This window comes from Hippocampus zosterae, chromosome 6, assembly GCF_025434085.1.
Source record: "Hippocampus zosterae strain Florida chromosome 6, ASM2543408v3, whole genome shotgun sequence".
Classification (NCBI taxonomy): Eukaryota; Metazoa; Chordata; class Actinopteri; order Syngnathiformes; family Syngnathidae; genus Hippocampus; species Hippocampus zosterae.
In genome coordinates this window covers 14,115,245-14,187,333 of record NC_067456.1, presented here as the reverse complement: position 1 = coordinate 14,187,333, position 72,089 = coordinate 14,115,245, and the positions used below count along the sequence as shown (strand labels likewise).

The window sequence follows — 72,089 nt, the reverse complement described above, 5'->3', positions numbered from 1 at the left end:
AAATGTCAAATACGTGGTCAATTTATCAAGATGAAGCCTGCTTAAAAATTTGCTCCAACGATTTCGGAGATGTGTCTGACTTTGACAGCAATGGCGGCAGTTCAACGCTGACAGTCGCAGTCGGGTGCAGATTTATTTCGGCAGGACTTTCTAAAATCTGCCGTTTGCTCTGACAGTTCTCTGTCTGACAGTCACATTTTGTCTTATTACTCACAAGCTAATTGACATTTAAAAAAAGAGTTAATGTTTGGAACACGATTTTGCTCTTACTGTTTGCTGCCTTAGTTCGTTTGAAATATTCGCTTCCTGCATTACATGAAGTACATTTTTTAATATTCACAAGACTGTAACTGTGCATTATAAATAATGTCACATTTGCACTATGTTTTACTGGATCTACAACTAAACTAGGTCCTCGTTTCTGGGAGAGTCCACAGCACCTCCTGTATCACAACCATTCTGCCGGCACACCTTCAGCAGCACGATGTTTCTAACGGGAGCTGGAGGGTGATCAGCTTCATTGAAGAACAGGAGGAGGAGAGGCACAACGTTTGTCATTTGTGATATGTTTTTAGACTTTTCTCCTAACTAAAAAAACTATGTTTTGTTAATTTCTTGATATAGTTCTTGTATTTAAATATTTTAACAATCAAATATTTTTCAACTGTGTTTTAGATATGAATTGTATGAAATAAATCAGTGAAGCCCCATTCAAATTCTACTCCATCTAATCTGCTCGATCACACTGCTGTCAACCTGCTGTACCTCCAAACTCCTTGGCTTACTCGCAATTGGAGGGTTCCCCCCGAACGGGGGGACAAATCAAGGAACCAATCCCTGCACCCCGAACGGGGTGCCCTTACGGCCGTTTTTTTTTTTTTCGGCTAAGCGCCCCCTGAACCTGGCAGGGTGGCGGGCGGACCTTTTGCTCCAGGCGGGGGACATAGAGACGAATCCGGGGCCCACACAGACACTCTCACGCACGCAACAAACACACACACAACAAACTACCTGGACATGCGACATTTGCACACAACAGATTACAAGAAGACAGACATCCTTCAGATGCAACCACCACACACCACACTGGGTACACAAACATTGCACAAACATAAACACTAGACAATACAACATAACATGGAAATGCAGACTACATCCCAAAACACCACCACGAACAACAACACCTCGTAGGACACCAACAGGCAGCAGAGCACAAACAGACCAAAACAACACACTCGCCTCACCAACACTACCCTCAAAGGCAACACGGACAGACAACTCCAACAGAGATACAACAAACACAAGACCACCCCCCCAAACCTGGACCTGCAATAGCTGCAATAGAATCATCACACGCAGACAAACCTCACTCAGATGCAACTCAACACACCCACACTGGATACACAGACATTGCTCCGGCATCACCACCCGCCAATACACAAACACGTGGACATGCAGAACACACACGCAAACAACAAACACCCCAACACCACAACCCCCGAACAACCCACAAAGAACAACACCCACCAACAAAAACAACAAACACACACTGACCATACTACAAATAAACATCAACGGCATCAAAAACAAGAAAACAGAACTAGAAGAACTCGCCTCACAACAGCACGCAGACATCATCACCATACAAGAAACCAAACTAGAAAAACAACAACACACCTCGTCTCACCAACTACACCAGCATTAGGAAAGACAGAGAACACAAGGGAGGAGGAGGACTGCTCACATACATTCACAAATCAGTCACATTCACTCCCATGAACATCCCCAACAACATTAACACCAACACTACAGAAATTCAAACCGTAAAGATTCACATAACCAACCACAAAAGACTACACATATGCAACATGTATATACCCCCCAGAGATACCACCCGACCAGACCACGCCACAGAAGACACAGACATCACCAACACCTTCCAATACATAAACTCGCTGAACAACACCATTCTAACCGCAGACATCAACGCTCACTCAACACAATGGCACTCTCCCTACGACGACCACAGAGGCACCCTCATTGCATACATACTACAGAACTCCCAACAAATCACTCTAAACGCAAACACACCTACCAGAAAACCTACAAACATCAACCAACAACCAACATCACCGGACATCACAACAGCCAGCAACAGCATCACAAACAGAACAACATGGACCACAATACACGCACTCAGTTCAGACCACCTTCCTATCAAAATCACACACAACACGCGTGCTCCTTTCCGCCTACAACAACACCTTCAAACTTACACAAATTACAGGAAAGCAGACTGGGAAGGATACACCTCTGAAATAGAATCAGCACTGGAGAACTTAACCATACCTGACAACATCCACACAGCCAACACCATGCTCACAAACCTCATACTTACAGCAGACAAACACCACATACCCCACGGAAAAATAAAAAGCAAATCACTTCTCCTACCACAACACATCAGAACACTCATCAGCCAAAGAAACGACATCAGACAACAAAACCACCAAGACCCACGCATCACAGACCTAAACAAAGAAATAGACAAACAAATCCAAAAACACAAACAAGAGCTATGGAAAGAACACTTAACGGATGCATGGAACCACAGACACAAACAATACATACTCTGGAACACAGTAACAAGACTATCTAACAAAGAACAAAAAGCACCAGAAAACACCACAATACAGTTCGGACAACACACGGCAATATCCAACAAACAGAAAGCACGAGCATTCAACAAACAATTCACCAACATAATACAACACAAAACCAACAGAACATACAGACAACTACAACGCAAAATACGAAAACTCAACACCACGCCCATAACCATCACAGAACAACAAGTCAAACAAGCACTACAACGCTCCAAAAACAACAACTCCACAGGCCCAGACAACATAAACATCAGACATCTGAAACACCTAGGCCCCAAAGCAATAACACTACTCACACACACTTACTACACATCACTCAACACCAACACCATCCCCGCAATATGGAAGACTGCAAAAATAATCCCAATACCAAAACCCAACAAAAACCACGCACTCGGCCCATCCTACAGACCAATAGCACTACTCAGCCCAATAGCCAAAACAATGGAAAACGTAATACTACCCTTCATTACCAACAACACTCAACTACCCTCTCACCAACACGGCTTCCGAAAACAACACTCCACAACCACAGCACTACACCACATACACAACATCATAGCCACAGGTTTCAATCAACAAAAACCACCAAAACGAACAGTTGCCATAGCCCTAGACATGTCCAAAGCCTTTGACACGGTAAACCTACACACACTCACAAACAAACTCAACAACACTAACACCCCAAACATCATCATCAAATACATCTTCAACTACATAAGGGGACGCAGACAATACACTCAATACCGGGGGGAAACATCAGAACACAGAAACACGAAAACGGGGGTACCACAGGGGGGAGTACTTTCACCAACACTATTCAACATATACATGGCAGACTTACCACAACCACCTCCAAATGTACACACAGTTACATATGCAGACGACATCACCATTCTATCCACACATGTCAAACCACAACAGGCACAACAACAAGTACAAAAATATCTCCACGACATATACAACTGGACAAAACAGAACCAACTCACACTCAACGCAGACAAAACCACCACCACTCTGTTCACACCGGATCCGGCAGAATACAGCAACAGACTCACTTTACAAATAGATAACACCACCCTACCCACAGTCCGCGAACCCAAAATACTGGGATTAACATGGGACCCCAAACTCACCTTCTCAAAACACACACAACACACTCTAACCCGCGCCAAGCAATCAAACAAAATACTTAAAGCCTTAACAACCACTCACTGGGGAAAATCCAAAGAAACTATACTCACCACATACAAAGCAACCACACTCACACGCCTCGAATACGCAAACACTATATGGTCACCAACACTATCGGACACAAACAAGACAAAACTCCAGACCACACAGAACACCGCACTCAGAATAGCAACAGGATGCACACAAGACACAAACATACAACACTTGCATGAGGAAACAAAAACTCTCCCACTGAACACCCATCTAAAACTACACGCATCGCAAATCAGACAAAAAGCCCAACACCCAACCCACCCACTACACCCACTCACTCAACAACCACCACCACCCAGACAAAAGAAACAAACAATCTTCCACAACAACAACTACACACACAACAAAGACACAGCACCACAGGACACCAACAACGACACCATAAAACAGAACATGAAAGACATACACACCCACTTTGTACAAACACACTTGGACACCAGACAACACAACAAAGTAATACATGCACCAGCACCAGAAATAGACCCATCAGAGCAAGACCTACCACACAGAACCAGACAACTCCTAGCACAACTCCGAACCAACAAATCACCAGCCCTCCACTCCTACCTACACAACATTACACCGGACACACACCCAACACCACTCTGTGCGCTATGCGGCACGCAAGTGCACGACACACAACACCTGTTCACCTGCACAAACATACCCACCACACTGACTCCGGAGGACCTCTGGCGAAACCCAAGCGGAGTGGCGGCCCTGCTCGCCCGCTGGGCGGCGGAGGGGGGTCTGGGGATCCGGGAGACGGAGTGAGGGCCCGGTCCCCCAATGTCGGGGCACGGGTGGGGTCAACAACAAAAACAACAACAACATCAACCTGCTGTAAATAATGCCTCCATTCATGATTGTAGAAACCCCAGAACGGTAAACATGTGATTATTTTATTTTAAAATATAAGAAGCCTATGTTTTGCAATTGTGCTCATTTTCATTGTATTGCACGACAAATATAATAGATGAGCTGGTTTGGGGACATCATCAACCAAGCTGCTGCTCCAATTGCAATGCGATATATTGTCCTGCTCTCCTAAATTCGCATCTACACCACAAATTATAACATCCTAACTGATTTAGCAACAACTGAAAATTCACATCATTATTTAGGGAGTTGCATAACTGTTGCATTATATGGTGCCCTATTCATTTTATTTAGTATAGCATACATATATAAAAGTGGAAAGATACTGCAGAGCTGTGCCATTACTCTTTATCTCTGTGTACATAATAAATAAACATCCCCTACAGATACATTGGTAAAAATTGCTTGATTCCTTCTGTATACTGTAGATATTACGCAAATGGCGGTAAATAATTGTGAAAGCTCAGAATCAGGTTTTAAAGGGTTAATTCTTTGCTGGGTGGAGCTCTTATCATGGAGCCAATAGGAGGTGTCCTCGGGTGGTGTCCGTCCCTCATTCAGCTCGGGTCCTCCACCAGAGGCCAGGAAGCCCGAGGGCCCCGCGCAGTACCCCCGCCGCTCCCAGCACCGCACACCTCCGGACCGAGATGTCCGACGCTGGTCCCGGGATCTGTCGCAACCACCCATCCAGTCCGGGGGTCACTGCCCCGAGCGCCCCGACCACCACAGGCACGACCGCCACCCCCACCCCCCAGGCCCTCCCCAGCCCCTCCCCGAGCCCCTGGTACCCCCCGAGCCCCCCATGCTCCCCCCTCCCGATGCCTCCACCACCTGGGACCGCCACATCCACCACAACGGCCCTCCTCCGCCCCCCATCCACGACCACGACATCTGGCTGGCTCGCCACCACCATCCCGCCAGTCTGGATCCGGAAGTCCCACAGGATCCCCGCTCCGCCACCCTCCACCACCCTCGGAGGTGCCCCCCACTCCGACCCCGGGGCCCCCAGTCCACACTCCGCACAGATGCCTCGGCAGACCACGCCAGCCACCTGGCCATGGCGCTCCACGCAGGCCCCCCCTGCCAGCATCCCACACCCCGCAGCCACGTGCCGGATCGTCCCAGGCGCCTCCCCGCACAACCCACACCCCGGGTCCTGTCCGGCGCGGCACATCCGGGCCTCGACGGCTCCGGCGCCCAAGGCCCGCTCCTGAGCAGCCAGGATGAGCGCCCCTGCGCTGTCCCCCAGGCCAGTCCCCTCCAGCCACCGATAGGACTTCTTGAGATCAGCCACCTCAGCCACGGTCCGGTGGCACATCCCGCGTAGGGGCCCGCCCCACCACGATGGTCCCCCCCCCAGCGCCCGTCCCTCCGCTCCCCACTTGGGGCAAAAAATGAGCACATAACACCATCCAGTGTGGGTCCTTGGGCAAGAGCCTTCACGCTAATGCGTACCTCATACAATGATGAGAGACAATAAAATGAATGACATGCCAGCTCAGACGTCGCCCGGCCAAACAAGGTCTGCGTCAGGTGCTGGGGAACCAGAGCACCTTGATGAAAAATGGAGCAGAGATGGGCAAGATGCAATAACATGGCTCTGTTGGAATGCTACTACTCAAGCAAGCCTAGTCAGAGAGGTTACATGGAGAGAATGTGGGCTAAATGGTTACTTCGAAACCCACAGTCACGGGTGGCCACGAAACAACTCGTAACTCAGTGTTCCAACATCCACAAACGGCAACTGCTGTCACAACTTGAGATTGATGAGGTACAACGCAGGTTCCATGGTGAGGGGCCCCAGGCTGCCAGATCAGAGGAGGAGTTCATACCAGAGTGAATGCAGATGATGAGATTGGGAGGCCAGCCCCAATGAATGAAATGCTGAGCGAGGCAGCAACTGACCTGAAAGCTAAGATCATGGCAAGAATGAAAGCTGGGAAACCTAGAATCCGATTACAACGGCTATGTGAAGTACCACCTGAAAGTCTCTTGGAAAGTGTGAATGCAGCACTGAGGGCGATCCTTACCGTAACGATCACGGAAATGAACTGATATACGCTTCAGCATCAGTGATCCTTGAGATGCTTGGCTATAAGAGCAACCATGGAAGCCATGAGATACATTACCGACCATGGAAAAGACGGTTGGAGGCTAAGATCAAGGCGGCTCGGAAAGATGTGAGTCAATTGACTGAGGTCCAGAGAGGTGTGATGAAAAGGCCGATCCTGAGAGGTACATCCAGATGACCATATATGAAGCACTCGAAACAAAGGCTCCAAGCCTTGTCCAGCCGCCTAAAGCGGTACACGAAAGAGAATGAGGCCAGACGAATAAACAGGCTGTTTGCAACACAACCTGCGAAAGTGTACGCTCAGTGGCAGGGTCCTAACAACAGAGCTGATCCACCAAGACTGGAAACTGAAAGGTACTGGAGAGGCAGATGGGAGAAGGAGGTTGCACATAACAGCAGTGCACAATGGCTGGTCACCCAAAGAGAGGAGCACAGACACCTCCCTGAACAGAACCCAATTACCATAACAGTGGCAGACATAAAGGAAATAGTCTCAAATATGAAGAACTGGACAGCACCAGGCCCGGACATGGTCCACACTTACTGGCTAAAGAGACTCACAGCACTCCATGAGCGCCCAGCAGCACAAATGAACCAGCTGCCTAGGGATGGGACTCACCCAGGATGGCTAACCGAAGGGCGAACGATCCTTATCATGAAAGATCCCTCAAAGGGTGCAGTCGCATCCAACTATCGGCCAATAACCTGTCCCTCCACAATTTTGGAAGCTCATGTTGCGGCTAAGATAAGTGCACACATGGATCAATACATGAGCGAAGCACGGAAGGGCATTGGTAGAGATACCAGGGGAGCCAAACATCAGCTCCTGGTTGACAGAACAGTCGCACAAGACTGCAGGTCCCGATGTACCAACCTGTGCACAGCCTGGATTGATTAAAAGAAAGCCTATGACTCGATGCCACATACATGGATCACTCAATGCTTGGATGTGTATAAGGTGAACAGGACCCTAAGAGCCTTCGTTGCGAACTTGATGAGGATGTGGAAAACCACACTTGAAGCCAATGGCAAGCCACTTACCCAAGTGTCCATCAAATGTGGCATATACCAAGGTGATGCACTCTCCCCACTGCTGTTCTGCATAGGACTGAACTCCCTAAGCCAAGTAATCACCAAGACAGGCTATGGATACGCCTCAGAAATGAAGCTACGATCAGTCACCTCCTCTACAAGGATGACATGTAGCTGTTTGCTAAGAGCGAAAGGGACATAGACTCCCTGATCCACACAACCAGGATCTACAGCAGCGACATCGGGATGTGATAGTCGGATGGTGACTAAGAGAGGAACGGTGGTCCGGACTGAAGGGGTCTCACTCCCCGAAGGAACAATAGCAGACATTGAGGACAGCTACAAGTACCTCGGTGTACCACAAGCCAATGGCAACCTTGAACTGGCAACAAGGAAAGCGGCTGGGGACTAGTGAGTGTGAGAGCCACTGTCCAGGATGAAACATCCAAGCTCCATGAATACATCAAGGAGAAGGCTCCAACGGATGACGTACTCAGAGAATGTCTCAGACAATGGGCAACAGAGGATGAGGCGCTGGAAGAGGGACCATCATCGGAGGACAAGCCCCTACACGGGATGTACCACCGGACCATAACTGAAGTGGCCGATCTCAAGAATTCCCATCAGTGGCTAGAGAGGGCTGGCCTGAAGGACAGTACAGAGGCACTCATCCTGGCTGCTCAGGAGCAGGCCCTGAGCACTCGAGCCATTGAGGCCCAGATATACCACACCAGACAAGACCCAAGGTGTAGGTTGTGCAAAGAGGCACCTGAGACGATCTAACACATAACTGCAGGGTGTAAGGTGCTGGCAGGGAAAGCCTATATGGAACGCCATAACCAGGTGGCTGGCATAGTCTACCGAAACATCTGTGCGGAGTATGGACTGGAAACCCCAAGGTCAAAATGGGAAACACCTCCGAAGGTGGTGGAGAATGACAGAGCGAAGGTCCTGTGGGACTTCCAGATCCAGACTGACAAGATGGTACTGGCGAACCAACCAGATATCGTGATCATAGATAAAGGGCAGAGGAAAGCCGTTGTAGTGGATGTAGCGGTCCCAAGTGCTGGAAACATCAGAAAGAAGGAACACGAGAAACTCGAGAAATCCCAAGGGCTCAGAGAGGAGCTGGAGAGAGCCTGGAAGGTAAAGGGGACAGTCGTGCCTGTGGTGGTCGGAGCACTCGGGGCAGTGACCCCCAAACTAGATGATGAGTGGTTGCAACAGATCCCGGGAACAACATCGGACATCTCAGTCCAGAAATGTGCAGTGCTGGGAACGGCAAGGATACTGCGCAGAACCCTCAAGCTTCCTGGCCTCTGGTAGAGGACCCCAGCTGAATGAGGGATGGACACCACCTGAGGGGTGAGACGAGGATTTATTTTCTAGATATACAGTAGATACACATTCACTCCCATGAACATCCCCAACAACATTAACACCAACACTACAGAAATTCAAACCGTAAAGATTCACATAACCAACCACAAAAGACTACACATATGCAACATGTATATACCCCCCAGAGATACCACCCGACCAGACCACGCCACAGAAGACACAGACATCACCAACACCTTCCAATACATAAACTCGCTGAACAACACCATTCTAACCGCAGACATCAACGCTCACTCAACACAATGGCACTCTCCCTACGACGACCACAGAGGCACCCTCATTGCAGACATACTACAGAACTCCCAACAAATCACTCTAAACGCAAACACACCTACCAGAAAACCTACAAACATCAACCAACAACCAACATCACCGGACATCACAACAGCCAGCAACAGCATCACAAACAGAACAACATGGACCACAATACACGCACTCAGTTCAGACCACCTTCCTATCAAAATCACACACAACACGCGTGCTCCTTTCCGCCTACAACAACACCTTCAAACTTACACAAATTACAGGAAAGCAGACTGGGAAGGATACACCTCTGAAATAGAATCAGCACTGGAGAACTTAACCATACCTGACAACATCCACACAGCCAACACCATGCTCACAAACCTCATACTTACAGCAGACAAACACCACATACCCCACGGAAAAATAAAAAGCAAATCACTTCTCCTACCACAACACATCAGAACACTCATCAGCCAAAGAAACGACATCAGACAACAAAACCACCAAGACCCACGCATCACAGACCTAAACAAAGAAATAGACAAACAAATCCAAAAACACAAACAAGAGCTATGGAAAGAACACTTAACGGATGCATGGAACCACAGACACAAACAATACATACTCTGGAACACAGTAACAAGACTATCTAACAAAGAACAAAAAGCACCAGAAAACACCACAATACAGTTCGGACAACACACGGCAATATCCAACAAACAGAAAGCACGAGCATTCAACAAACAATTCACCAACATAATACAACACAAAACCAACAGAACATACAGACAACTACAACGCAAAATACGAAAACTCAACACCACGCCCATAACCATCACAGAACAACAAGTCAAACAAGCACTACAACGCTCCAAAAACAACAACTCCACAGGCCCAGACAACATAAACATCAGACATCTGAAACACCTAGGCCCCAAAGCAATAACACTACTCACACACACTTACTACACATCACTCAACACCAACACCATCCCCGCAATATGGAAGACTGCAAAAATAATCCCAATACCAAAACCCAACAAAAACCACGCACTCGGCCCATCCTACAGACCAATAGCACTACTCAGCCCAATAGCCAAAACAATGGAAAACGTAATACTACCCTTCATTACCAACAACACTCAACTACCCTCTCACCAACACGGCTTCCGAAAACAACACTCCACAACCACAGCACTACACCACATACACAACATCATAGCCACAGGTTTCAATCAACAAAAACCACCAAAACGAACAGTTGCCATAGCCCTAGACATGTCCAAAGCCTTTGACACGGTAAACCTACACACACTCACAAACAAACTCAACAACACTAACACCCCAAACATCATCATCAAATACATCTTCAACTACATAAGGGGACGCAGACAATACACTCAATACCGGGGGGAAACATCAGAACACAGAAACACGAAAACGGGGGTACCACAGGGGGGAGTACTTTCACCAACACTATTCAACATATACATGGCAGACTTACCACAACCACCTCCAAATGTACACACAGTTACATATGCAGACGACATCACCATTCTATCCACACATGTCAAACCACAACAGGCACAACAACAAGTACAAAAATATCTCCACGACATATACAACTGGACAAAACAGAACCAACTCACACTCAACGCAGACAAAACCACCACCACTCTGTTCACACCGGATCCGGCAGAATACAGCAACAGACTCACTTTACAAATAGATAACACCACCCTACCCACAGTCCGCGAACCCAAAATACTGGGATTAACATGGGACCCCAAACTCACCTTCTCAAAACACACACAACACACTCTAACCCGCGCCAAGCAATCAAACAAAATACTTAAAGCCTTAACAACCACTCACTGGGGAAAATCCAAAGAAACTATACTCACCACATACAAAGCAACCACACTCACACGCCTCGAATACGCAAACACTATATGGTCACCAACACTATCGGACACAAACAAGACAAAACTCCAGACCACACAGAACACCGCACTCAGAATAGCAACAGGATGCACACAAGACACAAACATACAACACTTGCATGAGGAAACAAAAACTCTCCCACTGAACACCCATCTAAAACTACACGCATCGCAAATCAGACAAAAAGCCCAACACCCAACCCACCCACTACACCCACTCACTCAACAACCACCACCACCCAGACAAAAGAAACAAACAATCTTCCACAACAACAACTACACACACAACAAAGACACAGCACCACAGGACACCAACAACGACACCATAAAACAGAACATGAAAGACATACACACCCACTTTGTACAAACACACTTGGACACCAGACAACACAACAAAGTAATACATGCACCAGCACCAGAAATAGACCCATCAGAGCAAGACCTACCACACAGAACCAGACAACTCCTAGCACAACTCCGAACCAACAAATCACCAGCCCTCCACTCCTACCTACACAACATTACACCGGACACACACCCAACACCACTCTGTGCGCTATGCGGCACGCAAGTGCACGACACACAACACCTGTTCACCTGCACAAACATACCCACCACACTGACTCCGGAGGACCTCTGGCGAAACCCAAGCGGAGTGGCGGCCCTGCTCGCCCGCTGGGCGGCGGAGGGGGGTCTGGGGATCCGGGAGACGGAGTGAGGGCCCGGTCCCCCAATGTCGGGGCACGGGTGGGGTCAACAACAAAAACAACAACAACATCAACCTGCTGTAAATAATGCCTCCATTCATGATTGTAGAAACCCCAGAACGGTAAACATGTGATTATTTTATTTTAAAATATAAGAAGCCTATGTTTTGCAATTGTGCTCATTTTCATTGTATTGCACGACAAATATAATAGATGAGCTGGTTTGGGGACATCATCAACCAAGCTGCTGCTCCAATTGCAATGCGATATATTGTCCTGCTCTCCTAAATTCGCATCTACACCACAAATTATAACATCCTAACTGATTTAGCAACAACTGAAAATTCACATCATTATTTAGGGAGTTGCATAACTGTTGCATTATATGGTGCCCTATTCATTTTATTTAGTATAGCATACATATATAAAAGTGGAAAGATACTGCAGAGCTGTGCCATTACTCTTTATCTCTGTGTACATAATAAATAAACATCCCCTACAGATACATTGGTAAAAATTGCTTGATTCCTTCTGTATACTGTAGATATTACGCAAATGGCGGTAAATAATTGTGAAAGCTCAGAATCAGGTTTTAAAGGGTTAATTCTTTGCTGGGTGGAGCTCTTATCATGGAGCCAATAGGAGGTGTCCTCGGGTGGTGTCCGTCCCTCATTCAGCTCGGGTCCTCCACCAGAGGCCAGGAAGCCCGAGGGCCCCGCGCAGTACCCCCGCCGCTCCCAGCACCGCACACCTCCGGACCGAGATGTCCGACGCTGGTCCCGGGATCTGTCGCAACCACCCATCCAGTCCGGGGGTCACTGCCCCGAGCGCCCCGACCACCACAGGCACGACCGCCACCCCCACCCCCCAGGCCCTCCCCAGCCCCTCCCCGAGCCCCTGGTACCCCCCGAGCCCCCCATGCTCCCCCCTCCCGATGCCTCCACCACCTGGGACCGCCACATCCACCACAACGGCCCTCCTCCGCCCCCCATCCACGACCACGACATCTGGCTGGCTCGCCACCACCATCCCGCCAGTCTGGATCCGGAAGTCCCACAGGATCCCCGCTCCGCCACCCTCCACCACCCTCGGAGGTGCCCCCCACTCCGACCCCGGGGCCCCCAGTCCACACTCCGCACAGATGCCTCGGCAGACCACGCCAGCCACCTGGCCATGGCGCTCCACGCAGGCCCCCCCTGCCAGCATCCCACACCCCGCAGCCACGTGCCGGATCGTCCCAGGCGCCTCCCCGCACAACCCACACCCCGGGTCCTGTCCGGCGCGGCACATCCGGGCCTCGACGGCTCCGGCGCCCAAGGCCCGCTCCTGAGCAGCCAGGATGAGCGCCCCTGCGCTGTCCCCCAGGCCAGTCCCCTCCAGCCACCGATAGGACTTCTTGAGATCAGCCACCTCAGCCACGGTCCGGTGGCACATCCCGCGTAGGGGCCCGCCCCACCACGATGGTCCCCCCCCCAGCGCCCGTCCCTCCGCTCCCCACTTGGGGCAAAAAATGAGCACATAACACCATCCAGTGTGGGTCCTTGGGCAAGAGCCTTCACGCTAATGCGTACCTCATACAATGATGAGAGACAATAAAATGAATGACATGCCAGCTCAGACGTCGCCCGGCCAAACAAGGTCTGCGTCAGGTGCTGGGGAACCAGAGCACCTTGATGAAAAATGGAGCAGAGATGGGCAAGATGCAATAACATGGCTCTGTTGGAATGCTACTACTCAAGCAAGCCTAGTCAGAGAGGTTACATGGAGAGAATGTGGGCTAAATGGTTACTTCGAAACCCACAGTCACGGGTGGCCACGAAACAACTCGTAACTCAGTGTTCCAACATCCACAAACGGCAACTGCTGTCACAACTTGAGATTGATGAGGTACAACGCAGGTTCCATGGTGAGGGGCCCCAGGCTGCCAGATCAGAGGAGGAGTTCATACCAGAGTGAATGCAGATGATGAGATTGGGAGGCCAGCCCCAATGAATGAAATGCTGAGCGAGGCAGCAACTGACCTGAAAGCTAAGATCATGGCAAGAATGAAAGCTGGGAAACCTAGAATCCGATTACAACGGCTATGTGAAGTACCACCTGAAAGTCTCTTGGAAAGTGTGAATGCAGCACTGAGGGCGATCCTTACCGTAACGATCACGGAAATGAACTGATATACGCTTCAGCATCAGTGATCCTTGAGATGCTTGGCTATAAGAGCAACCATGGAAGCCATGAGATACATTACCGACCATGGAAAAGACGGTTGGAGGCTAAGATCAAGGCGGCTCGGAAAGATGTGAGTCAATTGACTGAGGTCCAGAGAGGTGTGATGAAAAGGCCGATCCTGAGAGGTACATCCAGATGACCATATATGAAGCACTCGAAACAAAGGCTCCAAGCCTTGTCCAGCCGCCTAAAGCGGTACACGAAAGAGAATGAGGCCAGACGAATAAACAGGCTGTTTGCAACACAACCTGCGAAAGTGTACGCTCAGTGGCAGGGTCCTAACAACAGAGCTGATCCACCAAGACTGGAAACTGAAAGGTACTGGAGAGGCAGATGGGAGAAGGAGGTTGCACATAACAGCAGTGCACAATGGCTGGTCACCCAAAGAGAGGAGCACAGACACCTCCCTGAACAGAACCCAATTACCATAACAGTGGCAGACATAAAGGAAATAGTCTCAAATATGAAGAACTGGACAGCACCAGGCCCGGACATGGTCCACACTTACTGGCTAAAGAGACTCACAGCACTCCATGAGCGCCCAGCAGCACAAATGAACCAGCTGCCTAGGGATGGGACTCACCCAGGATGGCTAACCGAAGGGCGAACGATCCTTATCATGAAAGATCCCTCAAAGGGTGCAGTCGCATCCAACTATCGGCCAATAACCTGTCCCTCCACAATTTTGGAAGCTCATGTTGCGGCTAAGATAAGTGCACACATGGATCAATACATGAGCGAAGCACGGAAGGGCATTGGTAGAGATACCAGGGGAGCCAAACATCAGCTCCTGGTTGACAGAACAGTCGCACAAGACTGCAGGTCCCGATGTACCAACCTGTGCACAGCCTGGATTGATTAAAAGAAAGCCTATGACTCGATGCCACATACATGGATCACTCAATGCTTGGATGTGTATAAGGTGAACAGGACCCTAAGAGCCTTCGTTGCGAACTTGATGAGGATGTGGAAAACCACACTTGAAGCCAATGGCAAGCCACTTACCCAAGTGTCCATCAAATGTGGCATATACCAAGGTGATGCACTCTCCCCACTGCTGTTCTGCATAGGACTGAACTCCCTAAGCCAAGTAATCACCAAGACAGGCTATGGATACGCCTCAGAAATGAAGCTACGATCAGTCACCTCCTCTACAAGGATGACATGTAGCTGTTTGCTAAGAGCGAAAGGGACATAGACTCCCTGATCCACACAACCAGGATCTACAGCAGCGACATCGGGATGTGATAGTCGGATGGTGACTAAGAGAGGAACGGTGGTCCGGACTGAAGGGGTCTCACTCCCCGAAGGAACAATAGCAGACATTGAGGACAGCTACAAGTACCTCGGTGTACCACAAGCCAATGGCAACCTTGAACTGGCAACAAGGAAAGCGGCTGGGGACTAGTGAGTGTGAGAGCCACTGTCCAGGATGAAACATCCAAGCTCCATGAATACATCAAGGAGAAGGCTCCAACGGATGACGTACTCAGAGAATGTCTCAGACAATGGGCAACAGAGGATGAGGCGCTGGAAGAGGGACCATCATCGGAGGACAAGCCCCTACACGGGATGTACCACCGGACCATAACTGAAGTGGCCGATCTCAAGAATTCCCATCAGTGGCTAGAGAGGGCTGGCCTGAAGGACAGTACAGAGGCACTCATCCTGGCTGCTCAGGAGCAGGCCCTGAGCACTAGAGCCATTGAGGCCCAGATATACCACACCAGACAAGACCCAAGGTGTAGGTTGTGCAAAGAGGCACCTGAGACGATCTAACACATAACTGCAGGGTGTAAGGTGCTGGCAGGGAAAGCCTATATGGAACGCCATAACCAGGTGGCTGGCATAGTCTACCGAAACATCTGTGCGGAGTATGGACTGGAAACCCCAAGGTCAAAATGGGAAACACCTCCGAAGGTGGTGGAGAATGACAGAGCGAAGGTCCTGTGGGACTTCCAGATCCAGACTGACAAGATGGTACTGGCGAACCAACCAGATATCGTGATCATAGATAAAGGGCAGAGGAAAGCCGTTGTAGTGGATGTAGCGGTCCCAAGTGCTGGAAACATCAGAAAGAAGGAACACGAGAAACTCGAGAAATCCCAAGGGCTCAGAGAGGAGCTGGAGAGAGCCTGGAAGGTAAAGGGGACAGTCGTGCCTGTGGTGGTCGGAGCACTCGGGGCAGTGACCCCCAAACTAGATGATGAGTGGTTGCAACAGATCCCGGGAACAACATCGGACATCTCAGTCCAGAAATGTGCAGTGCTGGGAACGGCAAGGATACTGCGCAGAACCCTCAAGCTTCCTGGCCTCTGGTAGAGGACCCCAGCTGAATGAGGGATGGACACCACCTGAGGGGTGAGACGAGGATTTATTTTCTAGATATACAGTAGATACACATTCACTCCCATGAACATCCCCAACAACATTAACACCAACACTACAGAAATTCAAACCGTAAAGATTCACATAACCAACCACAAAAGACTACACATATGCAACATGTATATACCCCCCAGAGATACCACCCGACCAGACCACGCCACAGAAGACACAGACATCACCAACACCTTCCAATACATAAACTCGCTGAACAACACCATTCTAACCGCAGACATCAACGCTCACTCAACACAATGGCACTCTCCCTACGACGACCACAGAGGCACCCTCATTGCAGACATACTACAGAACTCCCAACAAATCACTCTAAACGCAAACACACCTACCAGAAAACCTACAAACATCAACCAACAACCAACATCACCGGACATCACAACAGCCAGCAACAGCATCACAAACAGAACAACATGGACCACAATACACGCACTCAGTTCAGACCACCTTCCTATCAAAATCACACACAACACGCGTGCTCCTTTCCGCCTACAACAACACCTTCAAACTTACACAAATTACAGGAAAGCAGACTGGGAAGGATACACCTCTGAAATAGAATCAGCACTGGAGAACTTAACCATACCTGACAACATCCACACAGCCAAAACCATGCTCACAAACCTCATACTTACAGCAGACAAACACCACATACCCCACGGAAAAATAAAAAGCAAATCACTTCTCCTACCACAACACATCAGAACACTCATCAGCCAAAGAAACGACATCAGACAACAAAACCACCAAGACCCACGCATCACAGACCTAAACAAAGAAATAGACAAACAAATCCAAAAACACAAACAAGAGCTATGGAAAGAACACTTAACGGATGCATGGAACCACAGACACAAACAATACATACTCTGGAACACAGTAACAAGACTATCTAACAAAGAACAAAAAGCACCAGAAAACACCACAATACAGTTCGGACAACACACGGCAATATCCAACAAACAGAAAGCACGAGCATTCAACAAACAATTCACCAACATAATACAACACAAAACCAACAGAACATACAGACAACTACAACGCAAAATACGAAAACTCAACACCACGCCCATAACCATCACAGAACAACAAGTCAAACAAGCACTACAACGCTCCAAAAACAACAACTCCACAGGCCCAGACAACATAAACATCAGACATCTGAAACACCTAGGCCCCAAAGCAATAACACTACTCACACACACTTACAACACATCACTCAACACCAACACCATCCCCGCAATATGGAAGACTGCAAAAATAATCCCAATACCAAAACCCAACAAAAACCACGCACTCGGCCCATCCTACAGACCAATAGCACTACTCAGCCCAATAGCCAAAACAATGGAAAAGGTAATACTACCCTTCATTACCAACAACACTCAACTACCCTCTCACCAACACGGCTTCCGAAAACAACACTCCACAACCACAGCACTACACCACATACACAACATCATAGCCACAGGTTTCAATCAACAAAAACCACCACAACGAACAGTTGCCATAGCCCTAGACATGTCCAAAGCCTTTGACACGGTAAACCTACACACACTCACAAACAAACTCAACAACACTAACACCCCAAACATCATCATCAAATACATCTTCAACTACATAAGGGGACGCAGACAATACACTCAATACCGGGGGGAAACATCAGAACACAGAAACACGAAAACGGGGGTACCACGGGGGGAGTACTTTCACCAACACTATTCAACATATACATGGCAGACTTACCACAACCACCTCCAAATGTACACACAGTTACATATGCAGACGACATCACCATTCTATCCACACATGTCAAACCACAACAGGCACAACAACAAGTACAAAAATATCTCCACGACATATACAACTGGACAAAACAGAACCAACTCACACTCAACGCAGACAAAACCACCACCACTCTGTTCACACCGGATCCGGCAGAATACAGCAACAGACTCACTTTACAAATAGATAACACCACCCTACCCACAGTCCGCGAACCCAAAATACTGGGATTAACATGGGACCCCAAACTCAGCTTCTCAAAACACACACAACACACTCTAACCCGCGCCAAGCAATCAAACAAAATACTTAAAGCCTTAACAACCACTCACTGGGGAAAATCCAAAGAAACTATACTCACCACATACAAAGCAACCACACTCACACGCCTCGAATACGCAAACACTATATGGTCACCAACACCATCGGACACAAACAAGACAAAACTCCAGACCACACAGAACACCGCACTCAGAATAGCAACAGGATGCACACAAGACACAAACATACAACACTTGCATGAGGAAACAAAAACTCTCCCACTGAACACCCATCTAAAACTACACGCATCGCAAATCAGACAAAAAGCCCAACCCCCAACCCACCCACTACACCCACTCACTCAACAACCACCACCACCCAGACAAAAGAAACAAACAATCTTCCACAACAACAACTACACACACAACAAAGACACAGCACCACAGGACACCAACAACGACACCATAAAACAGAACATGAAAGACATACACACCCACTTTGTACAAACACACTTGGACACCAGACAACACAACAAAGTAATACATGCACCAGCACCAGAAATAGACCCATCAGAGCAAAACCTACCACACAGAACCAGACAACTCCTAGCACAACTCCGAACCAACAAATCACCAGCCCTCCACTCCTACCTACACAACATTACACCGGACACACACCCAACACCACTCTGTGCGCTATGCGGCACGCAAGTGCACGACACACAACACCTGTTCACCTGCACAAACATACCCACCACACTGACTCCGGAGGACCTCTGGCGAAACCCAAGCGGAGTGGCGGCCCTGCTCGCCCGCTGGGCGGCGGAGGGGGGTCTGGGGATCCGGGAGACGGAGTGAGGGCCCGGTCCCCCAATGTCGGGGCACGGGTGGGGTCGACAACAACAACAACAACAACATAAAAAAAAGACTTCCCCTTTAAATATTCCTGCTGCATAATATATCTCCTTTCCTTTCGTAAAGGATGGTCAGAACCTTTCCTAAGCATTATTAAAATTTAGACGATCTTTGCTCCAGGTGCTACCGGCTCATCTCACTCGGTTAGGATAGGAAAGGAAAGTTCCTATGCCAAAATGATAATCCAAAAAGGGCCCCTGTTGGTGGATAATCAGGCCATGGGAGGTGTGAGTAAATTGTGAGGGGGTGTTGGCTGGAGCTAGAAATAATTTTGGTGTCTTGTTCCTGCAGTAGGTTCATTAAAAGAGCAACCAGTGTTTTCACCACCATGGTCGGATCTTACTCTGGAGGGTAACCCATACAGGCAGGTGGCTTGGACAAAATATTTCAACACTGTCAAAGCTGTGTTGTCTGTGCTCCAGTTGAAGGTACGTTATTAGCCTGGAATTCCCATCAATGCCGGCATGTGTCACAAACACCCACCTGTAAAACAAACATGAAAAGAATAATGATTAAATACAAGAAAACAATCAAGTTTCATATCTTGTTTGAAATATCATCTCGGTAGAGAAGGTATTGCTGTGCACTTAAGACTACAAGGAGGCAATTTGGAGTTTGTGTAACTTGGATATACAAATGATAAAATTCAATTTAATCTGTGCTGTCCATACAATATGGCTTTCTAATGCTCCCACGAGTACAAATATAAGATGATCCCTTATTACCGAATGAGACGCATATGCCCATCTATGTGCCATAAACTATTGGGGAATGGCACATAGTATGTTCTTCTAGCCACAGTCTGGCTCCATCTCTGGGCTGCAGCAGCTGGCTCAATACGGTTGAGGATTTCTCGAACTCTTTTTCTTTGTACTACAATAGCATCAGCACGCAGGTATGCCCTCATCATCTGCAACAGGTTCATAAAACAACACAATAAAGAAAGTACACTTTCACAATGAATATAATGATATATACATGAAGGGACAAGAGTATGTAGCAGAACACTTGCTTCCGAGCCTGATCTGGGAAATTGGCTGTGCAATCTTCTGACATGCTCTTCCAGGTCAACATCATGAATGGGAGTAAATCTATTTCTGGCTGAAATCTGAAAAAACTTCATTTTTTTATGCAGGTATGAAGAGGAACAACACAACATCTCAGTGATGGCTCTCACTGTAAAGCCCTGAGTGGGGAGCAGTTCAATTTGATCACTTGTAATGTCAAATGCTGGTCTTCCTCGTTTACCTAAAGTATGGAAATAAAAGGATTAAGGAATTCAAGCAAACGAATCACTACGTGTTTTTTATATACTGTATACAGTACAGGCATATAGACACAGATGTACATAAAAGTATATGCAGCTTCAAAACCACGAGCAGCTATTTTCTCTAACCATTTTACTCAAGAAAAAAATAATTCAAACTTATAATTGAATAACTAAAAGATCACTAGTTATTGCTTAAAAGTGTACAGCCATCGCGTTACTTAATAGTCTACTGATTTGCAGGAAAACCACTGGTATAAAACGACGTTTGACAGGGTGATAGAAGGTAAGTCACAGCAAGTCGTCAGTAAAACCCGTGTGTAGTTCGAATAAAAATACATACGAAAAACCAATGACAAAAAATGGTAGCCATTTTACCTGTGTGCAAACGATGTGCCACATGGGAACAAACACGTCCACCATTAGGAGTGGGTCCCGCAATGATGACAGATCGGAGATCTATTGGACTTTGAATCAAACTTTGAATAGTATCAGCGCTAAACTGGTCACTAACTCTTCTTAAATTAGCAATTGAAATGTTTATCGCGCGTGCTTCACTTTCACCGGCAGACCCTTGATGACAGGCACTCTCTATTGCCCTGCACCTTCGCCGAATACGTCTCAGGACACTGTCCGCCATTGTTGTTTTAAAAAACTAAGTGGGCACAGAATTTCCAAAATCATGAGCCCTGACTGGTGGGATGACACTATTTTGAAACGTACAGCCAATAGGATACCGTTACATGTTTTCGTAATCATCCTTATTTGCATTTAATGCAAGTACAGTGTAATGTCACTAGCACTACAAGTGGGCACATTTATGGCCTTACATGTTCACTAGTAAGCGTCAAAATGATCTTACTAGTGAACGAGTGAGCGTTTTGTGGCTGACATGTTCATAAATAAGCGTCAAAAAAATCTTACTAGGGAACTAGTGGGCGTTTTGTGGCTCACATGTTCACTAGTAAGCGTCAAAATTACCTTACTAGTGAACCAGTGAGCGTTTTGTGGCTTACATGTTCACTAGTAAGCGTCAAAATGACCTTACTAGTGAACCAGTGAGCGTTTTGTGGCTTACATGTTCACTAGTAAGCGTCAAAATGACCTTACTAGTGAACTAGTGAGCGTTTTGTGGCTTACATGTTCACTAGTAAGCGTCAAAATGATCTTACTAGTGAACTAGTGGGCGTTCTGTGGCTTACATGTTCACTAGAAGCCTCAAAATGATCTTACTAGTGAACTAGCGGGCGTTTTGTGGCTTACATGTCAACTAGTAAGCCTCAAAATGATCTTACTAGTGAACTATTGGGCACATTTATGGCCTTACATGTTCACTAGTAAGCGTCAAAATGACCTTACTAGTGAACTAGTGGGCAATATGGAATAAATACTCAAAGGGCTTGCCAGGCAAGCCCATTGAGTATTTAAAGGGTTCAAAGGGCTTGCCTGGCAAGCCCTTTGAGTATTTATTCATCCGTGATGGTATTGTAGACCAATGAGAGCACGTCCGACAGACACGTGGACTTCGGGCAGCCAATCATGATGCATTTCGAGCCAAGCCCCAACAAAAACGGAGGAGAAAACTTTCAGACGCTTTGAAAGCTTTTGGGGTACATATTACTCTTGTTGTTACACAAAATTTTGTTTTACGATTATTTTAGGCGGTAACGTTATGGTGTAAATGTCAAATACGTGGTCAATTTATCAAGATGAAGCCTGCTTAAAAATTTGCTCCAACAATTTTGGAGATGTGTCTGACTTTGACAGCAATGGCGGCAGTTCAATGCTGACAGTCGCAGTCGGGTGCAGATTTATTTCGGCAGGACTTTCTAAAATCATCCGTTTGCTCTGACAGTTCTCTGTCTGACAGTCACATTTTGTCTTATTACTCACAAGCTAATTGACATTTAAAAAAAGAGTTAATGTTTGGAACACGATTTTGCTCTTACTGTTTGCTGCCTTAGTTCGTTTGAAATATTCGCTTCCTGCATTACATGAAGTACATTTTTTAATATTCACAAGACTGTAACTGTGCATTATAAATAATGTCACATTTGCACTATGTTTTACTGGATCTACAACTAAACTAGGTCCTCGTTTCTGGGAGAGTCCACAGCACCTCCTGTATCACAACCATTTTGCCGGCACACCTTCAGCAGCACGATGTTTCTAACGGGAGCTAGAGGGTGATCAGCTTCTTTGAAGAACAGGAGGAGGAGAGGCACAACGTTTGTCATTTGTGATATGTTTTTAGACTTTTCTCCTAACTAAAAAAACTATGTTTTGTTAATTTCTTGATATAGTTCTTGTATTTAAATATTTTAACAATCAAATATTTTTCAACTGTGTTTTAGATATGAATTGTATGAAATAAATCAGTGAAGCCCCATTCAAATTCTACTCTATCTAATCTGCTCGATCACACTGCTGTCAACCTGCTGTACCTCCAAACTCCTTGGCTTACTCGCAGTTGGAGGGTTCCCCCCGAACGGGGGGACAAATCAAGGAACCAATCCCTGCACCCCAAACGGGGTGCCCTTACGGCCGTTTTTTTTTTTTCGGCTAACCGCCCCCTGAACCTGGCAGGGTGGCGGGCGGACCTTTTGCCCCAGGCGGGGGACATAGAGACAAATCCGGGGCCCACACAGACACTCTCACGCACGCAACAAACACACACACAACAAACTACCTGGACATGCGACATTTGCACACAACAGATTACAAGAAGACAGGCATCCTTCAGATGCAACCACCACACACCACACTGGGTACACAAACATTGCACAAACATAAACACTAGACAATACAACATAACATGGAAATGCAGACTACATCCCAAAACACCACCACGAACAACAACACCTCGTAGGACACCAACAGGCAGCAGAGCACAAACAGACCAAAACAACACACTCGCCTCACCAACACTACCCTCAAAGGCAACACGGACAGACAACTCCAACAGAGATACAACAAACACAAGACCACCCCCCCAAACCTGGACCTGCAATAGCTGCAATAGAATCATCACACGCAGACAAACCTCACTCAGATGCAACTCAACACACCCACACTGGATACACAGACATTGCTCCGGCATCACCACCCGCCAATACACAAACACGTGGACATGCAGAACACACACGCAAACAACAAACACCCCAACACCACAACCCCCGAACAACCCACAAAGAACAACACCCACCAACAAAAACAACAAACACACACTGACCATACTACAAATAAACATCAACGGCATCCAAAACAAGAAAACAGAACTAGAAGAACTCGCCTCACAACAGCACGCAGACATCATCACCATACAAGAAACTAAACTAGAAAAACAACACAACACACCTCGTCTCACCAACTACACCAGCATTAGGAAAGACAGAGAACACAAGGGAGGAGGAGGACTGCTCACATACATTCACAAATCAGTCACATTCACTCCCATGAACATCCCCAACAACATTAACACCAACACTACAGAAATTCAAACCGTAAAGATTCACATAACCAACCACAAAAGACTACACATATGCAACATGTATATACCCCCCAGAGATACCACCCGACCAGACCACGCCACAGAAGACACAGACATCACCAACACCTTCCAATACATAAACTCGCTGAACAACACCATTCTAACCGCAGACATCAACGCTCACTCAACACAATGGCACTCTCCCTACGACGACCACAGAGGCACCCTCATTGCAGACATACTACAGAACTCCCAACAAATCACTCTAAACGCAAACACACCTACCAGAAAACCTACAAACATCAACCAACAACCAACATCACCGGACATCACAACAGCCAGCAACAGCATCACAAACAGAACAACATGGACCACAATACACGCACTCAGTTCAGACCACCTTCCTATCAAAATCACACACAACACGCGTGCTCCTTTCCGCCTACAACAACACCTTCAAACTTACACAAATTACAGGAAAGCAGACTGGGAAGGATACACCTCTGAAATAGAATCAGCACTGGAGAACTTAACCATACCTGACAACATCCACACAGCCAACACCATGCTCACAAACCTCATACTTACAGCAGACAAACACCACATACCCCACGGAAAAATAAAAAGCAAATCACTTCTCCTACCACAACACATCAGAACACTCATCAGCCAAAGAAACGACATCAGACAACAAAACCACCAAGACCCACGCATCACAGACCTAAACAAAGAAATAGACACACAAATCCAAAAACACAAACAAGAGCTATGGAAAGAACACTTAACGGATGCATGGAACCACAGACACAAACAACACATACTCTGGAACACAGTAACAAGACTATCAAACAAAGAACAAAAAGCACCAGAAAACACCACAATACAGTTCGGACAACACACGGCAATATCCAACAAACAGAAAGCACGAGCATTCAACAAACAATTCACCAACATAATACAACACAAAACCAACAGAACATACAGACAACTACAACGCAAAATACGAAAACTCAACACCACGCCCATAACCATCACAGAACAGCAAGTCAAACAAGCACTACAACGCTCCAAAAGCAACAACTCCACAGGCCCAGACAACATAAACATCAGACATCTGAAACACCTAGGCCCCAAAGCAATAACACTACTCACACACACTTACTACACATCACTCAACACCAACACCATCCCCGCAATATGGAAGACTGCAAAAATAATCCCAATACCAAAACCCAACAAAAACCACGCACTCGGCCCATCCTACAGACCAATAGCACTACTCAGCCCAATAGCCAAAACAATGGAAAAGGTAATACTACCCTTCATTACCAACAACACTCAACTACCCTCTCACCAACACGGCTTCCGAAAACAACACTCCACAACCACAGCACTACACCACATACACAACATCATAGCCACAGGTTTCAATCAACAAAAACCACCACAACGAACAGTTGCCATAGCCCTAGACATGTCCAAAGCCTTTGACACGGTAAACCTACACACACTCACAAACAAACTCAACAACACTAACACCCCAAACATCATCATCAAATACATCTTCAACTACATAAGGGGACGCAGACAATACACTCAATACCGGGGGGAAACATCAGAACATAGAAACACGAAAACGGGGGTACCACAGGGGGGAGTACTTTCACCAACACTATTCAACATATACATGGCAGACTTACCACAACCACCTCCAAATGTACACACAGTTACATATGCAGACGACATCACCATTCTATCCACACATGTCAAACCACAACAGGCACAACAACAAGTACAAAAATATCTCCACGACATATACAACTGGACAAAACAGAACCAACTCACACTCAACGCAGACAAAACCACCACCACTCTGTTCACACCGGATCCGGCAGAATACAGCAACAGGCTCACTTTACAAATAGATAACACCACCCTACCCACAGTCCGCGAACCCAAAATACTGGGATTAACATGGGACCCCAAACTCAGCTTCTCAAAACACACACAACACACTCTAACCCGCGCCAAGCAATCAAACAAAATACTTAAAGCCTTAACAACCACTCACTGGGGAAAATCCAAAGAAACTATACTCACCACATACAAAGCAACCACACTCACACGCCTCGAATACGCAAACACTATATGGTCACCAACACCATCGGACACAAACAAGACAAAACTCCAGACCACACAGAACACCGCACTCAGAATAGCAACAGGATGCACACAAGACACAAACATACAACACTTGCATGAGGAAACAAAAACTCTCCCACTGAACACCCATCTAAAACTACACGCATCGCAAATCAGACAAAAAGCCCAACCCCCAACCCACCCACTACACCCACTCACTCAACAACCACCACCACCCAGACAAAAGAAACAAACAATCTTCCACAACAACAACTACACACACAACAAAGACACAGCACCACAGGACACCAACAACGACACCATAAAACAGAACATGAAAGACATACACACCCACTTTGTACAAACACACTTGGACACCAGACAACACAACAAAGTAATACATGCACCAGCACCAGAAATAGACCCATCAGAGCAAAACCTACCACACAGAACCAGACAACTCCTAGCACAACTCCGAACCAACAAATCACCAGCCCTCCACTCCTACCTACACAACATTACACCGGACACACACCCAACACCACTCTGTGCGCTATGCGGCACGCAAGTGCACGACACACAACACCTGTTCACCTGCACAAACATACCCACCACACTGACTCCGGAGGACCTCTGGCGAAACCCAAGCGGAGTGGCGGCCCTGCTCGCCCGCTGGGCGGCGGAGGGGGGTCTGGGGATCCGGGAGACGGAGTGAGGGCCCGGTCCCCCAATGTCGGGGCACGGGTGGGGTCGACAACAACAACAACAACAACATAAAAAAAGACTTCCCCTTTAAATATTCCTGCTGCATAATATATCTCCTTTCCTTTCGTAAAGGATGGTCAGAACCTTTCCTAAGCATTATTAAAATTTAGACGATCTTTGCTCCAGGTGCTACCGGCTCATCTCACTCGGTTAGGATAGGAAAGGAAAGTTCCTATGCCAAAATGATAATCCAAAAAGGGCCCCTGTTGGTGGATAATCAGGCCATGGGAGGTGTGAGTAAATTGTGAGGGGGTGTTGGCTGGAGCTAGAAATAATTTTGGTGTCTTGTCCCTGCAGTAGGTTCATTAAAAGAGCAACCAGTGTTTTCACCACCATGGTCGGATCTTACTCTGGAGGGTAACCCATACAGGCAGGTGGCTTGGACAAAATATTTCAACACTGTCAAAGCTGTGTTGTCTGTGCTCCAGTTGAAGGTACGTTATTAGCCTGGAATTCCCATCAATGCCGGCATGTGTCACAAACACCCACCTGTAAAACAAACATGAAAAGAATAATGATTAAATACAAGAAAACAATCAAGTTTCATATCTTGTTTGAAATATCATCTCGGTAGAGAAGGTATTGCTGTGCACTTAAGACTACAAGGAGGCAATTTGGAGTTTGTGTAACTTGGATATACAAATGATAAAATTCAATTTAATCTGTGCTGTCCATACAATATGGCTTTCTAATGCTCCCACGAGTACAAATATAAGATGATCCCTTATTACCGAATGAGACGCATATGCCCATCTATGTGCCATAAACTATTGGGGAATGGCACATAGTATGTTCTTCTAGCCACAGTCTGGCTCCATCTCTGGGCTGCAGCAGCTGGCTCAATACGGTTGAGGATTTCTCGAACTCTTTTTCTTTGTACTACAATAGCATCAGCACGCAGGTATGCCCTCATCATCTGCAACAGGTTCATAAAACAACACAATAAAGAAAGTACACTTTCACAATGAATATAATGATATATACATGAAGGGACAAGAGTATGTAGCAGAACACTTGCTTCCGAGCCTGATCTGGGAAATTGGCTGTGCAATCTTCTGACATGCTCTTCCAGGTCAACATCATGAATGGGAGTAAATCTATTTCTGGCTGAAATCTGAAAAAACTTCATTTTTTTATGCAGGTATGAAGAGGAACAACACAACATCTCAGTGATGGCTCTCACTGTAAAGCCCTGAGTGGGGAGCAGTTCAATTTGATCACTTGTAATGTCAAGTGCTGGTCTTCCTCGTTTACCTAAAGTATGGAAATAAAAGGATTAAGGAATTCAAGCAAACGAATCACTACGTGTTTTTTATATACTGTATACAGTACAGGCATATAGACACAGATGTACATAAAAGTATATGCAGCTTCAAAACCACGAGCAGCTATTTTCTCTAACCATTTTACTCAAGAAAAAAATAATTCAAACTTATAATTGAATAACTAAAAGATCACTAGTTATTGCTTAAAAGTGTACAGCCATCGCGTTACTTAATAGTCTACTGATTTGCAGGAAAACCACTGGTATAAAACGACGTTTGACAGGGTGATAGAAGGTAAGTCACAGCAAGTCGTCAGTAAAACCCGTGTGTAGTTCGAATAAAAATACATACGAAAAACCAATGACAAAAAATGGTAGCCATTTTACCTGTGTGCAAACGATGTGCCACATGGGAACAAACACGTCCACCATTAGGAGTGGGTCCCGCAATGATGACAGATCGGAGATCTATTGGACTTTGAATCAAACTTTGAATAGTATCAGCGCTAAACTGGTCACTAACTCTTCTTAAATTAGCAATTGAAATGTTTATCGCGCGTGCTTCACTTTCACCGGCAGACCCTTGATGACAGGCACTCTCTATTGCCCTGCACCTTCGCCGAATACGTCTCAGGACACTGTCCGCCATTGTTGTTTTAAAAAACTAAGTGGGCACAGAATTTCCAAAATCATGAGCCCTGACTGGTGGGATGACACTATTTTGAAACGTACAGCCAATAGGATACCGTTACATGTTTTCGTAATCATCCTTATTTGCATTTAATGCAAGTACAGTGTAATGTCACTAGCACTACAAGTGGGCACATTTATGGCCTTACATGTTCACTAGTAAGCGTCAAAATCATCTTACCAGTGAACTAGTGGGCACATTTATGGCCTTAAATGTTCAGTAGTAAGCGTCAAAATTATCTTATTAGTGAACTAGTGGGCGTTTTGCGGCTTACATGTTCACTAGTAAGCGTCAAAATGACCTTACTAGTGAACTAGTGAGCGTTTTGTGGCTTACATGTTCACTAGTAAGCGTCAAAATGACCTTACTAGTAAACTAGTGAGCGTTTTGTGGCTTACATGTTCACTAGTAAGCGTCAAAATGATCTTACTAGTGAACTATTGGGCGTTTTGTGGCTTACATGTTCACTAGTAAGCCTCAAAATGATCTTACTAGTGAACTAGTAGGCGATGTGTGGCTTACATGTCAACTAGTAAGCCTCAAAATGAACTTACCAGTGAACTAGTGGGCACATTTATGGCCTTAAATGTTCAGTAGTAAGCGTCAAAATAATTTTATTAGTGAACTAGTGGGCGTTTTGCGGCTTACATGTTCACTAGTAAGCGTCAAAATGACCTTACTCGTGAACTAGTGAGCGTTTTGTGGCTTACATGTTCACTAGTAAGCGTCAAAATGACCTTACTAGTAAACTAGTGAGCGTTTTGTGGCTTACATGTTCACTAGTAAGCGTCAAAATGATCTTACTAGTGAACTATTGGGCGTTTTGTGGCTCACATGTTCACTAGTAAGCCTCAAAATGATCTTACTAGTGAACTAGTAGGCGATGTGTGGCTTACATGTCAACTAGTAAGCCTCAAAATGAACTTACTAGTGAACTAGTGGGCACATTTATGGCCTTACATGTTCACTAGTAAGCGTCAAAATGATCTTACTAGTGAACTAGTGGGCGTTTTGTGGCTTACATGTTCACTAGTAAGCCTCAAAATGATCTTACTAGTGAACTAGTAGGCGATGTGTGGCTTACATGTCAACTAGTAAGCCTCAAAATGAACTTACCAGTGAACTAGTGGGCACATTTATGGCCTTAAATGTTCAGTAGTAAGCGTCAAAATAATCTTATTAGTGAACTAGTGGGCGTTTTGCGGCTTACATGTTCACTAGTAAGCGTCAAAATGACCTTACTCGTGAACTAGTGAGCGTTTTGTGGCTTACATGTTCACTAGTAAGCGTCAAAATGACCTTACTAGTAAACTAGTGAGCGTTTTGTGGCTTACATGTTCACTAGTAAGCGTCAAAATGATCTTACTAGTGAACTATTGGGCGTTTTGTGGCTCACATGTTCACTAGTAAGCCTCAAAATGATCTTACTAGTGAACTAGTAGGCGATGTGTGGCTTACATGTCAACTAGTAAGCCTCAAAATGAACTTACTAGTGAACTAGTGGGCACATTTATGGCCTTACATGTTCACTAGTAAGCGTCAAAATGATCTTACTAGTGAACTAGTGGGCGTTTTGTGGCTTACATGTTCACTAGTAAGCGTCAAAATGACCTTACTAGTGAACTAGTGGGCGTTTTGTGGCTTACATGTTCACTAGTAAGCGTCAAAATGATCTTACTAGTGAACGAGTGAGCGTTTTGTGGCTGACATGTTCATAAATAAGCGTCAAAATGATCTTACTAGGGAACTAGTGGGCGTTTTCTGGCTTACATGTTCACTAGTAAGCGTCAAAATTACCTTACTAGTGAACCAGTGAGCGTTTTGTGGCTTACATGTTCACTAGTAAGCGTCAAAATGACCTTACTAGTGAACTAGTGAGCGTTTTGTGGCTTACATGTTCACTAGTAAGCGTCAAAATGATCTTACTAGTGAACTAGTGGGCGTTCTGTGGCTTACATGTTCACTAGAAGCCTCAAAATTATCTTACTAGTGAACTAGCGGGCGTTTTGTGGCTTACATGTCAACTAGTAAGCCTCAAAATGATCTTACTAGTGAACTAGTGGGCACATTTATGGCCTTACATGTTCACTAGTAAGCGTCAAAATGACCTTACTAGTGAACTAGTGGGCAATATGGAATAAATACTCAAAGGGCTTGCCAGGCAAGCCCATTGAGTATTTAAAGGGTTCAAAGGGCTTGCCTGGCAAGCCCTTTGAGTATTTATTCATCCGTGATGGTATTATAGACCAATGAGAGCACGTCCGACAGACACGTGGACTTCGGGCGGCCAATCATGATGCATTTCGAGCCAAGCCCCAACAAAAACGGAGGAGAAAACTTTCAGACGCTTTGAAAGCTTTTGGGGTACATATTACTCTTGTTGTTACACAAAATTTTGTTTTACGATTATTTTAGGCGGTAACGTTATGGTGTAAATGTCAAATATGTGGTCAATTTATCAAGATGAAGCCTGCTTAAAAATTTGCTCCAACAATTTTGGAGATGTGTCTGACTTTGACAGCAATGGCGGCAGTTCAACGCTGACAGTCGCAGTCGGGTGCAGATTTATTTCGGCAGGACTTTCTAAAATCTGCCGTTTGCTCTGACAGTTCTCTGTCTGACAGTCACATTTTGTCTTATTACTCACAAGCTAATTGACATTTAAAAAAAGAGTTAATGTTTGGAACACGATTTTGCTCTTACTGTTTGCTGCCTTAGTTCGTTTGAAATATTCGCTTCCTGCATTACATGAAGTACATTTTTTAATATTCACAAGACTGTAACTGTGCATTATAAATAATGTCACATTTGCACTATGTTTTACTGGATCTACAACTAAACTAGGTCCTCGTTTCTGGGAGAGTCCACAGCACCTCCTGTATCACAACCATTCTGCCGGCACACCTTCAGCAGCACGATGTTTCTAACGGGAGCTGGAGGGTGATCAGCTTCATTGAAGAACAGGAGGAGGAGAGGCACAACGTTTGTCATTTGTGATATGTTTTTAGACTTTTCTCCTAACTAAAAAAACTATGTTTTGTTAATTTCTTGATATAGTTCTTGTATTTAAATATTTTAACAATCAAATATTTTTCAACTGTGTTTTAGATATGAATTGTATGAAATAAATCAGTGAAGCCCCATTCAAATTCTACTCTATCTAATCTGCTCGATCACACTGCTGTACCTCCAAACTCCTTGGCTTACTCGCAGTTGGAGGGTTCCCCCCGAACGGGGGGACAAATCAAGGAACCAATCCCTGCACCCCGAACGGGGTGCCCTTACGGCCGTTTTTTTTTTTTTTTCGGCTAACCGCCCCCTGAACCTGGCAGGGTGGCGGGCGGACCTTTTGCCCCAGGCGGGGGACATAGAGACAAATCCGGGGCCCACACAGACACTCTCACGCACGCAACAAACACACACACAACAAACTACCTGGACATGCGACATTTGCACACAACAGATTACAAGAAGACAGACATCCTTCAGATGCAACCACCACACACCACACTGGGTACACAAACATTGCACAAACATAAACACTAGACAATACAACATAACATGGAAATGCAGACTACATCCCAAAACACCACCACGAACAACAACACCTCGTAGGACACCAACAGGCAGCAGAGCACAAACAGACCAAAACAACACACTCGCCTCACCAACACTACCCTCAAACGCAACACGGACAGACAACTCCAACAGAGATACAACAAACACAAGACCACCCCCCCAAACCTGGACCTGCAATAGCTGCAATAGAATCATCACACGCAGACAAACCTCACTCAGATGCAACTCAACACACCCACACTGGATACACAGACATTGCTCCGGCATCACCACCCGCCAATACACAAACACGTGGACATGCAGAACACACACGCAAACAACAAACACCCCAACACCACAACCCCCGAACAACCCACAAAGAACAACACCCACCAACAAAAACAACAAACACACACTGACCATACTACAAATAAACATCAACGGCATCCAAAACAAGAAAACAGAACTAGAAGAACTCGCCTCACAACAGCACGCAGACATCATCACCATACAAGAAACCAAACTAGAAAAACAACACAACACACCTCGTCTCACCAACTACACCAGCATTAGGAAAGACAGAGAACACAAGGGAGGAGGAGGACTGCTCACATACATTCACAAATCAGTCACATTCACTCCCATGAACATCCCCAACAACATTAACACCAACACTACAGAAATTCAAACCGTAAAGATTCACATAACCAACCACAAAAGACTACACATATGCAACATGTATATACCCCCCAGAGATACCACCCGACCAGACCACGCCACAGAAGACACAGACATCACCAACACCTTCCAATACATAAACTCGCTGAACAACACCATTCTAACCGCAGACATCAACGCTCACTCAACACAATGGCACTCTCCCTACGACGACCACAGAGGCACCCTCATTGCAGACATACTACAGAACTCCCAACAAAGCACTCTAAACGCAAACACACCTACCAGAAAACCTACAAACATCAACCAACAACCAACATCACCGGACATCACAACAGCCAGCAACAGCATCACAAACAGAACAACATGGACCACAATACACGCACTCAGTTCAGACCACCTTCCTATCAAAATCACACACAACACGCGTGCTCCTTTCCGCCTACAACAACACCTTCAAACTTACACAAATTACAGGAAAGCAGACTGGGAAGGATACACCTCTGAAATAGAATCAGCACTGGAGAACTTAACCATACCTGACAACATCCACACAGCCAACACCATGCTCACAAACCTCATACTTACAGCAGACAAACACCACATACCCTACGGAAAAATAAAAAGCAAATCACTTCTCCTACCACAACACATCAGAACACTCATCAGCCAAAGAAACGACATCAGACAACAAAACCACCAAGACCCACGCATCACAGACCTAAACAAAGAAATAGACAAACAAATCCAAAAACACAAACAAGAGCTATGGAAAGAACACTTAACGGATGCATGGAACCACAGACACAAACAATACATACTCTGGAACACAGTAACAAGACTATCTAACAAAGAACAAAAAGCACCAGAAAACACCACAATACAGTTCGGACAACACACGGCAATATCCAACAAACAGAAAGCACGAGCATTCAACAAACAATTCACCAACATAATACAACACAAAACCAACAGAACATACAGACAACTACAACGCAAAATACGAAAACTCAACACCACGCCCATAACCATCACAGAACAACAAGTCAAACAAGCACTACAACGCTCCAAAAGCAACAACTCCACAGGCCCAGACAACATAAACATCAGACATCTGAAACACCTAGGCCCCAAAGCAATAACACTACTCACACACACTTACAACACATCACTCAACACCAACACCATCCCCGCAATATGGAAGACTGCAAAAATAATCCCAATACCAAAACCCAACAAAAACCACGCACTCGGCCCATCCTACAGACCAATAGCACTACTCAGCCCAATAGCCAAAACAATGGAAAAGGTAATACTACCCTTTATTACCAACAACACTCAACTACCCTCTCACCAACACGGCTTCCGAAAACAACACTCCACAACCACAGCACTACACCACATACACAACATCATAGCCACAGGTTTCAATCAACAAAAACCACCACAACGAACAGTTGCCATAGCCCTAGACATGTCCAAAGCCTTTGACACGGTAAACCTACACACACTCACAAACAAACTCAACAACACTAACACCCCAAACATCATCATCAAATACATCTTCAACTACATAAGGGGACGCAGACAATACACTCAATACCGGGGGGAAACATCAGAACACAGAAACACGAAAACGGGGGTACCACAGGGGGGAGTACTTTCACCAACACTATTCAACATATACATGGCAGACTTACCACAACCACCTCCAAATGTACACACAGTTACATATGCAGACGACATCACCATTCTATCCACACATGTCAAACCACAACAGGCACAACAACAAGTACAAAAATATCTCCACAACATATACAACTGGACAAAACAGAACCAACTCACACTCAACGCAGACAAAACCACCACCACTCTGTTCACACCGGATCCGGCAGAATACAGCAACAGGCTCACTTTACAAATAGATAACACCACCCTACCCACAGTCCGCGAACCCAAAATACTGGGATTAACATGGGACCCCAAACTCACCTTCTCAAAACACACACAACACACTCTAACCCGCGCCAAGCAATCAAACAAAATACTTAAAGCCTTAACAACCACTCACTGGGGAAAATCCAAAGAAACTATACTCACCACATACAAAGCAACCACACTCACACGCCTCGAATACGCACCTGCACAAACATACCCACCACACTGACTCCGGAGGACCTCTGGCGAAACCCAAGCGGAGTGGCGGCCCTGCTCGCCCGCTGGGCGGCGGAGGGGGGTCTGGGGATCCGGGAGACGGAGTGAGGGCCCGGTCCCCCAATGTCGGGGCACGGGTGGGGTCGACAACAACAACAACAACATCAACCTGCTGTAAATAATGCCTCCATTCATGATTGTAGAAACCCCAGAACGGTAAACATGTGATTATTTTATTTTAAAATATAAGAAGCCTATGTTTTGCAATTGTGCTCATTTTCATTGTATTGCACGACAAATATAATAGATGAGCCGGTTTGGGGACATCATCAACCAAGCTGCTGCTCCAATTGCAATGCGATATATTGTCCTGCTCTCCTAAATTCGCATCTACACCACAAATTATAACATCCTAACTGATTTAGCAACAACTGAAAATTCACATCATTATTTAGGGAGTTGCATAACTGTTGCATTATATGGTGCCCTATTCATTTTATTTAGTATAGCATACATATATAAAAGTGGAAAGATACTGCAGAGCTGTGCCATTACTCTTTATCTCTGTGTACATAATAAATAAACATCACCTACAGATACATTGGTAAAAATTGCTTGATTCCTTCTGTATACTGTAGATATTACGCAAATGGCGGTAAATAATTGTGAAAGCTCAGAATCAGGTTTTAAAGGGTTAATTCTTTGCTGGGTGGAGCTCTTATCATGGAGCCAATAGGAGGTGTCCTCGGGTGGTGTCCGTCCCTCATTCAGCTCGGGTCCTCCACCAGAGGCCAGGAAGCCCGAGGGCCCCGCGCAGTACCCCCGCCGCTCCCAGCACCGCACACCTCCGGACCGAGATGTCCGACGCTGGTCCCGGGATCTGTCGCAACCACCCATCCAGTCCGGGGGTCACTGCCCCGAGCTCCCCGACCACCACAGGCACGACCGCCACCCCCACCCCCCAGGCCCTCCCCAGCCCCTCCCCGAGCCCCTGGTACCCCCCGAGCCCCCCATGCTCCCCCCTCCCGATGCCTCCACCACCTGGGACCGCCACATCCACCACAACGGCCCTCCTCCGCCCCCCATCCACGACCACGACATCTGGCTGGCTCGCCACCACCATCCCGCCAGTCTGGATCCGGAAGTCCCACAGGATCCCCGCTCCGCCACCCTCCACCACCCTCGGAGGTGCCCCCCACTCCGACCCCGGGGCCCCCAGTCCACACTCCGCACAGATGCCTCGGCAGACCACGCCAGCCACCTGGCCATGGCGCTCCACGCAGGCCCCCCCTGCCAGCATCCCACACCCCGCAGCCACGTGCCGGATCGTCCCAGGCGGCTCCCCGCACAACCCACACCCCGGGTCCTGTCCGGCGCGGCACATCCGGGCCTCGAACGCTCCGGCGCCCAAGGCCCGCTCCTGAGCAGCCAGGATGAGCGCCCCTGCGCTGTCCCCCAGGCCAGTCCCCTCCAGCCACCGATAGGACTTCTTGAGATCAGCCACCTCAGCCACGGTCCGGTGGCACATCCCGCGTAGGGGCCCGCCCCACCACGATGGTCCCCCCCCCCAGCGCCCGTCCCTCCGCTCCCCACTTGGGGCAAAAAATGAGCACATAACACCATCCAGTGTGGGTCCTTGGGCAAGAGCCTTCACGCTAATGCGTACCTCATACAATGATGAGAGACAATAAAATGAATGACATGCCAGCTCAGACGTCGCCCGGCCAAACAAGGTCTGCGTCAGGTGCTGGGGAACCAGAGCACCTTGATGAAAAATGGAGCAGAGATGGGCAAGATGCAATAACATGGCTCTGTTGGAATGCTACTACTCAAGCGAGCCTAGTCAGAGAGGTTACATGGAGAGAATGTGGGCTAAATGGTTACTTCGAAACCCACAGTCACGGGTGGCCACGAAACAACTCGTAACTCAGTGTTCCAACATCCACAAACGGCAACGGCTGTCACAACTTGAGATTGATGAGGTACAATGCAGGTTCCATGGTGAGGGGCCCCAGGCTGCCAGATCAGAGGAGGAGTTCATACCAGAGTGAATGCAGATGATGAGATTGGGAGGCCAGCCCCAATGAATGAAATGCTGAGCGAGGCAGCAACTGACCTGAAAGCTAAGATCATGGCAAGAATGAAAGCTGGGAAACCTAGAATCCGATTACAACGGCTATGTGAAGTACCACCTGAAAGTCTCTTGGAAAGTGTGAATTCAGCACTGAGGGCGATCCTTACCGTAACGATCACGGAAATGAACTGATATACGCTTCAGCATCAGTGATCCTTGAGATGCTTGGCTATAAGAGCAACCATGGAAGCCATGAGATACATTACCGACCATGGAAAAGACGGTTGGAGGCTAAGATCAAGGCGGCTCGGAAAGATGTGAGTCAATTGACTGAGGTCCAGAGAGGTGTGATGAAAAGGCCGATCCTGAGAGGTACATCCAGATGACCATATATGAAGCACTCGAAACAAAGGCTCCAAGCCTTGTCCAGCCGCCTAAAGCGGTACACGAAAGAGAATGAGGCCAGACGAATAAACAGGCTGTTTGCAACACAACCTGCGAAAGTGTACGCTCAGTGGCAGGGTCCTAACAACAGAGCTGATCCACCAAGACTGGAAACTGAAAGGTACTGGAGAGGCAGATGGGAGAAGGAGGTTGCACATAACAGCAGTGCACAATGGCTGGTCACCCAAAGAGAGGAGCACAGACACCTCCCTGAACAGAACCCAATTACCATAACAGTGGCAGACATAAAGGAAATAGTCTCAAATATGAAGGACTGGACAGCACCAGGCCCGGACATGGTCCACACTTACTGGCTAAAGAGACTCACAGCACTCCATAAGCGCCCAGCAGCACAAATGAACCAGCTGCCTAGGGATGGGACTCACCCAGGATGGCTAACCGAAGGGCGAACGATCCTTATCATGAAAGATCCCTCAAAGGGTGCAGTCGCATCCAACTATCGGCCAATAACCTGTCCCTCCACAATTTTGGAAGCTCATGTTGCGGCTAAGATAAGTGCACACATGGATCAATACATGAGCGAAGCACGGAAGGGCATTGGTAGAGATACCAGGGGAGCCAAACATCAGCTCCTGGTTGACAGAACAGTCGCACAAGACTGCAGGTCCCGATGTACCAACCTGTGCACAGCCTGGATTGATTAAAAGAAAGCCTATGACTCGATGCCACATACATGGATCACTGAATGCTTGGATGTGTATAAGGTGAACAGGACCCTAAGAGCCTTCGTTGCGAACTTGATGAGGATGTGGAAAACCACACTTGAAGCCAATGGCAAGCCACTTACCCAAGTGTCCATCAAATGTGGCATATACCAAGGTGATGCACTCTCCCCATTGCTGTTCTGCATAGGACTGAACTCCCTAAGCCAAGTAATCACCAAGACAGGCTATGGATACAGCCTCAGAAATGAAGCTACGATCAGTCACCTCCTCTACATGGATGACATAAAGCTGTATGCTAAGAGTGAAAGGGACATAGACTCCCTGATCCACACAACCAGGATCTACAGCAGCGACATCGGGATGTGATAGTCGGATGGTGACTAAGAGAGGAACGGTAGTCCGGACTGAAGGGGTCTCACTCCCCGAAGGAACAATAGCAGACATTGAGGACAGCTACAAGTACCTCGGTGTACCACAAGCCAATGGCAACCTTGAACTGGCAACAAGGAAAGCGGCTGGGGACTAGTGAGTGTGAGAGCCACTGTCCAGGATGAAACATCCAAGCTCCATGAATACATCAAGGAGAAGGCTCCAACGGATGACGTACTCAGAGAATGTCTCAGACAATGGGCAACAGAGGATGAGGCGCTGGAAGAGGGACCATCATCGGAGGACAAGCCCCTACACGGGATGTACCACCGGACCATAACTGAAGTGGCCGATCTCAAGAATTCCCATCAGTGGCTAGAGAGGACTGGCCTGAAGGACAGTACAGAGGCACTCATCCTGGCTGCTCAGGAGCAGGCCCTGAGCACTAGAGCCATTGAGGCCCAGATATACCACACCAGACAAGACCCAAGGTGTAGGTTGTGCAAAGAGGCACCTGAGACGATCTAACACATAACTGCAGGGTGTAAGGTGCTGGCAGGGAAAGCCTATATGGAACGCCATAACCAGGTGGCTGGCATAGTCTACCGAAACATCTGTGCGGAGTACGGACTGGAAACCCCAAGGTCAAAATGGGAAACACCTCCGAAGGTGGTGGAGAATGACAGAGCGAAGATCCTATGGGACTTCCAGATCCAGACTGACAAGATGGTAATGGCGAACCAACCAGATATCCTGATGATAGATAAAGGGCAGAGGAAAGCCGTTGTAGTGGATGTAGCGGTCCCAAGTGCTGGAAACATCAGAAAGAAGGAACACGAGAAACTCGAGAAATCCCAAGGGCTCAGAGAGGAGCTGGAGAGAGCCTGGAAGGTAAAGGGGACAGTCGTGCCTGTGGTGGTCGGAGCACTCGGGGCAGTGACCCCCAAACTAGATGATGAGTGGTTGCAACAGATCCCGGGAACAACATCGGACATCTCAGTCCAGAAATGTGCAGTGCTGGGAACGGCAAGGATACTGCGCAGAACCCTCAAGCTTCCTGGCCTCTGGTAGAGGACCCCAGCTGAATGAGGGATGGACACCACCTGAGGGGTGAGACGAGGATTTTTTTTATAGATATACAGTAGATACACATTCACTCCCATGAACATCCCCAACAACATTAACACCAACACTACAGAAATTCAAACCGTAAAGATTCACATAACCAACCACAAAAGACTACACATATGCAACATGTATATACCCCCCAGAGATACCACCCGACCAGACCACGCCACAGAAGACACAGACATCACCAACACCTTCCAATACATAAACTCGCTGAACAACACCATTCTAACCGCAGACATCAACGCTCACTCAACACAATGGCACTCTCCCTACGACGACCACAGAGGCACCCACATTGCAGACATACTACAAAACTCCCAACAAATCACTCTAAACGCAAACACACCCACCAGAAAACCTACAAACATCAACCAACATCACCGGACATCACAACAGCCAGCAACAGCACCACAAACAGAACAACATGGACCACAATACACGCACTCAGTTCAGACCACATTCCTATCAAAATCACAAACAACACGCGTGCTCCTTTCCGCCTACAACAACACCTTCAAACTTACACAAATTACAGGAAAGCAGACTGGGAAGGATACACCTCTGAAATAGAATCAGCACTGGAGAACATAACCATACCTGACAACATCCACACAGCCAACACCATGCTCACAAACCTCATACTTACAGCAGACAAACGCCACATACCCCACGGAAAAATAAAAAGCAAATCACTTCTCCTACCACAACACATCAGAACACTCATCAGCCAAAGAAACGACATCAGACAACAAAACCACCAAGACCCACGCATCACAGACCTAAACAAAGAAATAGACACACAAATCCAAAAACACAAACAAGAGCTATGGAAAGAACACTTAACGGATGCATGGAACCACAGACACAAACAACACATACTCTGGAACACAGTAACAAGACTATCAAACAAAGAACAAAAAGCACCAGAAAACACCACAATACAGTTCGGACAACACACGGCAATATCCAACAAACAGAAAGCACGAGCATTCAACAAACAATTCACCAACATAATACAACACAAAACCAACAGAACATACAGACAACTACAACGCAAAATACGAAAACTCAACACCACGCCCATAACCATCACAGAACAACAAGTCAAACAAGCACTACAACGCTCCAAAAGCAACAACTCCACAGGCCCAGACAACATAAACATCAGACATCTGAAACACCTAGGCCCCAAAGCAATAACACTACTCACACACACTTACAACACATCACTCAACACCAACACCATCCCCGCAATATGGAAGACTGCAAAAATAATCCCAATACCAAAACCCAACAAAAACCACGCACTCGGCCCATCTTACAGACCAATAGCACTACTCAGCCCAATAGCCAAAACAATGGAAAAGGTAATACTACCCTTCATTACCAACAACACTCAACTACCCTCTCACCAACACGGCTTCCGAAAACAACACTCCACAACCACAGCACTACACCACATACACAACATCATAGCCACAGGTTTCAATCAACAAAAACCACCACAACGAACAGTTGCCATAGCCCTAGACATGTCCAAAGCCTTTGACACGGTAAACCTACACACACTCACAAACAAACTCAACAACACTAACACCCCAAACATCATCATCAAATACATCTTCAACTACATAAGGGGACGCAGACAATACACTCAATACCGGGGGGAAACATCAGAACATAGAAACACGAAAACGGGGGTACCACAGGGGGGAGTACTTTCACCAACACTATTCAACATATACATGGCAGACTTACCACAACCACCTCCAAATGTACACACAGTTACATATGCAGACGACATCACCATTCTATCCACACATGTCAAACCACAACAGGCACAACAACAAGTACAAAAATATCTCCACGACATATACAACTGGACAAAACAGAACCAACTCACACTCAACGCAGACAAAACCACCACCACTCTGTTCACACCGGATCCGGCAGAATACAGCAACAGGCTCACTTTACAAATAGATAACACCACCCTACCCACAGTCCGCGAACCCAAAATACTGGGATTAACATGGGACCCCAAACTCACCTTCTCAAAACACACACAACACACTCTAACCCGCGCCAAGCAATCAAACAAAATACTTAAAGCCTTAACAACCACTCACTGGGGAAAATCCAAAGAAACTATACTCACCACATACAAAGCAACCACACTCACACGCCTCGAATACGCAAACACTATATGGTCACCAACACTATCGGACACAAACAAGACAAAACTCCAGACCACACAGAACACCGCACTCAGAATAGCAACAGGATGCACACAAGACACAAACATACAACACTTGCATGAGGAAACAAAAACTCTCCCACTGAACACACATCTAAAACTACACGCATCGCAAATCAGACAAAAAGCCCAACACCCAACCCACCCACTACACCCACTCACTCAACAACCACCACCACCCAGACAAAAGAAACAAACAATCTTCCACAACAACAACTACACACACAACAAAGACACAGCACCACAGGACACCAACAACGACACCATAAAACAGAACATGAAAGACATACACACCCACTTTGTACAAACACACTTGGACACCAGACAACACAACAAAGTAATACATGCACCAGCACCAGAAATAGACCCATCAGAGCAAGACCTACCACACAGAACCAGACAACTCCTAGCACAACTCCGAACCAACAAATCACCAGCCCTCCACTCCTACCTACACAACATTACACCGGACACACACCCAACACCACTCTGTGCGCTATGCGGCACGCAAGTGCACGACACACAACACCTGTTCACCTGCACAAACATACCCACCACACTGACTCCGGAGGACCTCTGGCGAAACCCAAGCGGAGTAGCGGCCCTGCTCGCCCGCTGGGCGGAGGAGGGGGGTCTGGGGATCCGGGAGACGGAGTGAGGGCCCGGTCCCCCAATGTCGGGGCACGGGTGGGGTCGACAACAACAACAACAACAACATAAAAAAAGACTTCCCCTTTAAATATTCCTGCTGCATAATATATCTCCTTTCCTTTCGTAAAGGATGGTCAGAACCTTTCCTAAGCATTATTAAAATTTAGACGATCTTTGCTCCAGGTGCTACCGGCTCATCTCACTCGGTTAGGATAGGAAAGGAAAGTTCCTATGCCAAAATGATAATCCAAAAAGGGCCCCTGTTGGTGGATAATCAGGCCATGGGAGGTGTGAGTAAATTGTGAGGGGGTGTTGGCTGGAGCTAGAAATAATTTTGGTGTCTTGTCCCTGCAGTAGGTTCATTAAAAGAGCAACCAGTGTTTTCACCACCATGGTCGGATCTTACTCTGGAGGGTAACCCATACAGGCAGGTGGCTTGGACAAAATATTTCAACACTGTCAAAACTGTGTTGTCTGTGCTCCAGTTGAAGGTACGTTATTAGCCTGGAATTCCCATCAATGCCGGCATGTGTCACAAACACCCACCTGTAAAACAAACATGAAAAGAATAATGATTAAATACAAGAAAACAATCACGTTTCATATCTTGTTTGAAATATCATCTCGGTAGAGAAGGTATTGCTGTGCACTTAAGACTACATGGAGGCAATTTGGAGTTTGTGTAACTTGGATATACAAATGATAAAATTCAATTTAATCTGTGCTGTCCATACAATATGGCTTTCTAATGCTCCCACGAGTACAAATATAAGATGATCCCTTATTACCGAATGAGACGCATATGCCCATCTATGTGCCATAAACTATTGGGGAATGGCACATAGTATGTTCTTCTAGCCACAGTCTGGCTCCATCTCTGGGCTGCAGCAGCTGGCTCAATACGGTTGAGGATTTCTCGAACTCTTTTTCTTTGTACTACAATAGCATCAGCACGCAGGTATGCCCTCATCATCTGCAACAGGTTCATAAAACAACACAATAAAGAAAGTACACTTTCACAATGAATATAATGATATATACATGAAGGGACAAGAGTATGTAGCAGAACACTTGCTTCCGAGCCTGATCTGGGAAATTGGCTGTGCAATCTTCTGACATGCTCTTCCAGGTCAACATCATGAATGGGAGTAAATCTATTTCTGGCTGAATTCTGAAAAAACTTCATTTTTTTATGCAGGTATGAAGAGGAACAACACAACATCTCAGTGATGGCTCTCACTGTAAAGCCCTGAGTGGGGAGCAGTTCAATTTGATCCCTTGTAATGTCAAGTGCTGGTCTTCCTCGTCTACCTAAAGTATGGAAATAAAAGGATTAAGGAATTCAAGCAAACGAATCACTACGTGTTTTTTTATATACTGTATACAGTACAGGCATATAGACACAGATGTACATAAAAGTATATGCAGCTTCAAAACCACGAGCAGCTATTTTCTCTAACCATTTTAATCAAGAAAAAAATAATTCAAACTTATAATTGAATAACTAAAAGATCACTAGTTATTGCTTAAAAGTGTACAGCCATCGCGTTACTTAATAGTCTACTGATTTGCAGGATAACCACTGGTATAAAACGACGTTTGACAGGGTGATAGAAGGTAAGTCACAGCAAGTCGTCAGTAAAACCCGTGTGTAGTTCGAATAAAAATACATACGAAAAACCAATGACAAAAAATGGTAGCCATTTTACCTGTGTGCAAACGATGTGCCACATGGGAACAAACACGTCCACCATTAGGAGTGGGTCCCGCAATGATGACAGATCGGAGATCTATTGGACTTTGAATCAAACTTTGAATAGTATCAGCGCTAAACTGGTCACTAACTCTTCTTAAATTAGCAATTGAAATGTTTATCGCGCGTGCTTCACTTTCACCGGCAGACCCTTGATGACAGGCACTCTCTATTGCCCTGCACCTTCGCCGAATACGTCTCAGGACACTGTCCGCCATTGTTGTTTTAAAAAACTAAGTGGGCACAGAATTTCCAAAATCATGAGCCCTGACTGGTGGGATGACACCATTTTGAAACGTACAGCCAATAGGATACCGTTACATGTTTTCGTAATCATCCTTATTTGCATTTAATGCAAGTACAGTGTAATGTCACTAGCACTACAAGTGGGCACATTTATGGCCTTACATGTTCACTAGTAAGCGTCAAAATCATCTTACCAGTGAACTAGTGGGCACATTTATGGCCTTAAATGTTCAGTAGTAAGCGTCAAAATAATCTTATTAGTGAACTAGTGGGCGTTTTGCGGCTTACATGTTCACTAGTAAGCGTCAAAATGACCTTACTAGTGAACTAGTGAGCGTTTTGTGGCTTACATGTTCACTAGTAAGCGTCAAAATGACCTTACTAGTAAACTAGTGAGCGTTTTGTGGCTTACATGTTCACTAGTAAGCGTCAAAATGATCTTACTAGTGAACTATTGGGCGTTTTGTGGCTTACATGTTCACTAGTAAGCCTCAAAATGATCTTACTAGTGAACTAGTAGGCGATGTGTGGCTTACATGTCAACTAGTAAGCCTCAAAATGAACTTACTAGTGAACTAGTGGGCACATTTATGGCCTTACATGTTCACTAGTAAGCGTCAGAATGATCTTACTAGTGAACTAGTGGGCGTTTTGTGGCTTACATGTTCACTAGTAAGCGTCAAAATGACCTTACTAGTGAACTAGTGGGCGTTTTGTGGCTTACATGTTCACTAGTAAGCGTCAAAATGATCTTACTAGTGAACGAGTGAGCGTTTTGTGGCTGACATGTTCATAAATAAGTGTCAAAATGATTTTACTAGGGAACTAGTGGGCGTTTTGTGGCTTACATGTTCACTAGTAAGCGTCAAAATTACCTTACTAGTGAACCAGTGAGCGTTTTGTGGCTTACATGTTCACTAGTAAACGTCAAAATGACCTTACTAGTGAACTAGTGAGCGTTTTGTGGCTTACATGTTCACTAGTAAGCGTCAAAATGATCTTACTAGTGAACTAGTGGGCGTTCTGTGGCTTACATGTTCACTAGAAGCCTCAAAATTATCTTACTAGTGAACTAGCGGGCGTTTTGTGGCTTACATGTCAACTAGTAAGCCTCAAAATGATCTTACTAGTGAACTAGTGGGCACATTTATGGCCTTACATGTTCACTAGTAAGCGTCAAAATGACCTTACTAGTGAACTAGTGGGCAATATGGAATAAATACTCAAAGGGCTTGCCAGGCAAGCCCATTGAGTATTTAAAGGGTTCAAAGGGCTTGCCTGGCAAGCCCTTTGAGTATTTATTCATCCGTGATGGTATTGTAGACCAATGAGAGCACGTCCGACAGACACGTGGACTTCGGGCGGCCAATCATGATGCATTTCGAGCCAAGCCCCAACAAAAACGGAGGAGAAAACTTTCAGACGCTTTGAAAGCTTTTGGGGTACATATTACTCTTGTTGTTACACAAAATTTTGTTTTACGATTATTTTAGGCGGTAACGTTATGGTGTAAATGTCAAATACGTGGTCAATTTATCAAGATGAAGCCTGCTTAAAAATTTGCTCCAACAATTTTGGAGATGTGTCTGACTTTGACAGCAATGGCGGCAGTTCAACGCTGACAGTCGCAGTCGGGTGCAGATTTATTTCGGCAGGACTTTCTAAAATCTGCCGTTTGCTCTGACAGTTCTCTGTCTGACAGTCACATTTTGTCTTATTACTCACAAGCTAATTGACATTTAAAAAAAGAGTTAATGTTTGGAACACGATTTTGCTCTTACTGTTTGCTGCCTTAGTTCGTTTGAAATATTCGCTTCCTGCATTACATGAAGTACATTTTTTAATATTCACAAGACTGTAACTGTGCATTATAAATAATGTCACATTTGCACTATGTTTTACTGGATCTACAACTAAACTAGGTCCTCGTTTCTGGGAGAGTCCACAGCACCTCCTGTATCACAACCATTCTGCCGGCACACCTTCAGCAGCACGATGTTTCTAACGGGAGCTGGAGGGTGATCAGCTTCATTGAAGAACAGGAGGAGGAGAGGCACAACGTTTGTCATTTGTGATATGTTTTTAGACTTTTCCCCTAACTAAAAAAACTATGTTTTGTTAATTTCTTGATATAGTTCTTGTATTTAAATATTTTAACAATCAAATATTTTTCAACTGTGTTTTAGATATGAATTGTATGAAATAAATCAGTGAAGCCCCATTCAAATTCTACTCTATCTAATCTGCTCGATCACACTGCTGTCAACCTGCTGTACCTCCAAACTCCTTGGCTTACTCGCAGTTGGAGGGTTCCCCCCGAACGGGGGGACAAATCAAGGAACCAATCCCTGCACCCCGAACGGGGTGCCCTTACGGCCGTTTTTTTTTCTTTCGGCTAACCGCCCCCTGAACCTGGCAGGGTGGCGGGCGGACCTTTTGCTCCAGGCGGGGGACATAGAGACAAATCCGGGGCCCACACAGACACTCTCACGCACGCAACAAACACACACACAACAAACTACCTGGACATGCGACATTTGCACACAACAGATTACAAGAAGACAGGCATCCTTCAGATGCAACCACCACACACCACACTGGGTACACAAACATTGCACAAACATAAACACTAGACAATACAACATAACATGGAAATGCAGACTACATCCCAAAACACCACCACGAACAACAACACCTCGTAGGACACCAACAGGCAGCAGAGCACAAACAGACCAAAACAACACACTCGCCTCACCAACACTACCTTCAAAGGCAACAAGGACAGACAACTCCAACAGAGATACAACAAACACAAGACCACCCCCCCAAACCTGGACCTGCAATAGCTGCAATCGAATCATCACACGCAGACAAACCTCACTCAGATGCAACTCAACACACCCACACTGGATACACAGACATTGCACAAACATAAACACTAGACAATACAACATAACATGGAAATGCAGACTACATCCCAAAACACCACCACGAACAACAACACCTCGTAGGACACCAACAGGCAGCAGAGCACAAACAGACCAAAACAACACACTCGCCTCACCAACACTACCCTCAAAGGCAACACGGACAGACAACTCCAACAGAGATACAACAAACACAAGACCACCCCCCCAAACCTGGACCTGCAATAGCTGCAATAGAATCATCACACGCAGAAAAACCTCACTCAGATGCAACTCAACACACCCACACTGGATACAAAGACATTGCTCCGGCATCACCACACGCCAATACACAAACACGTGGACATGCAGAACACACACGCAAACAACAAACACCCCAACACCACAACCCCGAACAACCCACAAAGAACAACACCCACCAACAAAAACAACAAACACACACTGACCATACTACAAATAAACATCAACGGCATCCAAAACAAGAAAACAGAACTAGAAGAACTCGCCTCACAACAGCACGCAGACATCATCACCATACAAGAAACCAAACTAGAAAAACAACACAACACACCTCGTCTCACCAACTACACCAGCATTAGGAAAGACAGAGAACACAAGGGAGGAGGAGGACTGCTCACATACATTCACAAATCAGTCACATTCACTCCCATGAACATCCCCAACAACATTAACACCAACACTACAGAAATTCAAACCGTAAAGATTCACATAACCAACCACAAAAGACTACACATATGCAACATGTATATACCCCCCAGAGATACCACCCGACCAGACCACGCCACAGAAGACACAGACATCACCAACACCTTCCAATACATAAACTCGCTGAACAACACCATTCTAACCGCAGACATCAACGCTCACTCAACACAATGGCACTCTCCCTACGTGTGCTTACAGTGTCCTTGAGTGTTGTGAAAGGCGCTTACAAATGTGATGTATTATTATTATTATTATTACGACGACCACAGAGGCACCCTCATTGCAGACATACTACAGAACTCCCAACAAATCACTCTAAACGCAAACACACCTACCAGAAAACCTACAAACATCAACCAACAACCAACATCACCGGACATCACAACAGCCAGCAACAGCATCACAAACAGAACAACATGGACCACAATACACGCACTCAGTTCAGACCACCTTCCTATCAAAATCACACACAACACGCGTGCTCCTTTCCGCCTACAACAACACCTTCAAACTTACACAAATTACAGGAAAGCAGACTGGGAAGGATACACCTCTGAAATAGAATCAGCACTGGAGAACTTAACCATACCTGACAACATCCACACAGCCAACACCATGCTCACAAACCTCATACTTACAGCAGACAAACACCACATACCCCACGGAAAAATAAAAAGCAAATCACTTCTCCTACCACAACACATCAGAACACTCATCAGCCAAAGAAACGACATCAGACAACAAAACCACCAAGACCCACGCATCACAGACCTAAACAAAGAAATAGACAAACAAATCCAAAAACACAAACAAGAGCTATGGAAAGAACACTTAACGGATGCATGGAACCACAGACACAAACAATACATACTCTGGAACACAGTAACAAGACTATCTAACAAAGAACAAAAAGCACCAGAAAACACCACAATACAGTTCGGACAACACACGGCAATATCCAACAAACAGAAAGCACGAGCATTCAACAAACAATTCACCAACATAATACAACACAAAACCAACAGAACATACAGACAACTACAACGCAAAATACGAAAACTCAACACCACGCCCATAACCATCACAGAACAACAAGTCAAACAAGCACTACAACGCTCCAAAAACAACAACTCCACAGGCCCAGACAACATAAACATCAGACATCTGAAACACCTAGGCCCCAAAGCAATAACACTACTCACACACACTTACAACACATCACTCAACACCAACACCATCCCCGCAATATGGAAGACTGCAAAAATAATCCCAATACCAAAACCCAACAAAAACCACGCACTCGGCCCATCCTACAGACCAATAGCACTACTCAGCCCAATAGCCAAAACAATGGAAAAGGTAATACTACCCTTCATTACCAACAACACTCAACTACCCTCTCACAAACACGGCTTCCGAAAACAACACTCCACAACCACAGCACTACACCACATACACAACATCATAGCCACAGGTTTCAATCAACAAAAACCACCACAACGAACAGTTGCCATAGCCCTAGACATGTCCAAAGCCTTTGACACGGTAAACCTACACACACTCACAAACAAACTCAACAACACTAACACCCCAAACATCATCATCAAATACATCTTCACCTACATAAGGGGACGCAGACAATACACTCAATACCGGGGGGAAACATCAGAACACAGAAACACGAAAACGGGGGTACCGCAGGGGGGAGTACTTTCACCAACACTATTCAACATATACATGGCAGACTTACCACAACCACCTCCAAATGTACACACAGTTACATATGCAGACGACATCACCATTCTATCCACACATGTCAAACCACAACAGGCACAACAACAAGTACAAAAATATCTCCACGACATATACAACTGGACAAAACAGAACCAACTCACACTCAACGCAGACAAAACCACCACCACTCTGTTCACACCGGATCCGGCAGAATACAGCAACAGACTCACTTTACAAATAGATAACACCACCCTACCCACAGTCCGCGAACGCAAAATACTGGGATTAACATGGGACCCCAAACTCACCTTCTCAAAACACACACAACACACTCTAACCCGCGCCAAGCAATCAAACAAAATACTTAAAGCCTTAACAACCACTCACTGGGGAAAATCCAAAGAAACTATACTCACCACATACAAAGCAACCACACTCACACGCCTCGAATACGCAAACACTATATGGTCACCAACACTATCGGACACAAACAAGACAAAACTCCAGACCACACAGAACACCGCACTCAGAATAGCAACAGGATGCACACAAGACACAAACATACAACACTTGCATGAGGAAACAAAAACTCTCCCACTGAACACCCATCTAAAACTACACGCATCGCAAATCAGACAAAAAGCCCAACACCCAACCCACCCACTACACCCACTCACTCAACAACCACCACCACCCAGACAAAAGAAACAAACAATCTTCCACAACAACAACTACACACACAACAAAGACACAGCACCACAGGACACCAACAACGACACCATAAAACAGAACATGAAAGACATACACACCCACTTTGTACAAACACACTTGGACACCAGACAACACAACAAAGTAATACATGCACCAGCACCAGAAATAGACCCATCAGAGCAAGACCTACCACACAGAACCAGACAACTCCTAGCACAACTCCGAACCAACAAATCACCAGCCCTCCACTCCTACCTACACAACATTACACCGGACACACACCAACACCACTCTGTGCGCTATGCGGCACGCAAGTGCACGACACACAACACTTGTTCACCTGCACAAACATACCCACCACACTGACTCCGGAGGACCTCTGGCGAAACCCAAGCGGAGTGGCGGCCCTGCTCGCCCGCTGGGCGGAGGAGGGGGGTCTGGGGATCCGGGAGACGGAGTGAGGGCCCGGTCCCCCAATGTCGGGGCACGGGTGGGGTCGACAACAACAACAACAACAACAACAACATAAAAAAAGACTTCCCCTTTAAATATTCCTGCTGCATAATATATCTCCTTTCCTTTCGTAAAGGATGGTCAGAACCTTTCCTAAGCATTATTAAAATTTAGACGATCTTTGCTCCAGGTGCTACCGGCTCATCTCACTCGGTTAGGATAGGAAAGGAAAGTTCCTATGCCAAAATGATAATCCAAAAAGGGCCCCTGTTGGTGGATAATCAGGCCATGGGAGGTGTGAGTAAATTGTGAGGGGGTGTTGGCTGGAGCTAGAAATAATTTTGGTGTCTTGTCCCTGCAGTAGGTTCATTAAAAGAGCGACCAGTGTTTTCACCACCATGGTCGGATCTTACTCTGGAGGGTAACCCATACAGGCAGGTGGCTTGGACAAAATATTTCAACACTGTCAAAGCTGTGTTGTCTGTGCTCCAGTTGAAGGTACGTTATTAGCCTGGAATTCCCATCAATGCCGGCATGTGTCACAAACACCCACCTGTAAAACAAACATGAAAAGAATAATGATTAAATACAAGAAAACAATCAAGTTTCATATCTTGTTTGAAATATCATCTCGGTAGAGAAGGTATTGATGTGCACTTAAGACTACATGGAGGCAATTTGGAGTTTGTGTAACTTGGATATACAAATGATAAAATTCAATTTAATCTGTGCTGTCCATACAATATGGCTTTCTAATGCTCCCACGAGTACAAATATAAGATGATCCCTTATTACCGAATGAGACGCATATGCCCATCTATGTGCCATAAACTATTGGGGAATGGCACATAGTATGTTCTTCTAGCCACAGTCTGGCTCCATCTCTGGGCTGCAGCAGCTGGCTCAATACGGTTGAGGATTTCTCGAACTCTTTTTCTTTGTACTACAATACCATCAGCACGCAGGTATTCCCTCATCATCTGCAACAGGTTCATAAAACAACACAATAAAGAAAGTACACTTTCACAATGAATATAATGATATATACATGAAGGGACAAGAGTATGTAGCAGAACACTTGCTTCCGAGCCTGACCTGGGAAATTGGCTGTGCAATCTTCTGACATGCTCTTCCAGGTCAACATCATGAATGGGAGTAAATCTATTTCTGGCTGAAATCTGAAAAAACTTCATTTTTTTATGCAGGTATGAAGAGGAACAACACAACATCTCAGTGATGGCTCTCACTGTAAAGCCCTGAGTGGGGAGCAGTTCAATTTGATCACTTGTAATGTCAAGTGCTGGTCTTCCTCGTCTACCTAAAGTGTGGAAATAAAAGGATTAAGGAATTCAAGCAAACGAATCACTACGTGTTTTTTATATACTGTATACAGTACAGGCATATAGACACAGAAGTACATAAAAGTATATGCAGCTTCAAAACCACGAGCAGCTATTTTCTCTAACCATTTTACTCAAGAAAAAAATAATTCAAACTTATAATTGAATAACTAAAAGATCACTAGTTATTGCTTAAAAGTGTACAGCCATCGCGTTACTTAATAGTCTACTGATTTGCAGGAAAACCACTGGTATAAAACGACGTTTGACAGGGTGATAGAAGGTAAGTCACAGCAAGTCGTCAGTAAAACCCGTGTGTAGTTCGAATAAAAATACATACGAAAAACCAATGACAAAAAATGGTAGCCATTTTACCTGTGTGCAAACGATGTGCCACATGGGAACAAACACGTCCACCATTAGGAGTGGGTCCCGCAATGATGACAGATCGGAGATCTATTGGACTTTGAATCAAACTTTGAATAGTATCAGCGCTAAACTGGTCACTAACTCTTCTTAAATTAGCAATTGAAATGTTTATCGCGCGTGCTTCACTTTCACCGGCAGACCCTTGATGACAGGCACTCTCTATTGCCCTGCACCTTCGCCGAATACGTCTCAGGACACTGTCCGCCATTGTTGTTTTAAAAAACTAAGTGGGCACAGAATTTCCAAAATCATGAGCCCTGACTGGTGGGATGACACCATTTTGAAACGTACAGCCAATAGGATACCGTTACATGTTTTCGTAATCATCCTTATTTGCATTTAATGCAAGTACAGTGTAATGTCACTAGCACTACAAGTGGGCACATTTATGGCCTTACATGTTCACTAGTAAGCGTCAAAATCATCTTACCAGTGAACTAGTGGGCACATTTATGGCCTTAAATGTTCAGTAGTAAGCGTCAAAATAATCTTATTAGTGAACTAGTGGGCGTTTTGCGGCTTACATGTTCACTAGTAAGCGTCAAAATGACCTTACTAGTGAACTAGTGAGCGTTTTGTGGCTTACATGTTCACTAGTAAGCGTCAAAATGACCTTACTAGTAAACTAGTGAGCGTTTTGTGGCTTACATGTTCACTAGTAAGCGTCAAAATGATCTTACTAGTGAACTATTGGGCGTTTTGTGGCTTACATGTTCACTAGTAAGCCTCAAAATGATCTTACTAGTGAACTAGTAGGCGATGTGTGGCTTACATGTCAACTAGTAAGCCTCAAAATGAACTTACTAGTGAACTAGTGGGCACATTTATGGCCTTACATGTTCACTAGTAAGCGTCAGAATTATCTTACTAGTGAACTAGTGGGCGTTTTGTGGCTTACATGTTCACTAGTAAGCGTCAAAATGACCTTACTAGTGAACTAGTGGGCGTTTTGTGGCTTACATGTTCACTAGTAAGCGTCAAAATGATCTTACTAGTGAACGAGTGAGCGTTTTGTGGCTGACATGTTCATAAATAAGTGTCAAAATGATTTTACTAGGGAACTAGTGGGCGTTTTGTGGCTTACATGTTCACTAGTAAGCGTCAAAATTACCTTACCAGTGAACCAGTGAGCGTTTTGTGGCTTACATGTTCACTAGTAAGCGTCAAAATGACCTTACTAGTGAACTAGTGAGCGTTTTGTGGCTTACATGTTCACTAGTAAGCGTCAAAATGATCTTACTAGTGAACTAGTGGGCGTTCTGTGGCTTACATGTTCACTAGAAGCCTCAAAATTATCTTACTAGTGAACTAGCGGGCGTTTTGTGGCTTACATGTCAACTAGTAAGCCTCAAAATGATCTTACTAGTGAACTAGTGGGCACATTTATGGCCTTACATGTTCACTAGTAAGCGTCAAAATGACCTTACTAGTGAACTAGTGGGCAATATGGAATAAATACTCAAAGGGCTTGCCAGGCAAGCCCATTGAGTATTTAAAGGGTTCAAAGGGCTTGCCTGGCAAGCCCTTTGAGTATTTATTCATCCGTGATGGTATTGTAGACCAATGAGAGCACGTCCGACAGACACGTGGACTTCGGGCGGCCAATCATGATGCATTTCGAGCCAAGCCCCAACAAAAACGGAGGAGAAAACTTTCAGACGCTTTGAAAGCTTTTGGGGTACATATTACTCTTGTTGTTACACAAAATTTTGTTTTACGATTATTTTAGGCGGTAACGTTATGGTGTAAATGTCAAATACGTGGTCAATTTATCAAGATGAAGCCTGCTTAAAAATTTGCTCCAACAATTTTGGAGATGTGTCTGACTTTGACAGCAATGGCGGCAGTTCAACGCTGACAGTCGCAGTCGGGTGCAGATTTATTTCGGCAGGACTTTCTAAAATCTGCCGTTTGCTCTGACAGTTCTCTGTCTGACAGTCACATTTTGTCTTATTACTCACAAGCTAATTGACATTTAAAAAAAGAGTTAATGTTTGGAACACGATTTTGCTCTTACTGTTTGCTGCCTTAGTTCGTTTGAAATATTCGCTTCCTGCATTACATGAAGTACATTTTTTAATATTCACAAGACTGTAACTGTGCATTATAAATAATGTCACATTTGCACTATGTTTTACTGGATCTACAACTAAACTAGGTCCTCGTTTCTGGGAGAGTCCACAGCACCTCCTGTATCACAACCATTCTGCCGGCACACCTTCAGCAGCACGATGTTTCTAACGGGAGCTGGAGGGTGATCAGCTTCATTGAAGAACAGGAGGAGGAGAGGCACAACGTTTGTCATTTGTGATATGTTTTTAGACTTTTCTCCTAACTAAAAAAACTATGTTTTGTTAATTTCTTGATATAGTTCTTGTATTTAAATATTTTAACAATCAAATATTTTTCAACTGTGTTTTAGATATGAATTGTATGAAATAAATCAGTGAAGCCCCATTCAAATTCTACTCTATCTAATCTGCTCGATCACACTGCTGTCAACCTGCTGTACCTCCAAACTCCTTGGCTTACTCGCAGTTGGAGGGTTCCCCCCGAACGGGGGGACAAATCAAGGAACCAATCCCTGCACCCCGAACGGGGTGCCCTTACGGCCGTTTTTTTTTTTTTCGGCTAACCGCCCCCTGAACCTGGCAGGGTGGCGGGCGGACCTTTTGCTCCAGGCGGGGGACTTAGAGACAAATCCGGGGCCCACACAGACACTCTCACGCACGCAACAAACACACACACAACAAACTACCTGGACATGCGACATTTGCACACAACAGATTACAAGAAGACAGACATCCTTCAGATGCAACCACCACACACCACACTGGGTACACAAACATTGCACAAACATAAACACTAGACAATACAACATAACATGGAAATGCAGACTACATCCCAAAACACCACCACGAACAACAACACCTCGTAGGACACCAACAGGCAGCAGAGCACAAACAGATCAAAACAACACACTCGCCTCACCAACACTACCCTCAAACGCAACACGGACAGACAACTCCAACAGAGATACAACAAACACAAGACCACCCCCCCAAACCTGGACCTGCAATAGCTGCAATAGAATCATCACACGCAGACAAACCTCACTCAGATGCAACTCAACACACCCACACTGGATACACAGACATTGCTCCGGCATCACCACCCGCCAATACACAAACACGTGGACATGCAGAACACACACGCAAACAACAAACACCCCAACACCACAACCCCCAAACAACCCACAAAGAACAACACCCACCAACAAAAACAACAAACACACACTGACCATACTACAAATAAACATCAACGGCATCCAAAACAAGAAAACAGAACTAGAAGAACTCGCCTCACAACAGCACGCAGACATCATCACCATACAAGAAACCAAACTAGAAAAACAACACAACACACCTCGTCTCACCAACTACACCAGCATTAGGAAAGACAGAGAACACAAGGGAGGAGGAGGACTGCTCACATACATTCACAAATCAGTCACATTCACTCCCATGAACATCCCCAACAACATTAACACCAACACTACAGAAATTCAAACCGTAAAGATTCACATAACCAACCACAAAAGACTACACATATGCAACATGTATATACCCCCCAGAGATACCACCCGACCAGACCACGCCACAGAAGACACAGACATCACCAACACCTTCCAATACATAAACTCGCTGAACAACACCATTCTAACCGCAGACATCAACGCTCACTCAACACAATGGCACTCTCCCTACGACGACCACAGAGGCACCCACATTGCAGACATACTACAAAACTCCCAACAAATCACTCTAAACGCAAACACACCCACCAGAAAACCTACAAACATCAACCAACAACCAACATCACCGGACATCACAACAGCCAGCAACAGCATCACAAACAGAACAACATGGACCACAATACACGCACTCAGTTCAGACCACCTTCCTATCAAAATCACACACAACACGCGTGCTCCTTTCCGCCTACAACAACACCTTCAAACTTACACAAATTACAGGAAAGCAGACTGGGAAGGATACACCTCTGAAATAGAATCAGCACTGGAGAACATAACCATACCTGACAACATCCACACAGCCAACACCATGCTCACAAACCTCATACTTACAGCAGACAAACACCACATACCCCACGGAAAAATAAAAAGCAAATCACTTCTCCTACCACAACACATCAGAACACTCATCAGCCAAAGAAACGACATCAGACAACAAAACCACCAAGACCCACGCATCACAGACCTAAACAAAGAAATAGACACACAAATCCAAAAACACAAACAAGAGCTATGGAAAGAACACTTAACGGATGCATGGAACCACAGACACAAACAACACATACTCTGGAACACAGTAACAAGACTATCAAACAAAGAACAAAAAGCACCAGAAAACACCACAATACAGTTCGGACAACACACGGCAATATCCAACAAACAGAAAGCACGAGCATTCAACAAACAATTCACCAACATAATACAACACAAAACCAACAGAACATACAGACAACTACAACGCAAAATACGAAAACTCAACACCACGCCCATAACCATCACAGAACAACAAGTCAAACAAGCACTACAACGCTCCAAAAGCAACAACTCCACAGGCCCAGACAACATAAACATCAGACATCTGAAACACCTAGGCCCCAAAGCAATAACACTACTCACACACACTTACAACACATCACTCAACACCAACACCATCCCCGCAATATGGAAGACTGCAAAAATAATCCCAATACCAAAACCCAACAAAAACCACGCACTCGGCCCATCTTACAGACCAATAGCACTACTCAGCCCAATAGCCAAAACAATGGAAAAGGTAATACTACCCTTCATTACCAACAACACTCAACTACCCTCTCACCAACACGGCTTCCGAAAACAACACTCCACAACCACAGCACTACACCACATACACAACATCATAGCCACAGGTTTCAATCAACAAAAACCACCACAACGAACAGTTGCCATAGCCCTAGACATGTCCAAAGCCTTTGACACGGTAAACCTACACACACTCACAAACAAACTCAACAACACTAACACCCCAAACATCATCATCAAATACATCTTCAACTACATAAGGGGACGCAGACAATACACTCAATACCGGGGGGAAACATCAGAACATAGAAACACGAAAACGGGGGTACCACAGGGGGGAGTACTTTCACCAACACTATTCAACATATACATGGCAGACTTACCACAACCACCTCCAAATGTACACACAGTTACATATGCAGACGACATCACCATTCTATCCACACATGTCAAACCACAACAGGCACAACAACAAGTACAAAAATATCTCCACGACATATACAACTGGACAAAACAGAACCAACTCACACTCAACGCAGACAAAACCACCACCACTCTGTTCACACCGGATCCGGCAGAATACAGCAACAGGCTCACTTTACAAATAGATAACACCACCCTACCCACAGTCCGCGAACCCAAAATACTGGGATTAACATGGGACCCCAAACTCACCTTCTCAAAACACACACAACACACTCTAACCCGCGCCAAGCAATCAAACAAAATACTTAAAGCCTTAACAACCACTCACTGGGGAAAATCCAAAGAAACTATACTCACCACATACAAAGCAACCACACTCACACGCCTCGAATACGCAAACACTATATGGTCACCAACACTATCGGACACAAACAAGACAAAACTCCAGACCACACAGAACACCGCACTCAGAATAGCAACAGGATGCACACAAGACACAAACATACAACACTTGCATGAGGAAACAAAAACTCTCCCACTGAACACCCATCTAAAACTACACGCATCGCAAATCAGACAAAAAGCCCAACACCCAACCCACCCACTACACCCACTCACTCAACAACCACCACCACCCAGACAAAAGAAACAAACAATCTTCCACAACAACAACTACACACACAACAAAGACACAGCACCACAGGACACCAACAACGACACCATAAAACAGAACATGAAAGACATACACACCCACTTTGTACAAACACACTTGGACACCAGACAACACAACAAAGTAATACATGCACCAGCACCAGAAATAGACCCATCAGAGCAAGACCTACCACACAGAACCAGACAACTCCTAGCACAACTCCGAACCAACAAATCACCAGCCCTCCACTCCTACCTACACAACATTACACCGGACACACACCCAACACCACTCTGTGCGCTATGCGGCACGCAAGTGCACGACACACAACACCTGTTCACCTGCACAAACATACCCACCACACTGACTCCGGAGGACCTCTGGCGAAACCCAAGCGGAGTGGCGGCCCTGCTCGCCCGCTGGGCGGAGGAGGGGGGTCTGGGGATCCGGGAGACGGAGTGAGGGCCCGGTCCCCCAATGTCGGGGCACGGGTGGGGTCGACAACAACAACAACAACAACATAAAAAAAGACTTCCCCTTTAAATATTCCTGCTGCATAATATATCTCCTTTCCTTTCGTAAAGGATGGTCAGAACCTTTCGTAAGCATTATTAAAATTTAGACGATCTTTGCTCCAGGTGCTACCGGCTCATCTCACTCGGTTAGGATAGGAAAGGAAAGTTCCTATGCCAAAATGATAATCCAAAAAGGGCCCCTGTTGGTGGATAATCAGGCCATGGGAGGTGTGAGTAAATTGTGAGGGGGTGTTGGCTGGAGCCAGAAATAATTTTGGTGTCTTGTCCCTGCAGTAGGTTCATTAAAAGAGCGACCAATGTTTTCACCACCATGGTCGGATCTTACTCTGGAGGGTAACCCATACAGGCAGGTGGCTTGGACAAAATATTTCAACACTGTCAAAGCTGTGTTGTCTGTGCTCCAGTTGAAGGTACGTTATTAGCCTGGAATTCCCATCAATGCCGGCATGTGTCACAAACACCCACCTGTAAAACAAACATGAAAAGAATAATGATTAAATACAAGAAAACAATCAAGTTTCATATCTTGTTTGAAATATCATCTCGGTAGAGAAGGTATTGCTGTGCACTTAAGACTACATGGAGGCAATTTGGAGTTTGTGTAACTTGGATATACAAATGATAAAATTCAATTTAATCTGTGCTGTCCATACAATATGGCTTTCTAATGCTCCCACGAGTACAAATATAAGATGATCCCTTATTACCGAATGAGACGCATATGCCCATCTATGTGCCATAAACTATTGGGGAATTGCACATAGTATGTTCTTCTAGCCACAGTCTGGCTCCATCTCTGGGCTGCAGCAGCTGGCTCAATACGGTTGAGGATTTCTCGAACTCTTTTTCTTTGTACTACAATACCATCAGCACGCAGGTATGCCCTCATCATCTGCAACAGGTTCATAAAACAACACAATAAAGAAAGTACACTTTCACAATGAATATAATGATATATACATGAAGGGACAAGAGTATGTAGCAGAACACTTGCTTTCGAGCCTGATCTGGGAAATTGGCTGTGCAATCTTCTGACATGCTCCTCCAGGTCAACATCATGAATGGGAGTAAATCTATTTCTGGCTGAAATCTGAAAAAAACGTCATTTTTTTATGCAGGTATGAAGAGGAACAACCCAACATCCCCGTGATGGCTCTCACTGTAAAGCCCTGAGTGGGGAGCAGTTCAATTTGATCACTTGTAATGTCAAGTGCTGGTCTTCCTCGTCTACCTAAAGTATGGAAATAAAAGGATTAAGGAATTCAAGCAAACGAATCACTACGTGTTTTTTATATACTGTATACAGTACAGGCATATAGACACAGATGTACATAAAAGTATATGCAGCTTCAAAACCACGAGCAGCTATTTTCTCTAACCATTTTACTCAAGAAAAAAATAATTCAAACTTATAATTGAATAACTAAAAGATCACTAGTTATTGCTTAAAAGTGTACAGCCATCGCGTTACTTAATAGTCTACTGATTTGCAGGAAAACCACTGGTATAAAACGACGTTTGACAGGGTGATAGAAGGTAAGTCACAGCAAGTCGTCAGTAAAACCCGTGTGTAGTTCGAATAAAAATACATACGAAAAACCAATGACAAAAAATGGTAGCCATTTTACCTGTGTGCAAACGATGTGCCACATGGGAACAAACACGTCCACCATTAGGAGTGGGTCCCGCAATGATGACAGATCGGAGATCTATTGGACTTTGAATCAAACTTTGAATAGTATCAGCGCTAAACTGGTCACTAACTCTTCTTAAATTAGCAATTGAAATGTTTATCGCGCGTGCTTCACTTTCACCGGCAGACCCTTGATGACAGGCACTCTCTATTGCCCTGCACCTTCGCCGAATACGTCTCAGGACACTGTCCGCCATTGTTGTTTTAAAAAACTAAGTGGGCACAGAATTTCCAAAATCATGAGCCCTGACTGGTGGGATGACACTATTTTGAAACGTACAGCCAATAGGATACCGTTACATGTTTTCGTAATCATCCTTATTTGCATTTAATGCAAGTACAGTGTAATGTCACTAGCACTACAAGTGGGCACATTTATGGCCTTACATGTTCACTAGTAAGCGTCAAAATCATCTTACCAGTGAACTAGTGGGCACATTTATGGCCTTAAATGTTCAGTAGTAAGCGTCAAAATTATCTTATTAGTGAACTAGTGGGCGTTTTGCGGCTTACATGTTCACTAGTAAGCGTCAAAATGACCTTACTAGTGAACTAGTGAGCGTTTTGTGGCTTACATGTTCACTAGTAAGCGTCAAAATGACCTTACTAGTAAACTAGTGAGCGTTTTGTGGCTTACATGTTCACTAGTAAGCGTCAAAATGATCTTACTAGTGAACTATTGGGCGTTTTGTGGCTTACATGTTCACTAGTAAGCCTCAAAATGATCTTACTAGTGAACTAGTAGGCGATGTGTGGCTTACATGTCAACTAGTAAGCCTCAAAATGAACTTACCAGTGAACTAGTGGGCACATTTATGGCCTTAAATGTTCAGTAGTAAGCGTCAAAATAATCTTATTAGTGAACTAGTGGGCGTTTTGCGGCTTACATGTTCACTAGTAAGCGTCAAAATGACCTTACTCGTGAACTAGTGAGCGTTTTGTGGCTTACATGTTCACTAGTAAGCGTCAAAATGACCTTACTAGTAAACTAGTGAGCGTTTTGTGGCTTACATGTTCACTAGTAAGCGTCAAAATGATCTTACTAGTGAACTATTGGGCGTTTTGTGGCTCACATGTTCACTAGTAAGCCTCAAAATGATCTTACTAGTGAACTAGTAGGCGATGTGTGGCTTACATGTCAACTAGTAAGCCTCAAAATGAACTTACTAGTGAACTAGTGGGCACATTTATGGCCTTACATGTTCACTAGTAAGCGTCAAAATGATCTTACTAGTGAACTAGTGGGCGTTTTGTGGCTTACATGTTCACTAGTAAGCCTCAAAATGATCTTACTAGTGAACTAGTAGGCGATGTGTGGCTTACATGTCAACTAGTAAGCCTCAAAATGAACTTACCAGTGAACTAGTGGGCACATTTATGGCCTTAAATGTTCAGTAGTAAGCGTCAAAATAATCTTATTAGTGAACTAGTGGGCGTTTTGCGGCTTACATGTTCACTAGTAAGCGTCAAAATGACCTTACTCGTGAACTAGTGAGCGTTTTGTGGCTTACATGTTCACTAGTAAGCGTCAAAATGACCTTACTAGTAAACTAGTGAGCGTTTTGTGGCGTACATGTTCACTAGTAAGCGTCAAAATGATCTTACTAGTGAACTATTGGGCGTTTTGTGGCTCACATGTTCACTAGTAAGCCTCAAAATGATCTTACTAGTGAACTAGTAGGCGATGTGTGGCTTACATGTCAACTAGTAAGCCTCAAAATGAACTTACTAGTGAACTAGTGGGCACATTTATGGCCTTACATGTTCACTAGTAAGCGTCAAAATGATCTTACTAGTGAACTAGTGGGCGTTTTGTGGCTTACATGTTCACTAGTAAGCGTCAAAATGACCTTACTAGTGAACTAGTGGGCGTTTTGTGGCTTACATGTTCACTAGTAAGCGTCAAAATGATCTTACTAGTGAACGAGTGAGCGTTTTGTGGCTGACATGTTCATAAATAAGTGTCAAAATGATCTTACTAGGGAACTAGTGGGCGTTTTGTGGCTTACATGTTCACTAGTAAGCGTCAAAATTACCTTACTAGTGAACCAGTGAGCGTTTTGTGGCTTACATGTTCACTAGTAAGCGTCACAATGATCTTACTAGTGAACTATTGGGCGATGTGTGGCTTACATGTCAACTAGTAAGCGTCAAAATGACCTTACTAGTGAACTAGTGAGCGTTTTGTGGCTTACATGTTCACTAGTAAGCGTCAAAATGATCTTACTAGTGAACTAGTGGGCGTTCTGTGGCTTACATGTTCACTAGAAGCCTCAAAATTATCTTACTAGTGAACTAGCGGGCGTTTTGTGGCTTACATGTCAACTAGTAAGCCTCAAAATGATCTTACTAGTGAACTAGTGGGCACATTTATGGCCTTACATGTTCACTAGTAAGCGTCAAAATGACCTTACTAGTGAACTAGTGGGCAATATGGAATAAATACTCAAAGGGCTTGCCAGGCAAGCCCATTGAGTATTTAAAGGGTTCAAAGGGCTTGCCTGGCAAGCCCTTTGAGTATTTATTCATCCGTGATGGTATTGTAGACCAATGAGAGCACGTCCGACAGACACGTGGACTTCGGGCGGCCAATCATGATGCATTTCGAGCCAAGCCCCAACAAAAACGGAGGAGAAAACTTTCAGACGCTTTGAAAGCTTTTGGGGTACATATTACTCTTGTTGTTACACAAAATTTTGTTTTACGATTATTTTAGGCGGTAACGTTATGGTGTAAATGTCAAATACGTGGTCAATTTATCAAGATGAAGCCTGCTTAAAAATTTGCTCCAACAATTTTGGAGATGTGTCTGACTTTGACAGCAATGGCGGCAGTTCAACGCTGACAGTCGCAGTCGGGTGCAGATTTATTTCGGCAGGACTTTCTAAAATCTGCCGTTTGCTCTGACAGTTCTCTGTCTGACAGTCACATTTTGTCTTATTACTCACAAGCTAATTGACATTTAAAAAAAGAGTTAATGTTTGGAACACGATTTTGCTCTTACTGTTTGCTGCCTTAGTTTGTTTGAAATATTCGCTTCCTGCATTACATGAAGTACATTTTTTAATATTCACAAGACTGTAACTGTGCATTATAAATAATGTCACATTTGCACTATGTTTTACTGGATCTACAACTAAACTAGGTCCTCGTTTCTGGGAGAGTCCACAGCACCTCCTGTATCACAACCATTCTGCCGGCACACGTTCAGCAGCACGATGTTTCTAACGGGAGCTGGAGGGTGATCAGCTTCATTGAAGAACAGGAGGAGGAGAGGCACAACGTTTGTCATTTGTGATATGTTTTTAGACTTTTCTCCTAACTAAAAAAACTATGTTTTGTTAATTTCTTGATATAGTTCTTGTATTTAAATATTTTAACTCAAATATTTTTCAACTGTGTTTTAGATATGAATTGTATGAAATAAATCAGTGAAGCCCCATTCAAATTCTACTCTATCTAATCTGCTCGATCACACTGCTGTCAACCTGCTGTACCTCCAAACTCCTTGGCTTACTCGCAGTTGGAGGGTTCCCCCCGAACGGGGGGACAAATCAAGGAACCAATCCCTGCACCCCGAACGGGGTGCCCTTACGGCCGTTTTTTTTTTTTTCGGCTAACCGCCCCCTGAACCTGGCAGGGTGGCGGGCGGACCTTTTGCTCCAGGCGGGGGACATAGAGACAAATCCGGGGCCCACACAGACACTCTCACGCACGCAACAAACACACACACAACAAACTACCTGGACATGCGACATTTGCACACAACAGATTACAAGAAGACAGACATCCTTCAGATGCAACCACCACACACCACACTGGGTACACAAACATTGCACAAACATAAACACTAGACAATACAACATAACATGGAAATGCAGACTACATCCCAAAACACCACCACGAACAACAACACCTCGTAGGACACCAACAGGCAGCAGAGCACAAACAGATCAAAACAACACACTCGCCTCACCAACACTACCCTCAAACGCAACACGGACAGACAACTCCAACAGAGATACAACAAACACAAGACCACCCCCCCAAACCTGGACCTGCAATAGCTGCAATAGAATCATCACACGCAGACAAACCTCACTCAGATGCAACTCAACACACCTACACTGGATACACAGACATTGCTCCGGCATCACCACCCGCCAATACACAAACACGTGGACATGCAGAACACACACGCAAACAACAAACACCCCAACACCACAACCCCCGAACAACCCACAAAGAACAACACCCACCAACAAAAACAACAAACACACACTGACCATACTACAAATAAACATCAACGGCATCCAAAACAAGAAAACAGAACTAGAAGAACTCGCCTCACAACAGCACGCAGACATCATCACCATACAAGAAACCAAACTAGAAAAACAACACAACACACCTCGTCTCACCAACTACACCAGCATTAGGAAAGACAGAGAACACAAGGGAGGAGGAGGACTGCTCACATACATTCACAAATCAGTCACATTCACTCCCATGAACATCCCCAACAACATTAACACCAACACTACAGAAATTCAAACCGTAAAGATTCACATAACCAACCACAAAAGACTACACATATGCAACATGTATATACCCCCCAGAGATACCACCCGACCAGACCACGCCACAGAAGACACAGACATCACCAACACCTTCCAATACATAAACTCGCTGAACAACACCATTCTAACCGCAGACATCAACGCTCACTCAACACAATGGCACTCTCCCTACGACGACCACAGAGGCACCCACATTGCAGACATACTACAAAACTCCCAACAAATCACTCTAAACGCAAACACACCCACCAGAAAACCTACAAACATCAACCAACAACCAACATCACCGGACATCACAACAGCATCACAAACAGAACGACATGGACCACAATACACGCACTCAGTTCAGACCACCTTCCTATCAAAATCACACACAACACGCGTGCTCCTTTCCGCCTACAACAACACCTTCAAACTTACACAAATTACAGGAAAGCAGACTGGGAAGGATACACCTCTGAAATAGAATCAGCACTGGAGAACATAACCATACCTGACAACATCCACACAGCCAACACCATGCTCACAAACCTCATACTTACAGCAGACAAACACCACATACCCCACGGAAAAATAAAAAGCAAATCACTTCTCCTACCACAACACATCAGAACACTCATCAGCCAAAGAAACGACATCAGACAACAAAACCACCAAGACCCACGCATCACAGACCTAAACAAAGAAATAGACACACAAATCCAAAAACACAAACAAGAGCTATGGAAAGAACACTTAACGGATGCATGGAACCACAGACACAAACAACACATACTCTGGAACACAGTAACAAGACTATCAAACAAAGAACAAAAAGCACCAGAAAACACCACAATACAGTTCGGACAACACACGGCAATATCCAACAAACAGAAAGCACGAGCATTCAACAAACAATTCACCAACATAATACAACACAAAACCAACAGAACATACAGACAACTACAACGCAAAATACGAAAACTCAACACCACGCCCATAACCATCACAGAACAACAAGTCAAACAAGCACTACAACGCTCCAAAAGCAACAACTCCACAGGCCCAGACAACCTAAACATCAGACATCTGAAACACCTAGGCCCCAAAGCAATAACACTACTCACACACACTTACAACACATCACTCAACACCAACACCATCCCCGCAATATGGAAGACTGCAAAAATAATCCCAATACCAAAACCCAACAAAAACCACGCACTCGGCCCATCTTACAGACCAATAGCACTACTCAGCCCAATAGCCAAAACAATGGAAAAGGTAATACTACCCTTCATTACCAACAACACTCAACTACCCTCTCACCAACACGGCTTCCGAAAACAACACTCCACAACCACAGCACTACACCACATACACAACATCATAGCCACAGGTTTCAATCAACAAAAACCACCACAACGAACAGTTGCCATAGCCCTAGACATGTCCAAAGCCTTTGACACGGTAAACCTACACACACTCACAAACAAACTCAACAACACTAACACCCCAAACATCATCATCAAATACATCTTCAACTACATAAGGGGACGCAGACAATACACTCAATACCGGGGGGAAACATCAGAACATAGAAACACGAAAACGGGGGTACCACAGGGGGGAGTACTTTCACCAACACTATTCAACATATACATGGCAGACTTACCACAACCACCTCCAAATGTACACACAGTTACATATGCAGACGACATCACCATTCTATCCACACATGTCAAACCACAACAGGCACAACAACAAGTACAAAAATATCTCCACGACATATACAACTGGACAAAACAGAACCAACTCACACTCAACGCAGACAAAACCACCACCACTCTGTTCACACCGGATCCGGCAGAATACAGCAACAGGCTCACTTTACAAATAGATAACACCACCCTACCCACAGTCCGCGAACCCAAAATACTGGGATTAACATGGGACCCCAAACTCACCTTCTCAAAACACACACAACACACTCTAACCCGCGCCAAGCAATCAAACAAAATACTTAAAGCCTTAACAACCACTCACTGGGGAAAATCCAAAGAAACTATACTCACCACATACAAAGCAACCACACTCACACGCCTCGAATACGCAAACACTATATGGTCACCAACACTATCGGACACAAACAAGACAAAACTCCAGACCACACAGAACACCGCACTCAGAATAGCAACAGGATGCACACAAGACACAAACATACAACACTTGCATGAGGAAACAAAAACTCTCCCACTGAACACCCATCTAAAACTACACGCATCGCAAATCAGACAAAAAGCCCAACACCCAACCCACCCACTACACCCACTCACTCAACAACCACCACCACCCAGACAAAAGAAACAAACAATCTTCCACAACAACAACTACACACACAACAAAGACACAGCACCACAGGACACCAACAACGACACCATAAAACAGAACATGAAAGACATACACACCCACTTTGTACAAACACACTTGGACACCAGACAACACAACAAAGTAATACATGCACCAGCACCAGAAATAGACCCATCAGAGCAAGACCTACCACACAGAACCAGACAACTCCTAGCACAACTCCGAACCAACAAATCACCAGCCCTCCACTCCTACCTACACAACATTACACCGGACACACACCCAACACCACTCTGTGCGCTATGCGGCACGCAAGTGCACGACACACAACACCTGTTCACCTGCACAAACATACCCACCACACTGACTCCGGAGGACCTCTGGCGAAACCCAAGCGGAGTGGCGGCCCTGCTCGCCCGCTGGGCGGAGGAGGGGGGTCTGGGGATCCGGGAGACGGAGTGAGGGCCCGGTCCCCCAATGTCGGGGCACGGGTGGGGTCGACAACAACAACAACAACATAAAAAAAGACTTCCCCTTTAAATATTCCTGCTGCATAATATATCTCCTTTCCTTTCGTAAAGGATGGTCAGAACCTTTCCTAAGCATTATTAAAATTTAGACGATCTTTGCTCCAGGTGCTACCGGCTCATCTCACTCGGTTAGGATAGGAAAGGAAAGTTCCTATGCCAAAATGATAATCCAAAAAGGGCCCCTGTTGGTGGATAATCAGGCCATGGGAGGTGTGAGTAAATTGTGAGGGGGTGTTGGCTGGAGCTAGAAATAATTTTGGTGTCTTGTCCCTGCAGTAGGTTCATTAAAAGAGCAACCAGTGTTTTCACCACCATGGTCGGATCTTACTCTGGAGGGTAATCCATACAGGCAGGTGGCTTGGACAAAATATTTCAACACTGTCAAAGCTGTGTTGTCTGTGCTCCAGTTGAAGGTACGTTATTAGCCTGGAATTCCCATCAATGCCGGCATGTGTCACAAACACCCACCTGTAAAACAAACATGAAAAGAATAATGATTAAATACAAGAAAACAATCAAGTTTCATATCTTGTTTGAAATATCATCTCGGTAGAGAAGGTATTGCTGTGCACTTAAGACTACATGGAGGCAATTTGGAGTTTGTGTAACTTGGATATACAAATGATAAAATTCAATTTAATCTGTGCTGTCCATACAATATGGCTTTCTAATGCTCCCACGAGTACAAATATAAGATGATCCCTTATTACCGAATGAGACGCATATGCCCATCTATGTGCCATAAACTATTGGGGAATGGCACATAGTATGTTCTTCTAGCCACAGTCTGGCTCCATCTCTGGGCTGCAGCAGCTGGCTCAATACGGTTGAGGATTTCTCGAACTCTTTTTCTTTGTACTACAATACCATCAGCACGCAGGTATGCCCTCATCATCTGCAACAGGTTCATAAAACAACACAATAAAGAAAGTACACTTTCACAATGAATATAATGATATATACATGAAGGGACAAGAGTATGTAGCAGAACACTTGCTTCCGAGCCTGATCTGGGAAATTGGCTGTGCAATCTTCTGACATGGTCTTCCAGGTCAACATCATGAATGGGAGTAAATCTATTTCTGGCTGAAATCTGAAAAAACTTCATTTTTTTATGCAGGTATGAAGAGGAACAACACAACATCTCAGTGATGGCTCTCACTGTAAAGCCCTGAGTGGGGAGCAGTTCAATTTGATCACTTGTAATGTCAAGTGCTGGTCTTCCTCGTCTACCTAAAGTATGGAAATAAAAGGATTAAGGAATTCAAGCAAACGAATCACTACGTGTTTTTTATATACTGTATACAGTACAGGCATATAGACACAGATGTACATAAAAGTATATGCAGCTTCAAAACCACGAGCAGCTATTTTCTCTAACCATTTTACTCAAGAAAAAAATAATTCAAACTTATAATTGAATAACTAAAAGATCACTAGTTATTGCTTAAAAGTGTACAGACATCGCGTTACTTAATAGTCTACTGATTTGCAGGAAAACCACTGGTATAAAACGACGTTTGACAGGGTGATAGAAGGTAAGTCACAGCAAGTCGTCAGTAAAACCCGTGTGTAGTTCGAATAAAAATACATACGAAAAACCAATGACAAAAAATGGTAGCCATTTTACCTGTGTGCAAACGATGTGCCTGCTTAAAAATTTGCTCCAACAATTTTGGAGATGTGCCTGACTTTGACAGCAATGGCGGCAGTTCAACGCTGACAGTCGCAGTCGGGTGCAGATTTATTTCGGCAGGACTTTCTAAAATCTGCCGTTTGCTCTGACAGTTCTCTGTCTGACAGTCACATTTTGTCTTATTACTCACAAGCTAATTGACATTTAAAAAAAGAGTTAATGTTTGGAACACGATTTTGCTCTTACTGTTTGCTGCCTTAGTTCGTTTGAAATATTCGCTTCCTGCATTACATGAAGTACATTTTTTAATATTCACAAGACTGTAACTGTGCATTATAAATAATGTCACATTTGCACTATGTTTTACTGGATCTACAACTAAACTAGGTCCTCGTTTCTGGGAGAGTCCACAGCACCTCCTGTATCACAACCATTCTGCCGGCACACCTTCAGCAGCACGATGTTTCTAACGGGAGCTGGAGGGTGATCAGCTTCATTGAAGAACAGGAGGAGGAGAGGCACAACGTTTGTCATTTGTGATATGTTTTTAGACTTTTCTCCTAACTAAAAAAACTATGTTTTGTTAATTTCTTGATATAGTTCTTGTATTTAAATATTTTAACAATCAAATATTTTTCAACTGTGTTTTAGATATTAATTGTATGAAATAAATCAGTGAAGCCCCATTCAAATTCTACTCTATCTAATCTGCTCGATCACACTGCTGTCAACCTGCTGTACCTCCAAACTCCTTGGCTTACTCGCAGTTGGAGGGTTCCCCCCGAACGGGGGAACAAATCAAGGAACCAATCCCTGCACCCCGAACGGGGTGCCCTTACGGCCGTATTTTTTTTTTTCGGCTAACCGCCCCCTGAACCTGGCAGGGTGGCGGGCGGACCTTTTGCTCCAGGCGGGGGACATAGAGACAAATCCGGGGCCCACACAGACACTCTCACGCACGCAACAAACACACACACAACAAACTACCTGGACATGCGACATTTGCACACAACAGATTACAAGAAGACAGACATCCTTCAGATGCAACCACCACACACCACACTGGGTACACAAACATTGCACAAACATAAACACTAGACAATACAACAT

The 72,089-nt window shown here is 45.2% G+C and overlaps 1 protein-coding gene across 1 annotated transcript; it reads right to left on the bottom strand.

The window, feature by feature from the left end:
• Nucleotides 1–23,409: 23,409 nt before the first annotated feature.
• Nucleotides 23,410–33,625, bottom strand: LOC127601550 (uncharacterized). The gene is made up of 2 exons (XM_052066877.1): nucleotides 32,568–33,625; nucleotides 23,410–23,472 (listed from the first exon to the last, which is right to left on the bottom strand). The coding sequence occupies exons 1-2, from the start codon at nucleotides 33,446–33,448 to the stop codon at nucleotides 23,448–23,450; spliced, it is 906 nt and encodes a 301-aa protein (XP_051922837.1). The 5' UTR covers nucleotides 33,449–33,625; the 3' UTR covers nucleotides 23,410–23,447.
• Between the last annotated feature and the right edge of the window lie 38,464 nt (nucleotides 33,626–72,089).

Bases quoted from the DNA above. Each gene is read 5' to 3' on its own strand.
- LOC127601550 (XM_052066877.1), bottom strand. From the start codon at position 33,448: ATGGTGATGATGTCTGCGTGCTGTTGTGAGGCGAGTTCTTCTAGTTCT. The intron at 23,473-32,567 runs GTACAGCAGTGT...AGGAGTTTGGAG, and splicing joins GTAAGCCAAGGAGTTTGGAG to GTACAGCAGGTTGACAGCAG.